Source organism: Tuber melanosporum, assembly GCF_000151645.1.
Source record: "Tuber melanosporum whole genome shotgun sequence assembly, scaffold_289, strain Mel28".
Classification (NCBI taxonomy): Eukaryota; Fungi; Ascomycota; class Pezizomycetes; order Pezizales; family Tuberaceae; genus Tuber; species Tuber melanosporum.
The window spans coordinates 1-69,469 of NW_003298962.1; the positions used below are offsets into that span (position 1 = coordinate 1).

The 69,469-nt window shown below is 44.7% G+C and overlaps 2 protein-coding genes; one reads left to right on the forward strand and one right to left on the reverse strand.

Annotated features, from left to right (window-relative positions):
* Window positions 1–21,183: 21,183 nt before the first annotated feature.
* GSTUM_00001413001 (uncharacterized protein) lies at window positions 21,184–25,923 on the forward strand (the record flags this gene model as incomplete). The annotated part of the gene is made up of 11 exons (XM_002838815.1): window positions 21,184–21,444; window positions 21,593–22,060; window positions 22,118–22,271; window positions 22,315–22,733; window positions 22,797–22,856; window positions 22,921–22,963; window positions 23,028–23,605; window positions 23,670–23,739; window positions 23,807–23,928; window positions 23,975–24,117; window positions 24,192–25,923. 11 exons carry the CDS (start codon window positions 21,184–21,186, stop codon window positions 25,921–25,923), a joined length of 4,050 nt encoding a protein of 1,349 aa, XP_002838861.1.
* A 10,742-nt stretch (window positions 25,924–36,665) lies between these two features.
* GSTUM_00001414001 (uncharacterized protein) lies at window positions 36,666–37,383 on the reverse strand. XM_002838816.2 has 2 exons: window positions 37,246–37,383; window positions 36,666–37,182 (listed from the first exon to the last, which is right to left on the reverse strand). The coding sequence occupies exons 1-2, from the start codon at window positions 37,312–37,314 to the stop codon at window positions 36,874–36,876; spliced, it is 378 nt and encodes a 125-aa protein (XP_002838862.1). The 5' UTR covers window positions 37,315–37,383; the 3' UTR covers window positions 36,666–36,873.
* Window positions 37,384–69,469: the final 32,086 nt, after the last annotated feature.

Here is a 69,469-nt window from a genome sequence, read left to right on the forward strand (position 1 = left end):
GTTAAGGCTGAATTGTAGAGTTCCTAGCAGGACCTCATAATCGTCAGGGAGGAAAGAGACAGGGATGGAGTGGACCGCCAGCTGCACCTCGTTGGGTGCAGGATGGAAACAGAGGTAGGGGTTTTCCCCCACAGTGTAGGCTTTGTTAAGATGGGAGGAGAGGACTTCGTAGTAGGGGGTGTATGCAGTGGCCGGGGTGTGGGAATCAAGGGCAAAGAGGGTCACTGTACCACAATCATTGACTTTGGCTGTAAAGGCTTTTGGGAGGGGGCAGTTGGCATCTTTAAGGACCATAGCCATGGTGTCGGAGAAGGAAGCCACTATTTCTCTGCTCAAGGTGTGAGGAGCAGCGAGAGATCGAGGGGCAAAAAACCTTCTCTTAGCAGCAGGCAGTGGCCATGGGGCGGGAGGACTAACCAGCCTGGGAACTGTCTTCGCGACTTGTGGTGCTGAGAGGGCGGAGCCACCTTGTTTCTTTTTAGTCCTTGAGGGCCCTGAGGACGCGGCCTCAGAGTAGGACGTTCTGGTTTTACCATATGGGGGGTCATCTGGGTTGGGAATGCCGGGGAGGAATTCAGCTAGGTCGGGGTATTTGCCGTCCCTCCACTGCTGTGCTTCCTATGTTCTGGGATATTTGGCCGCAAAGGCAGCAGGATTGTCCCGGTACTTGCCTATCACTGTATCTTAGTTGGGGAGGTCGGGGTCACAAAATGCCTAGTATCCTGAGGGCAACACCTCAGGAAGAGTGGGGACAGAGGTGTTGGTAGCTGGCTCTTTACCCTTTTGGGAAGGCTGAGGGAGCGGGGCAGTGGGGGCTAACACAGGTGGTTGGGGTGGAGGAGCGGGGTTTACCGCCAACCTAGTGGACAGATCCCTGATGGATGCTTAGAGGGAGGCCACTGAGCTCGCCGAAATGTTGGTGGTGTTGACCGGGGTATCCTGGGAAGGAAGCATGTTGGCAAACTTGGATAATAGGTTGTGAATTCTCCTATTAAGCTCATCAACGGTGCGGGAGAGGATGGACATGCCATGCACGAGAGAGGAGACGAGGGGAAGCAGGTAGCACTCTCCGTTAGAGAGTTCCAGCACCTCCTGACAGGAGATAGGGGGTAAGCTTTCTGGGGGCCAGTCTAGCAGGGATCTCACAGAGGGGATTAGCCTGACTAGGTTCTTGTGAATAGGGAGGATCGGGGCAGCTGACGATGGCGACAAGGGAGGGTGGGAGGCAGCGACCTGGTTAGAGACAGGTGTGCTGGAACGAGAGTGAGCAGAGGTGTCCATGGCCTAGCAAGGAGAGATAATCCCTGGACATAGGCTAGGAGGAGATGAAGTGTAAGGAGCTTGTTCACCAGATACAGATGGTGTTGAGAGCAGAAGTAAAACTTAGGGGGAGGGAAGAAGAGGGCGCGGAGCATGCTGTACTGAAGGTCTTTTTTTTGTTTGTTTTTTTTTATAATCTTATTTATTTATCCTTTTTAACAAAAGTAAAGCCGGGGGTCATATCAGCTTTCGCCATGCAGACCTGCACCTCCACCCCGCCTTGTTCTCAAGCAGCCAGAAGAAAAACCATGACTCCAGAAAGGCACACACCAGCAGCCAGGTGCCCACCCCCAAGAGCCCACGACTTGAACGCAGAGGGATCTCGCATAGAGCCACCAATACCCAACTAGTCCTTGGTTTAAAAACCTCTCCCGCAAGTCTCTCACACGGCTATCTACAAACGGTAAAGACCGAAAGCCCAAAAAACCCATCCTTTAAAGGAAGGAAAAACCCCCATCCCGACAGTACACCCCCCACCGAACAGAGAAAAGTCCAAACCAGAGTAACACCAAACCAAAGGCCGAAGCCTGTCCCTCGCCTACAACAACCTGATACCAACCCAGCCCATGCCCCGCAGTCGTGACAAACTAATGGCTAGGCCTCGCCTGTAAAGTCGAAAAAATGAATAGGTACGCCATATAGGTGACATAAATGTATGTCTTGGGCATATAGCCCACGGCCGCAAGCAGGGGAAACCAAAAGGAAAGAGCGCCCGCTGTAAGCAGTAGGTATTGGCAGAACAAGAGCCCCAAGCCGTCTGTCCGGGAGGGCCGAGGGGGCTTCTCTAAGCAGCAAAAGAGGGAGCGGTAGTAGGGTGCCAGCCGACAGTAGTAGGGTACCAGCCGACATGACCGAAGAGAAAAAGGGAGGAAAGGCCCAAGGCCCCAGTGCTGACCCAACCAAGACCAAACCTGCCGTATTACCACGTCTCTCATGTAGTCCCTTGTTCTCTGAAAGATAGCATCACTTAGTGGAAGGGATCCCACCGGCGGTAGGGAGGCGAAAGGGCAAGGTGAGGAAGGCAACCACACTTGAACTGAGCGACTAGGAGGGTATAGTCAAATCTCACCTCAAGACAGACCCTGAAGTTACTAGCCGAGGCGTTTCCCAACGGAGATCGTGCAAGTGGGGAGAAGGACGTTCACCACTGCCAGTGCCGTCCAGAAGCGAAGAGAGGAAGCCGACCGTGCTAAAGCTAAGCGAGCCCCTCTTAGCAAGACAGGACTACTGGGCAAGCCCAGATAACTCCCCCATCAAGCAGGCAAGAGACAAGCTAGGCCAGAGTGAGAGGAGATGGTAGAGTTAACTGTGCCCCTAGGCAGGAACCATCGAGGGGGCAGAGGGGAGTGGAGGGGGCCCACGATAGTTGATGTGGTGTTGCCAAACTGTGTGGGAGGAAAATAGGAGCGACGGAGCGTGCTGTACTGAAGGTCCCTGAACTTCGCTATTTATACAAATACCTCACCCAACCCTAATCCTGTATGACTCATACCTTCATATCACTATATCCCATGACTCACAATCATGAGTCATGTGAAATCCTCAGCTGACTCATATGAATCTACTACTCAATCTACCTACACCAATCATAAACCTTATAGTAAGTCATATGTGCTAAGTACATCACATGCGTGAGACTCATAACTCATAAATATGAGTCATATGTGAAAGTCATAACCTCATATGACTCACAACTGTGAGTTATCGTATAACAATAAATACCTATGACTTGCAAGCACAAGCCATATGAAAACCTTTGTTCAACCTCGTCAATCTACCTTGTCACAATCAGGTTTGTAACACATTGGAACACATAGGATATAAGAGAATAAAACAGTTCACAATCTCAAGAGTAGCATGTATGAAATGAGAAAAGCTTAGCAGTCTCTTCTAGACCAGAGAGCCTGAAATTATGACATGAGTACTTTTTATCCCATATGAGATTTCTTTTTGCTGATGGACATACAATCTCAAAGTAAGATCAAGAAGGTAAAGAGAGGAAGGGTAGAGGAAGACATCTCAAAACTACTAAGTTGAAGAATGATACTATAGTTTAGGAGGCTCTCAAGAACTGTAATGCTGCATATTCTGAGATTGCAGAAAAAGTTGCCCCTAATATTTTTGGCAGAACAATCCGGAGAAGACTTGTACAAAAACATCTTAAAAAATAATTAGCATAAGAGAAGATGCAGTTAAATAAGTATCTAGCTCAGAAGTGACTGGAACGGGTATTAGTTTATAGGTATTGGACAAAGGAGAAGTGGAAGAGAAAGGCAATGTGGAGAGATGAGGGAGCTGTTCAGAGAGGAGGAGAAAAGAGGAGAAACTAGGTATCTGGATATCTAAAGAAGAAGAGATATAAGCATTGTATTGTACCTACTGCTAGGATAGGAGAGAGGAAGATTGACTAGATAATGACTGGTTTTTTTATAGTTAAACTTATGGTCTATTTTTGCCTGTTTTTCCAGATCCTTCTTCAGCTAGAGGTGGCGTTACTGAAAAGTCAATTATTAATGTTTATAATCATATGACTTTTTAGGAATACGGGAGGATATCAGAGAAAGGGTTAGAGAGGAGAAGGTATTTTTTATTATAGATAATGCTAAGACTCACTTGCCTTTTAAAAGATGGTTTAGCAGGCAGGGAATTGCTATTATGGAAATTCCTACATATTTACCAGATCTCAATCCAATTGAACATGTTTGATCTCTAATGAAAGATAAGCTTCAGAAGTATCATCCTGAGCTAAATCTTATGAAGAGTTTTGACAATGAGGTCAAAAAGGCAATTGAGGAGGCTATTACTTATTGTTGGGAACTTCTTAATCCAAAAATCTTTAATTCTCTAGCAGGATCAAGGGTGGATAGGATAGAAGCAATAACTATTTAATTTTTATTATTATAGTAGTGGTGGGTTTGGTGGGAGGAGAACATTTGTCAGAATAAAAGTTTTTCATGTGAGTAAGTAAGTGTTTAATTTTGGCAATGAACCATATCAGCTACCTAATTAATTTCTTTTTTTAAAAAAAAAAAAAAAAAAAAAAACACCTTGACAAGAAAAACACACCGCCTTTACTTCTCTCTCCATTTCATTGAATTTGCAACAATCATAGTAAAAACAGCAATATGTACTGGAATTTCGGAATTTCTTTACTCAAGTACTGTTTTATGACAGTATTATTATATAACAATAAAACAGAGAAACAAAAACCACCCACTCCAGGATAATAAATTTGCCTGTACCACCTATAAGTAAAGTCATAACCTCACAACCATCTGACAAAGTACTGATACCCTGCAGTCAAGTTAAAGTGAAGTTCTGTTTTCAAACTGAAAAGATCTTAGCAAAGATATCACCACTACCAATCTAACACCAAAACTCAGTATTGAGCCGAGGCTTAATTAATAGCGCTTGACTACACATAATGATATATCGTAAAAGCCCAAATCAATAATTCTGTTAGGATCATATCGTAGCGCATAGGGTACCATGGGTACAGCTGTGTCTGAAAAGTCTACATAACCCTACTTGACAACACTGCAACTAACGATTACCTCAACATCACCCCCTACCATGGCACCACCATACTCCCAAACCCTCAAAGAAGACCAGAAAAGGGAAATCTATGCCTTCTATAAACATACTGATATGGGTTATGGTAAAATTTCAAAGCTTATAAACCTCTCCAAGTCAACTGTTTCAATAGTAGTCAAAAATGCGAAATCTAGAGATAGAAATACCCATTATGCCCCCAGATCTGGCAGACTAACCATGATTACTGATGCCAAAAGGCAAGTAATTCTTGATATTATTGATGCTGAGCCTTATTTAACCCTAAGAGACATTACTCAAAAAGTCAATATTGCATTTGGTAAAGATACTATTAGCAAAATATCCAAAGAAGCTGGATTTAAGCTGAGGATACCTAGGAAAAAGCCTTTTTGGAGAAAAGGACAAAAGGAGAAGAGAAAGGATTTTGCTTGAGTGAGGAGGAACTGGACAAGAGCTTGAAAATAGGTGGTTTTTATAAATAAAGCCACAATTAAATATAATCTAAATCCAGTGGCAAGAAAAGTCAGATTTAGACCAGGTGAAAAGTTGGAAGAAAAGAACTTAAAGCCTATTTTTAAGTCAGAGTGTACCAACATAGGTGTATACGCTGTAATAATGCATAAAGGGAGGACTGAGCTCATTCTTGTGAGGAAGAGGACTGAGGAGGAAAGGGCAAGCAAATGAGACAGACTTCGTCTCAATTCCTACCAATATGCAACTGAGATTCACCAACCCTACCTCATCCCCTTCATAGAAGCCATAGAAAGAGCTCCTCAAACCATCTATATGTCTGCTGATAATGCATTATAGCATAGTGGAGCAGAAAACAAAAAATTGTAAGAGAACTATAAATATTAAAGATTGGCTTGGCCTCCCAACTTACCAGATCTCAATCCTATTCAGAATGCCTGAGTAATTCTTAAAAGAGCTCTCAGAAAGCGATTTTCCAAGGTTGAGAGAAGGCCCTATAGTGCTGCAGAATTATTTCAGGCAGCAAAGGAAAAGTGGGACCTTATTCCCCAGGAGACATTTGATGGATGGATTCAGAGGATGCTTGAGAGACTTCAGGCTATATTAGATTCAGATGGAAGCCATACAAAATGGTAGCATTGGGAAACTGTGTTTTTCTATTTCTACTATTATCTATTTTAAAATTGTACTCATATCTTTTTTTTGTTGTGGTTAATATGATTATTTGTAGTGGTAGTACCATTGCTGTGAGGAGTACATAGACATTTCAGACATGACTGTACAGTAACTTATTAAGTCAACATGTAAGACAAAAGGAATGGTACATGCCTTTTCACACTTATCTCAATTTACGATTCAAACTTTGTAGCCATTCTTGGTTTCTTCTCAATGGGTCTCCTACTACTCGTCATATACAAGAATGGTACTGTATCATAGATCCACTGTAACCGGTACGGGTACTCGGTTATTGGTTTTGTTTTAAGTATTGCTTTGATACTTGGTTTGTTTTAAGTATCGTTTGATACTTGGTTTTGTTTTATGTTTTGTTTTAAGTATCGCTTTGATACTTGGTTTTGTTTTATTTTTTGTTTTAAGTATCGCTTTGATACTTAAGGAGTTTTACCAAAGAGTATCAATTGATACCCTTGATTAGTTTTGTTCATGCTAGACATGAACAGATTTGTGTATTTAAAGACCGCCTGTTTCTACAATAGAAAAGGCAGACTTCGACAGACAGTATTTCAATATACTTGGTTGAACGGTTACTTCTTTGTTCCTCAGTACACCCTCGAAGCCTCCTTTAGTTCTTAGCTCTCGCCTCCTCTCTGGAAGAGCAGGCAACCTACCAACTATCATATCCTTTATCGTTAACGTGATTAGCACCCTGCGAACACGTTACATTTTTTTAACCTCAGCAAGTAGTTAAGAACCTGTCCCCGGATTTAGGCCTGATCAACCTATCGATATCCACCTCAGAACGCTAGCGGAGAGAAGCGGCAGAATCACAGCATATTCAGCTTCATCCCAAACCCAAGATAGAGTCTTTGACGACCAGGAGTGGGAAGCAAATCCCACAGCAAGACCTTACAAGAAAGAAACAACCCCGGCGCTCTGCTAAAGAGCCGGGCGATCCTGCAAACACGGAAGATATACACTACCTCCAGGAGAATTCCCTTCTACTCCCGCAAAGAAGCCTTCCTTTGAACCTCCAAACGACTCCGAATCCAGTAGCGAATCAGATATGGCTAGCACAGGAGGAGGGCCTTCTGGAGGAGGGAAATCTCGGGTAAGGCCTGAAGAAGAGGAGGTACCTGCAGCATTTGAACCTCCTAAGTTTAAACTCCACCTCCCAGCGAAGTTCACAGGAGAAGGAAAAGACCTCAGACCTGAAGCCTTTGACCGATGGGCAACAGAACTCTCACACTTCCTACTTTTACAAGGAAAAGATGTGGAAGACCCTACAACCAGACTTATCATTGGATCATTCTGCGAAGGGAAGGCAACCGACGCATACCACCAATGCTAGAAGGATTTCGGCGGGAATGTAAGATTAAGAGGAACTACAGTTATCGATTACCTGAAAGGACGATTCCAATCCTCTATAACCAATGACCTCCTATACAACAAATTCAACCAGCTCCAGCAAGTTAACGGAACGCATGTCAAGCGAATCACCAATGTGGCTACGGACCTAATGATGTATAAGGACCGGATGGAGAGAGGAAGTATTTCCAAATACATCCTGAAGTGACGATTCTACGACACCATGCACCCTACCCTCCGGCGAGAAGTAGAACCACTCGAGGAAGACGGCGATGATATTGCAGTAATAATTGCAAGAGCAGAACGAAAGGACGCCATTCTCCATGAGACCAAAGCCTACAAAACACAGACATCGTCTAGTAGGAACAGCCAGCCACGACACAAAGCCTCCAGCAACACTGAAGACGATACCCCACGAGTTTTCAAGAAGAAAACAAAATCGTCCAAAGAATCGAGACGGCAAAAAGGAGAATGTTTTGAATGTGGAAAAACAGGACACATGGCAAAGAACTGTCCTACGAAGAAAGGAAAAGGAAAGGCAATTAAGCAAGAGGCATCGGCCAACAATGTTGAAAGCGATAACACCCAATCCAGTGAATATGAAGAGATCCATATCGGATATATCGATGTGAAATGCAACAGTGTTCGACCTCCGGCTACATTCAAAGCACACACCGCTCTAGAAGGTACTATCCTGATCAATGGCAAAAGGGCTCGAGTCCTATTCAACACTGGCGCAATCGGTAGAGATATGATCAGTAATGCCTTTGTCTCTGTCCATGGACTCCTCACTCGAGACCTTAACCAACCCATACCAGTTAATATGGCAGTAAAAGGATCACGATCCACAAGCCATAAAACCTGTAGTGCGACCATTCGACTTGGTTCTGCAGTCCTACCCCCCCAGGAAATGCTGGTTGGAAACTTAGCCAAATACGATGCCCTGATAGGCATGCCATTCCTGAATCGCCACAAAGCTATAATCAGGTGTGGGGAATCAACTATCGATTTTCCAGAGCAGAAGGTTAGAGTCTCATGCAAGCCAACAAGCGGAGAATACCAAGCCGCAGTCTGTGAAGCGACTGCCCTACGACTATTGAATGAGTACTCTGATGTTTTCCCTGATCAAATACCCAAAGAACTACCGCCTATGAGAGAGGTGAATCACCACATCTGCCTCCGGGACCCCTCTAATCTCAAAAACCAACCCACCTACTCTATTCCTGACGCATACAAAAGCCCACTTTGTGATTGGATCAACCAACAACAAAGAAGAGGAGTCATCTACCGGGCAGAAGCACCAGGTGCCGCTCCTATGTTTGTTCAACCCAAAGCAGATGGAAAAAGAATCTGCCCCTTGGTGGACCTCAAACTACGGAACGATAACACTGTTATGGACAGCTCCACTATCCCAAACCCCACCCAGATCCTAAATGCAGTTGGACGGGCTAGATTCCGAAGTAAGATTGACTTAAGCGATGCCTACTTCCAAACAAGGTTAGATCCAAAAAGCGAACGCTACAACAGTTTCAAAACACCCTTCGGCAGTTTTATTAGCCGAGTTATATTACAAGGTGACATGAATGCGCCCGCCACCTTTATGCGAATAATGGAAAACCTCCTGAGCGAATACCTCAACCATTTTGTTTGGGTTTACATTGATGATATTCTCATCTTCTCAAATACCGAAATAGAACATGCCTACCATATAGGATTGGTTTGTACCAAACTAAGGGAAGCTAAATTCTACGCTAGCAGAAACAAATCAATTCTGTTTGCCAATAAACTAGATATCCTAGGACATGTTATAGATAATGAAGGAATTCACACAGCCCCTGGAAAAATAGCCTGTTTAACGGAATGGTCAACACCCCGGAATCAAAAGGAACTCATGCGATTCCTAGGACTTGTCAACTATATTTCCCAGTTCCTCTCATACCACGCCACTGTGACAGCGCCACTCACAGACCTTACCGGCAATGCAGAATTTGTCTGGACCCACACTCATGACCAAGCCTTTACCACCATCAAGGAATTGATTAAAAATGCCAACGTTATTCAACCTATCAACTATAGTAAACCAGAACCGATATGGCTGATTACTGATGCATCGGATGTTGGAGTTAGAGCATGGGTTGGGCAAGGGGCCTCCCATAAATCAGCAAGGCCGGCGGCATTACACAGCAGGAAGCTCACTAACTCACAGATGAACTATGGAACAACAGACAAGGAAGCCCTTGCTGTGATTGATGCTCTCGCCGCTTTCAACCACATCCTGATGGGCAATACCTTCACTATTGTCACCGACCACCAACCCCTCACTAATCTTAAAACAGAAAGAATACCTGGAAGAAGAAGAACAAGATGGATAGGCAAGATCAGCAAATACGATGCAAAAATCATCTATACCCCTGGAAGAACGAACTATTTAGCTGATACTCTCTCCCGCCTATATGAGAATCAAGATATCGCAGACCCCCCTCTCCTTCACGACCACACAAGACAAAGCGAGGACAGTCCTGACGACACCTCCTATGAACAAGAACCATCGATGGCTACCGCCAGCTCTGCCGCTCCCTCCAATCCTTTCTCTTACACCATGTAGAGTGCTGCCGGAACAGAACGAGGAAAGGACATTAATGAAGAATGGAAAGACAATTGCACGCTCCGCAGTACACCTCCTCACGAACTTGAACAAAGCAGACTCCACCGGTCCCACTGTTACCACGACACCTGCCCTTTTCACCAGACTGAGATCAAGTTCGGCAACAGATACCAGCGACTGTACTATATGCCTGCTGACGATTCCAAAGATACCAGCTTCGACACCGTAGAAGGAGCAGAAGAGATGATCAATAAAGATGAATCGACCCAACCTTCACATACCCTTAACCCTGTTCCAACATGATACCAAGGTCTTGAAGAACTCGAACAAGCAGCAGCCTACATGGATGCAATATCCTATTTACAACCCCCACAGTCAGCCCCGCCATCCTCTCCTCCCATAATCGATTCACGACCACTATATGGTGGACCCTTACGAGTATACAACAATGAAACTATTGTCTCGGTCATACCCCCTACTATTCCCGAGCATCGGCGCCAACTCTACGAAACCTTTGAGGAAGAGGAAGCCCCTATCGAACCAACAAGAGGATCCCTAATCGAGGATGAACGAGATGTTAGATCAACCACAGAAGAATTAACCTCCTCTTTCTGAAGCCAAATGATAGCAGGATACCGCCATGACCCGATTTACTTCAAAGCCATGGATAGCTCCAGGCATGGAGACCTCGCCCTCTACAACATATCAAACGGAATGGTCTATACCAGCACCCGTTATGGTGAACATTGCCTATACATACCAAAGGGCCATATGTTTAATGGAATGACTATTAGAGAATATGTCATATCCGAGGTTCACAACAAAGGACACCACAGTGCGGACCGCAACCTTCAATATGCTTCAGAATATGTTTACTGGCCTGAGATGCGCAAGGATTTCCGCGATTTCGTCAAACAATGTGAACTCTGCCAGGCAAACAAAGAGCGAACACAACTACCTGAAGGAAAAGCACAGACCCTCCAACTACCATGTGAAATATTCGAATCATATACCATCGATTTTGCGGGACCATTCAACAAATCCGCTGGATATGACACCATCTTGGTAGCTGTGGACCGATTCTCTGGATACACATGGCTCATACCAATAAAACTGACGGATTCCTCCAAAGACACCTGGAATAACCTCCAACGATACCTGTTTACCCCCCATGGGTACCCCTTATCTATTGTTAGTGATGCTGATCCCCGCTTTACCACCAGATTCTGGAAGCAAACCTTGACCCCTCTCAGAATAAACCACATTATGGCTGCCCCTGGACATCATGAGACAAATGACCAAGCAGAAAGAAAGATTCGGGAAGTTAAGACCGGAATTAGGAATATGATCAATAAACGACAAACCAACTGGGAACCAGCCCTTATTGAGCTCGCTGCATATATCAACGCCGGATTTTCAGATACCTTAGGGATGTCACCATACAAAGCAGTCTTTGGCCGTCAATACCCCCTCCTACCTACAATACTATTTAAGAACTCCTCAGTCCCTGCCTCTGATGACCATCTAAACCGCCACCAAGGAATTCGAAATGATGCCTTCCAAGCTGTTAAGGCTGCCCGATTCCGAAGCACCACTACTGCTCAGAAACGACGACGCAAACATGTTCCCATCTCACCAGGAGACATGCTCATGGTACATGGTAACATGTTCATTACCAATGTCGGACGCAGCAAGAAACTACAACCCCGATGGCGAGGACCCTTCAAAGTCATATCCTTTGACGAGCATATAGAGAACTACACTGTCCAGATGGATGGACGCATGTACTGCCGCAATACTGCAGTCTTTCACGCCTCAGCTATCAAGCGATTTCATCCAAATGACGACTCCAAGTTTCCTGGAAGGACCCACTCTCGGCCTGCACCTATCATCATCAATACGAAGGATGAATGGGAAGTTGAAGAAATCAGAGACCACCGCTTTTGGCATGGAAATGATCAGTTCCTAGTCAAATGGAAAGGATATCCGACGAGCGAAAACAGTTGGGAACCACTGGAAGGACTTGAGCACGCTCTGGATATGGTGAACGGATGGTGGAAAGACAACATGCCAAACGAATCCCTCCCCCCAACAATCAATTATATCACCATGTGCTGAACACCTACAATGCCAGAAACTGAGCGATGGCACACAGAACTCGAAGCTAGAGATGGATTTTGGGCACCACACTTTGAGTCGGAGTTCGAAAGCAGCGATGAGGAGAATCAAGCTATGGAGCAGGGTCTCGACAACTTTATCTAGTCACCAATCACCATCCGAATACCATAACGATGTCAAACTATGTGGAGCTCAATGTGAGGCTGCGATAACAGATTGTTGGACTGTTGTTGAACCGCGATGCTATCCAACTTGAAGACTATTTCGAAATCCTCTGGATAGATTACTGTCCTGATTGCAATCACGCTTGGGTTGATGTACAACGCGAATCTGGTATTCGTGACTACTGTGATTGAGATTTCTTCGAGTCTAAGTGTTTCCTTAAAGTTTCCTCTTGTCCCTGGTATGACACTTACGATGAAGATTTTTTGGCGGAAACTGAAGCCCTTAGTTTCTCAGACTCCGCTTTTGAATGGTGCTTCTGGACCTGACGTACGATTATTAGGTTTTGTTTGTTTTAAACAGTTGTTTTGTTTTGGGGAATGTAACCGGTACGGGTACTCGGTTATTGGTTTTGTTTTAAGTATCGCTTTGATACTTGGTTTGTTTTAAGTATCGTTTGATACTTGGTTTTGTTTTATGTTTTGTTTTAAGTATCGCTTTGATACTTGGTTTGTTTTAAGTATCGTTTGATACTTGGTTTTGTTTTATGTTTTGTTTTAAGTATCGCTTTGATACTTGGTTTGTTTTAAGTATCGTTTGATACTTGGTTTTGTTTTATGTTTTGTTTTAAGTATCGCTTTGATACTTGGTTTGTTTTAAGTATCGTTTGATACTTGGCTTTGTTTTATGTTTCGTTTTAAGTATCGCTTTGATACTTGGTTTGTTTTAAGTATCGTTTGATACTTGGTTTTGTTTTATGTTTTGTTTTAAGTATCGCTTTGATACTTGGTTTGTTTTAAGTATCGTTTGATACTTGGTTTTTGTTTTATGTTTTGTTTTAAGTATCGCTTTGATACTTGGTTTGTTTTAAGTATCGTTTGATACTTGGTTTTGTTTTATGTTTTGTTTTAAGTATCGCTTTGATACTTGGTTTGTTTTAAGTATCGTTTGATACTTGGTTTTGTTTTATGTTTTGTTTTAAGTATCGCTTTGATACTTGGTTTGTTTTAAGTATCGTTTGATACTTGGTTTTGTTTTATGTTTTGTTTTAAGTATCGCTTTGATACTTGGTTTGTTTTAAGTATCGTTTGATACTTGGTTTTGTTTTATGTTTTGTTTTAAGTATCGCTTTGATACTTGGTTTGTTTTAAGTATCGTTTGATACTTGGTTTTGTTTTATGTTTTGTTTTAAGTATCGCTTTGATACTTGGTTTGTTTTAAGTATCGTTTGATACTTGGTTTTGTTTTATTTTTTGTTTTAAGTATCGCTTTGATACTTAAGGAGTTTTACCAAAGAGTATCAATTGATACCCTTGATTAGTTTTGTTCATGCTAGACATGAACAGATTTGTGTATTTAAAGACCGCCTATTTCTACAATAGAAAAGGCAGACTTCGACAGACAGTATTTCAATATACTTGGTTGAACGGTTACTTCTTTGTTCCTCAGTACACCCTCGAAGCCTCCTTTAGTTCTTAGCTCTCTCCTCCTCTCTGGAAGAGCAGGCCACCTACCAACTATCGTATCCTTTATCGTTAACGTGATTAGCGCCCTGCGAACACGTAACATCCACCAGCAAGCTTCTCTTCCGCTATTTTCCTGACCCCGCTTTTCACCTTCCTGTTTTAGAAGGTGGTAGCGGCTGTCAACACCATGCACTACCACCTCATGATCCCCTCTCCGGTGCTGAACTTTGGAAGCTTCATAAGCCTGGACACCAGACCTTATCATGGGGCTAAAACGAGATTTTCACTCCCTCTGTTGTTGGACTTTGGTCCCTCTGCCAGATTGTGGTTCCTGTCCTCCCCCTCCCTCCATGGTGGCCACCTCAGCTAAGCTGTGGAGGTTATGAATATCCCCACCCCTCTGGGTTCTTTTACTCGGTCAGGTTTACTTCTTTCCCAGTGTCTGGGTCACTCGGCAATGTGTGGTTGGTATTGCACTGCCTCCAGTCATGCCCCTATCCGACCAGCCATAAGCAATCACTCTACTGAAGGCCGGCACATCCAGGTCAGTTGCCTTCAACACACGAAATGAGCACATCATAGTTCTCTTCTATATTCCTAGCTGCTAGCCAAGGCTGGACCAGTTGAAAATTGGGAAATGTGGTTTATCAAGGTAGTTTCCTTTGTTGAGTTTCTTTTGTGTTTCCTTTCTTAAGAGAATACAGTGTGGGTTTTCTTGTTGGTTCCTACTGGTCCTGTTTTTGTGCTTTTTTTATTTTGTGCAGAAGGAGCTTTCATGGGGGTGGACATGAGGTTGGTCCCATACCAGAGGGACTTGGGCTGGCTTGTTTTCCCCTAGGCCTGTGGAGGAGGTTTTTGACCAGCATGTCTAAGGACTAAATTGGGAGTGTGGGGCGGTTATTGCAGAGGTGCCCTTGTATCTCAGATCCATGCTTTAGCAAGGCTGTGCTGTTATAGTGGAGGTTTGCACCTTTAAGCAAATAGATTCTAGGATTTAACAAAAAAAAAAATGATCATAGATCCACCAGATCAGTCTAGCTACCGGTATCACACTTGTATCACACACCAGCTCCCGGCACATCCAACCCGTATTTTAGAATCCCGGGTCTCCCCGACAATGACCCCCCAAAATCCTCACTTGTCCCACCATTGTTTCACAGCACAATGATTTCGGCTCCCGCCCTAACAAGTACCAGGGGTTTGGGGGAAAAGTATTGGGACAAACAGGGGTAAAGAAGGCCAGTGCAAAAATTCCTGCACGGATATATAAGTTGAGACTCCCGGATATCCAAAAAGGAAAGTAACGCCACCTGTGTAATAACTAAGCCAATAAGTCGGCACATTGCCTTCTTTGCACAGACATTTGGCCCCTTGTTTGTCCCAATACGGTACTTCACCCCTGACCCGAGTCCCGCGCTCGAGCAATCATACTCGAGTACAGTCGCACCTCGTTATAAAGAACGCCAAGAGTTGGGGGGGTTTTATTCGTTATAACGAGGTTTTGGAGTGAATTCCTTATAGTGAGTACTGTTTGTATGGGAGCAGGGGTCTTGATTCCCGTATGATTCATTCGTAATGGCGAGGTTTCTCATACAAAGAGGTCCATTATAGCGAGGTGCGACTGTACTCGTATGATACCGTATACATTCGGTGACTTTTCGTTTGTTTTCCGTTTTTTTCTCTCCCTCTTTCCTTTCTCCCTCTTTCTCTCTCCTTTTTCCCTTGTTCTTTCCCCAAATAAATCTCCTCATCTCGGCCTCTCCAGAGAAACACAAACACCCGTAATTGCAGCACAAAGAGCCAACACTAACCAATCCTTTAAAGGCCTGTAGACGAAAGGGATGTAGTTAACTCGCTCCTTAAACCACCAAACGAACCTTGTGGTAACGCGGCACAAAGCGCGTGTAGCATGTTTGTGAGTAATTCCAGTTGCCAGTGTTTCGCGCGCACACCTACCTATCCCAGCAACATACGAAAGTTCCTCTGGGGGTTGTAAGAAGGCTGCTCCTAAAAAGTATTATCATGTAAACCCGGCCTTTCCCTCTCCTCTGTTCTCCTGTGCGTAGGCTCTCGCTGTGCGGAACATCACCTTCTTACAATTCCAAGAATGACAGCACCCAAAACCAAGTTTCCATTGTCACGGCTTATCACTCGCCATCTCTTCGGCACCTGTTTCTGCCACCAACACGGTATAACTTCCCTGTAGCTCTCGGGACGCGACGGGATAACTGCCCAGAGAGTAACCGTGAGATCCATCAGGTGATCTTAGATATAATACCGGTATATATCTCGCACTTCGACTTCGGGGGCCCCCGACTCCCGGGCATTGCCGGTGGGTTTATCCATGTATGATGCTGCCGGCGGCTACCCGGACCATCTAATTTCTATCACGAATGTTTCTAAAGGTGCGCGCGCCCACACATAATTTGTGCGCAAGTTTTGCCTTGCCTCGTTTGACAGCCACTAAAAACGCAAGACGTCGTTGATAAGCCCCAATATCCCTCCCTGTTCTCCGTTTCTCAGCGCTCGAGTACAGCACACAATAGTCGACGGGTGTCCCCTGCTTCCCGCTCTGGGATTATACTCGAGTGCGTGTGGTAGGTAGTAGCTGGGCCCAATGCCTATCATGCACGTACATCCCATATGCCAGGCGTTTCTTCTGCTGCTAATGAAGGATAACTCATCGGAATTTCCATTTAGATCTTCAGATAAGGCCTAAAAGCTAGAGTTTGGAATCAGAACAAATCATGAGTTGCAAACTTAATTAGCGCTGAAGCTGCATCATTCAGCCAGGGAACTTCCACAACCCGGAGCGATTCTCGTTGAGGGCTCTCACGTTGTCTCACCTTCGCTCTCAATGTGTGAGACATGTAGGGTTGCAGGGGCCACTGACCTCAGAATTCAGTTTGAACCAGCCTCGTATTGATTCGAGGTTGAGGCCATTCAAAAATAAATATGTAAATGCTCTCTTCCTACCCGTGTGCGGCCCCACGGCCCTGACCCATAAACTACCCTAGGAACTGGAATTATTGGTGCTCCAGCTAAGACGTCCAAAATTCCTTCTCTTGGGTAGGGGGTTGAAAGCACTGCGAAAACTTACCCCCTCAGCCCCGAAAGAGACAAAACAGTGTCGGACATTACCAGTAGAGGCAACTCCAACCTCCTGCCGCGCGAGTGCCAATTCTTACTGTCCGTACGTGAGGTATTACTCGAGTACTTGTACAAGTATATCGCACAACTGCTGTGACAGAGCAAAAAAGCGAGAGGATCTGCAAGAATCGTAGGGTTAGCTCTGCCAATGCACGACGATCCCAAACAGTAACGTCGCGGCTGAACTTCTGCCCATTGCATTGAATTAGTTCCAACTCAGGGACCTTCGGAATGTGCACCTTCAGGGAATATGGGTAAATTATTGGAAAAACCACGTCAATCCATAAAGCGAAATTTATTATTTTTTGAGGAAAAGAATATTGGACCATCGGTGGTAAAAATTATTTTTCAGCGTAACAGTTCATGGAGAGAACGCTCTGAATTCGTGGTTGCGGGGGTTGGATTAGTCGCAAGAGCCATACGGATAAAAGTTATGCATTGGTTCCTGTGTCGTAGCTGAACCAACAACTCGGAACACCATCTAAAACATGCATGACTTGGCAGAGCTGCCACATGCCCCTACTGCTCGAATGCAACTTATACCACCAATAGGCTTTTTTGTCACTGGAGATGACTTGTCTGGCTAATGCTGGTATATTAGCATACTCGAGCAGTTCCATAGTACGCTGCATACTAAATTCCTCGGTACGGTATCGCTACTAGCTGCTATGTGCTCTGCGGGTGTCTCTATGTACGAGTATTTGGAGGGTTGATAGTATCCGTGCGGTACAAGTGCAATACTCGAGTGCATAGGGTGCGAAATTACCGGTTCTCCCCAATCATACGGGTTCAATAGCCACTTCACAGCTTCTCACTCGACCAACACCTATCCAACAGCATCGGGTAGTCTGACTCTACTGTGGGCGATTGTAATCATGATCCCTGTATGAAATCGAAGATTTTGCTATCCCCGTGCAGGGCCAGGATACGCTGGGATCAGCTGCACGCATAAAATATTTTGAGTCTTAAAACCCAAATATTTCCCTCCAAAGGACTCTATTGAGTGAGTAGGGTAATCCAATGTGTAGCTGTGTATAACCCGGTAGTGGTGTGGCACGGTTCCCTTGTAGCCGGTTTCTTAGAGCGTTGCTCATAAATTTCCCTCTAACAAGCAAAGGCGAGCCAATAGCTCTTGTCGTACTAGTATTAAACTCCGCCTTCGCAGCACGGTGCTCTAGCACCGTGCTTTGGCAGCGTGTGCTACTATCGCAGACCAGAGGGCCTTCCATGGTTAAATCCTTCAAGATCAGGCCCCTCAAGGGATTCTGTCCTCTCAAAAGAAACAAAAAAGGGGAGAGAAAAAAACAGTCACAGATTTTCTCCTAGTGCCCTTGTTGGATATTGTTTGAACCTCTGTATCCAGCGTCAGAAGTCTTGGGCCTTCAACCTATCCTTTTATCACGCCAACCGATTTATCACGTTGGCCCTATGATACCACATTATCTGTGTTATAGATGCCAAGAGAATCTCGCCAGCATTAGCGTGTTTTGGGTCCCTCTTTGTTTTATTGCGGTGAAACATCCCATATCATATAGGGCGAAATTGGATGCGAGGCGGGAGGGCTCCACTCGTCGTCCAAGTGAAAAAAACAGGCGGTAGACCCTTGCCTGGTGTTTCCTCCGAGTGCAAATATCTCCGCTAATCAGTAGCCTCTCACAATACCCACGAGCCTGGTATCAAGCTGCTTCCAACTCCGGGGTTGTCGAAGCTGAGCATAAGGTTACGGCGCCAATGCATATTTATCGGTGAAATATCACACACACCCTATGGATGAAGCTCAGCAAGTCAAAAAGCGGGATGATCGTTTGCTGGAGGAATTATTCTCTGCTCTACATTTCACCATTTTGATGAGAGTTTTGGCCAGAGATCACTTCCCTTAACCCTTAAGAAGAGCGTGGATATATGCTTTATATAGAGTAATCCGCCCATTATGAAAAGCGGGGAAAGGTAATGAGTGTTCGACTCTGTATTCACGGAGGAGTACTGTGCCCGGCTTACCTATGGTAAGGAATGCTATGAAATTTTAGCTTTGCCAATTGTGCCTAGATGCCTAGATAGCTAAGAAAGTGTCTACCCGGCACCAGCAATAAGACAGACAACGGAAATAGTGATCCCGGCGAAGGGATGGAGTGATGCGGCGATCTCGATGTAGAAAATAAAATTTGTATGCACCAAAGTATCCCTTGTGGATGATAGGTTATGAGCGTGCCATGTAACTGAGAGTTGCACCTAGATCATGATCTTTGATCTACTCTCTGTCTTTGCGCGTTGTCAGATTTTGGAACGTATGTGTGCCATTGGCGTACCCTAAATAATTCACGCTCCATGTCAAAGACGCAGTGCTGTTCACGCTGGCAGGATGAAGGAGATAGGATCAGGGACGGGGAGGGTAAAGTGGAGCTCATGTACCGATAGTAAAAGCGAGAGGGGAAGGGGGAAGGAGGGGAAGGCAAGATTAAGGGCCGGAGAAAGGAGAGAATATGAGGGTCTTAAGAATTGATTTAACGCACATTGAGAATGCTTGTATGTATGTTTGTGTGCATGTGTGCGTGTAAGGACAAATTTAAGTAGGGGGGGATGGGGAGGTGTTCAAAGGGTATACTGTAATTAAGGTGTGTACTAGTAGATGGACGCAGACGTAGTCATAGTGGAGGTAGACTTGAGTCTGTGATGGGGAGTTATTTTAGTGTTTCTATCTCTTTCCTCACTGTCCCTCCGAATGAGAGATATATTCGAGTACTCTTACTCGAGGGGTACCGCACAGTACTTTACGCCCATCCCAAGAGAAATGTGCACCCAAGGGAAAAAGGAAGGTAACAGGCGAAAAGCGAGTGTAAGGGTTGTCTGTGCGCTATACAAGGATCTGCTCTAGCGGAGTTACTGTAAACCTTGCATTCTACTCATCTGGTGGCCCGCGACATCCTAAAATTTTCGCTCAGACGGCGCCAGCATACCAGTACACTAGTTGGCCGCTTTCCCTCTCATCCTTAGACCTTTCCCACGACAACTACATGCTGTATTTCGAAAGATTTCCGTCCCTCTCAATTGAAAATGCTAGGGAAATGTTCCACAACCTCTCCCTCCGCTTCCCAAGTTTCCCACTTTGATATGGAGCTAACTGACGTGGGCTTATCACAGAAAGTATTCGAGTACAGTACATGGTCGCATTGAGTCTGCAAAGGTTTACCACCAGCCTACATTCTTTTGTCATCGCCGGTGCAAACATCTGAGGGGGAGAAAAGATACGGAAACGGGGAAAAAGAGGAGCATAAGGGGAGGGGGAAAAGCAAGATATCTCACAGTAGCCGGTGAACTCGGTTCTTTACATTGCCTCGATTCATTGCTGGCTGCTTCCCTCTTGTTCTATATCTTCGCAAGGTTGCCTATCGGCCGGTAGTCACACATCTAGAGGTAGAAGGAGAAGCAAAAGAGACAACAGCGTGAAAATTTGGACACTTCCAATCTATTATACCGCATAGAAATTTATCGGAGACGTAGCGTGGCAACAATTATTTGTGCATTGAAGGGGGCGGTCTTCGGGTGTCATGGTTTCGCTCTCAGACTGTTCTGATAAGAAGACTTGCTGAACTGTTTCTCAAGGCACAAGAATTAAGCAAGAGGTAAGTATTTAATATCCACAGTCGAGCGGCGAGGGTCTTTCCTTACATTAGGAGGTCAGTTTGGGATTACCTTATGCGTCAATTAGAATTTCAGCCTCAATAATCTTCCTGCCGGACCCTCATTGCGACGACCAGTGAAGCTATTTTATTTTTATTTTTTTTGTACTCGAGTACCTGGCTAGCGGCTATCGCTACAGTACTATCTACCTGCCGTGCTGTGTTACACTACACCGTCCTCAACCCTAATATCTCTTTCTCCCTCCATACTCGAGTACATACTGTACTTCGTCCCAATTATCCCGCTCTTTGCCTTCCCGCCTCGCGGCCGAACGCAAATCGATTTGATCGCCACCCTCGCTTGTTTTTTTTGCTGTGGTCTGTGCCACCCCTCCGGAAGAGCCTCAACTAATTCCCTTGACTCTTCTCTGCCCTTCTTTTATCTTTGCGGAGCAGTTACTATCTCTTCCTCCCCCTCCCCCTCCCCGTTTCCCTTCTTGTCCATCGCCACCTCCCAGAGCCCTTGCTCCCCTCTCCATTCCTCCCTTCAAATTTCTTGATCCCATTGCATTTAATTTTCGAGTACACTTCAACGTCATCTCCTGCTTGTGTTTCGGCATCCATCCCGTAAGGAACAGGATAATACTAAGGCACGGAGCTCAATTGGCACATCTCCAGGATGTCAGATACTCCGGAGGCGTTCCTAAAAGCCTATCGAGCTATCCATTATGTTTATCCTCCACTCCTTCTTATCTTCTTCGTTAGTCTGCAAACAATCACTTGTTGCACTCTGCAGAACCTGAAGCCTTCCAAGGGAGTAATTCGAAGAAATTTGATGTTGTTTCTCCAAACTGCTGCAATTGCAACCTATGTGGGTCAAACTTCGGTGTTCTTGAAAGCTTCCTCTGTGGATGGGTTTGTTGTGGCTAACGATCTGGTCGTTGTGTGCACAGATACTGGAAGCAATATTAATACTTGCCCAATCTCTTGTGCAGAAAGACTATTTCAGTCCTGAAGATAGTATTGTATGCTATAAATTTCACACCCCGTGGTGTGTGTTGGCGATTGCTGACTTGCCCATTTCGCAGCTCTATGTTCTTTCTTCAGTTGTGATTTGGGGTGTGATTGAGCTGTGCCTGGTTGACAACAATAGCCCTGTCTGGTACCCCTACTATGGGTCATGGATCCTATCTTTGATTGCCGAATTGTGCCTTCTAGCGCTCCCGAACGACGACCCAGGCCAGAAAAGTGGGTTCCGTAAGGCTAAGATCTCTGTCGAGATAATTAGGGTTTTCTTTCTGTTTGCATTGCCCGCTTCATACTGGGGCTTCCAACGGAGTGACAACCAGAAGAGCTTCTGCGAAGACGAGGAATCAGCTGGGCTATTGACTGCAAGTAATGCGGTGAATGAAACATCCAACGGTACCTCTTACGGGGCTACTGGTGGCGGTAATAATAATACCCCAGAAAACGCGGCAAACACAGAGGCGAACGCAAGAATGATGAAGAAGATCGAAGAGAGCGGTAATTGGTGGGTTTATGCCAAGTCTTTCTCTGTAAGTTGCTTGAACTACAACCTATAAACGTGCTAGGGCTGATCTGTATATAAAAAGATACTTTGGAAATATCTTTGGCCGAGTGAGGACAGAAGGCTCCAGGCATCTATGGTTATGGTTGCGTTCTGTCTTCTAGCTGAGCGTGGCCTAAACGCCCTAGTGCCCCATCAACTTGGTGTTGTAACGAATTCCTTGAGTATAGGAAATGGTAGTTATGGGTTCTGGTTGCGGATAGCCAAAGCTGACGGATTTAGGAGCCATACCGTGGTTGCAGGTTTCCATCTATGTTATTTTCCGTTGGTTGGATTCTGGTTCTGGAATTCCTGCTCTCCACAGATATCTTTGGATACCAGTGGACCAATACGCCAGCCGCTCAATCACCACTGCCGCGTATAATCATGTTATGTCGCTCTCTCACGATTTTCACACCAATAAGAAAAGTGTGGAGATATATAGTTCGGTCAGGCAAGGGCGCTCAGTTAACGGCTTTATTGAATCTGTATTATTTGCCGTCTTACCTATGCTTGCAGATCTCTGCATTGCGTTCGCATACTTTTATTATATGTTTAATGCCTACATGGCGTTGATTGTAGCTGTTGTGTCGATTGTTTATCTCTATGCTACCGCAAAATTGGGAGCTACGAAAAACCAGATTAGGAGAGATTACAACACGGTGGGTGCTTACAATGTATTCCTGTTCTCGGGCTGGTAGCTGACAATTATGAATTCCCTATAGGCGAGGATTGAAGAGGCAAACGTTATGTGCGAGACCATGTCGAGTTGGACAACAGTGAGCGTAAGGGCAACTGGAATCCGTGAACAAGCGCGTGTTAGTATTCGATGGGCTAACGGCAGATTAGTACTTCAACCGCATTGAGTATGAACAAGACCGATATTGGGGAGGTATACCGCTCTGTTCCCCCGCGCTCAGAGGTCCTGCAGGTATACTAACGGGTAATCGTTTCAGCTATTAAGAATTACCAAAAAGCCGAGCTTAACTATGTTCTGGGCATTACATTTCTGGGAGTTAGTCAAAGCCTTATATTTACGGTTGGTCTGCTAGGCGCCAGTTTTCTCGCGGTTTATGAGGTTTCGAGGGGAAACAAACCTGTGGGAAGTTTCGTTACCTTGCTCTCGTACTGGGCCCAGCTTGGCTCCCCATTAGCATTCTTCGCCAACTTTTATCGTAAGATCCAAACCCAAATGTTGGATGCAGAGCGCCTGCTCGAGCTTTTCCAGAGGAAGCCTTCTGTCGTCGATAAACCCGGTGCGCAAGAATTCCAGCTTAAATCTGGAGAGATTGAATTTAATGACGTCTGCTTCGCATACGACCCTAGGAAGCCTGCTATTAACAATATGAGTTTTAGAGTACCTGGTGGCTCGACAGTAGCGCTGGTAGGAGAGACTGGCGGAGGCAAAACTACATGTCTGAAGTTGTTATTCAGGTTTTTTGACGTTAATTCTGGGTCCATAACGATCGACGACCAGGATATCAGAGATGTCACTCTGTGGAGTTTGAGAGAAAATATGGGCGTTGTTCCTCAAGTATGATATGGTTCCAGAATTCGAAACTAATTCTAAGCATCTGCTCATCACTCGTTCAACATAGGACCCCCAACTCTTCAACGACACATTGATGATGAACCTCAAGTATGCAAATTTCGATGCCACTGATGAACGTATGTGTGGTGCCTTTATGTGGGAATGTTTTTCCCTCTTTAGCTTTTTTGCTCACCATTTCCACAGAGGTTTATGCTGCCTGTCGCGCAGCAGCTATCCACAATAAGATTCTGGGCTTTCCAGACGGCTATTTGACAAAGGTTGGAGAGCATGGTGTGAAGCTCTCGGGCGGTGAACTTCAGAGGGTAGTACCACCCCACACCTGTGACCCGGAGAAGACTAACTTTGTGAAAGATTGCTATCGCAAGAGCAATTCTAAAGAATCCGAAGATAGTTTTACTGGACGAAGCGACTAGTATGGTTGATATGGAAACAGAGCGCTCGATACAACGCGCGTTTCGCGAGCTCGCATCCAACCGTACGATGTTTGTTATTGCGTATGTTTCCGTCCTTGTTTGCTATTCGGTTCAATGAAGATTTTGTGGTTTTTGAACACTGCTGATCCTCATAGTCACCGACTCTCGACAATCATGAACGCGAATCTCATAATTGTGATCAAGGATGGCGAAATTGTTGAAAAGGGCAGTCATGAAGAGCTCATCAGCGCTGGGGGCAAGTACTTCCAGCTGTGGTCGAAGCAACTCAAAAATGAGCAACCGAAGTCTTCTCCGGGAAGGCCGACGGAGTTAAATTATGTCAATGATCTTAGTCCTATATCCCGAGAGCAGGAACTCAAGAAAGTATCGGGGGAGTTGGGCACAATGTCCCACCAAAACCCCAACCTTGACAACCACCCAAAACCCAAAACAGAAGGTGCCAACCTTGCGGCCAATGATTTTTATATTCCAATTCTGGTTCCGGAAAATGGAGAGGGTCTGTCGAATTCACAGAGTGGTCTTGACAAAGATAATATTTCGAAATCGCTCAGCAACCGCCAGAATTTTGTTGCCTTCGCTGCTGAGTTGCCAGGGTCTGATATTCAGGGTGAGGCTAGAGTCTCAAGTACCCATGGAATATTGAGAAATTTCGGATCAGTCAAAAATCCAGAAAAGCAGCACATGCAGTTGCCGCGCCAGGACACCCCCAGGACACCGTCATCTCTGAAACCTGATGCCCAAGAATTTATACCCAATGAACCCACTTCCAATGGATACGCCCACCAGAGCATCTCCTCGGACGGCGCCCCAGTTGGCAATAGCACTGGCTGTCCTTTAGTATCAAGAGAGTCAAAGAATGAGGTTATGATGAATGCACTGACTGACGTGATACCTTTTAGTGACCAATCTGGGAATGGAGAGGCAGGGAACGGGGGTGATGTGCATGATCAGAATGGTGTTGGGGAGGATAGGATCCAGGCTCTTCAGGAGAAGATAGGTGTGGTTTTAAAGTTTTCAGAAGCAAAAGTGAAAGAAATGGAGGAAAGGAGAGCATCTCAGATGTTACCGGTGAAAGAGAAGGGTCCGGGTACATCAGAAGCCCCAAAAAGCTGCATTGCTATGCCAAACGGTAATGATGGGGGTAATCAATGTGCTGTTGACACCGAGAATTCTCCCATGTCTCCAACGGGGTACCGCGGCGGACTCCTACCCGAACCCAAGAAGAAACGACGACGAAACCGGCGCAGAAGCAACAAATCGAAGTCCACAGAAGAGAGTGATAGTATAGCTAATGGTGGATCCCATGAAAAAGCTCAGGGGGCTCCCTTAAGTGAATCTCCAAGCTTGCCTTCAATGAAAAACACTTCCCTCCACCATTGTGTTGGAGAGGAGTTTCCTCCGGCTCTTGGTGGCAATAGCTCAATCGATAAGAAACAGAAACGTCGCTGCCTTGACGGGCCGAAAACATCGAATCCAAAGTCCGAAGTGGAAAGGGCGGTAACTTCTCTCTCCACTCTGGGGCGGATGATTTCCGGCGAGGGGCTTCCGGGGAAAGTTAGAGGAAAGAATGGAATAAGTTCTGCGGGCGAGAGCAATCTCCGAGGTGCCCTAAAGGAGGACCTCAGACCAAAATCGGGCGATGGGGAATACATTGTTTCCCCACCGAACCCTGTAGAACACCCGACGCCAATTAGTTCAGTTGCCAATAGAAACACATTGCGTGAGCAGAATCGGCGCAGGAGTTGGGGAAAGTCGACTGCCCTTAAAGGGAGCTGGAGGCGGTCGGACAGAGATGGCCGTGATGAGGGTGTTGATGCCACTCAGGGCGCAGGTTTGACGGATGGCGCCTCGGCCCATTCCCGGTGACAAGCTCAGTCGATCCAGTAGCGAGCCGTTACTGTATATCGATAGGATAAAAGCTTTTCTGTTGACAAAGGTTCCGCTTTTTGATGATGGAGGTCTCAGCCGTAATTTCCATTATTTCCTTCCATTCTTCGCGCCTCTAAATTATACCTGTCGTTTGCTGATTCTATTTTCTATCCAACTTCTCTCCCGGATTTTGGCCATCGTGTGCCTGAATTTCAAAAGGAGGATGTCATGGAACACAAATTTCGTTCCTTGACCTCAAAGGGGGTCGAAAGGATATTCGTTATATTGCGTATTGGATTATGGTACTAATGATGGTTTTCCTTTGGGTGTCATGGAAAGTGGGCGGCCCTTTTATTGTGTAATTTTGAATATTAAATTTTCTTGTTGCTGGTTTTCAGTATCGGAAGAGGGAGAAGGAGAGGGGGCCGGTTGGTCATTCCTCCTCTCAACTGATGCGGTGGCTTTCCTTCCTTCCTTCCTTTTCTTTTTTCTTTTTTTTTTTCAATGGCAAGGGTTCAGGATGGTTGAGGGATTAGGTGCAGGCTACCTGGCGATTTCATGACTTTTTTGTACTGATAGGCCATTGAATACTGGTACAAAACCGGTAGATAGACATAATGGAACGCTATTTAGTCCGTGTTAGAAAAGTATTTCCTAAATGATGACTGGCTCATGCAAGGAGAGATGGTATTCGCATCTCAATTCACGGGGAGAACGGAGTTTCAAGTTTACCCATAAACATTTGGGTACGACCAGTACTATAGGCAACATGGGGGGGGGGGTCGCCTGTGGACTACAAGTAAGTTGCCGTACTAGTTGTGAATTGGTTGGGGGGGGGCTTAATGCCGCTGGAGGGCGCATTATATGTTATTGTGTAAGGATTGTGAGTACGGTATTGTATCCACGTACGAGTAGGGTTTACGAAGATATAGAGATAGATTACCATAATATATGCTTGATGGTTGCGGTGAGTCTGGATTTATCTCACGCCGGTACCTGAAGAAAGAGGGATATGATACGAGGGGACCGGTGGTTGGTGGTGTGGGCATAGGAGGATCCCAGTAGGGTACGATACCGGTACTGTGCTCGAGGGTACTGTGCTCGAGTACAGTACTGGGACAAGGGTTGCGAGGCTACGGCCCGAGAGGTAAGTCACATACCGGTAGAGAGCGGACGAATGAGACCAAATATGAGCGATTGACCAACAGGAGGCCCTATGGGAAAAAGACGTAAGATGCAAACCATTCCTCTCGCTTGTTCCCTCGGACCCACCTACGATACTGTACTTGAGCACTGTACTGGTACTCGAATAAACTCTGAGTACCGGTAGATTGCAGTGCAATACTCGACCCGCCGCTATACTTTTCATGGTAGTGATGGTACCATACTCGAGTAGCGTACAGAGAATAGTGGCGGGTCGAGTTTACTAGAGTACTCGTACCCAAAGTTTACTCGAGTATCATACAGAGTTTACTGTAGCCTGGCCAAAGAATCATCGCACTTCAATGGGGTTGAAAACCTTGTTCCACAATTAGGCAGGACTGATAAATCCTTCCTCAGCGAGTATAACTGAGTACGGTTTTAAGCAGAAAATGGTAAACAACGCGTTACCTTCTTTTATCCCAGCATGTGTTCTAGATCCCTTGTACCACATACTACCGCTGGCCCTTTCCTCTACTAACTTACTGCCGCATCAGTACCAGCACCCCCATGCTGGACGAACAAGCGGGACCACCATGGCCACCTTACAACAGCTACAGACGACGTGTCTGAGCCTTCTCTTCTCAACGCAAGCCCACCCCGTAGGATTCGCCAAATTATCCGTAAAGCCTGAGACCTGCCTATCCGACGAGAAAGAGGAGCACCTCTTGGGCCTCTATGACAAGCTCGAGAAGGTATGTCTCGAGAGGCGGATACTCGAAGCAGAGATGTCCGGGGTTGGGATTGAAGGTGGTTTTTTCTTCCCCCCCCTTTTCTTTCCCCCCCTCTTTCTTCACTTCTTTCTTGCATTACCCCCTCCCTTCCTTCCTACTTTTTTTCCCACACACACACCCTAGCATTCGATGATTGGTTCTATGTCTAACAAGCGTTTGGGATCATGCAAGACGCAGATGACGACCTTTCGATCGAGGACCGGCTCCGCATCACGGAAGCGGAGCTGTTGGGGAGTAGGGCGAATTCAGTGATGAAAGGAAAAATTGTCGAGACGACATTGGCTACACAGCCAGTGCTTCGAGCGGTCCACTTGAGCTCTAGAAGCACGGCGAAGGAACGGTAATGCCCTCTCTTCCCCCTTCACTGCTGTAGCGAGATATGACTCCCACCCGCTTTGTGCTCTGGACTGAAATCTAGTTTAATCTACTAGCGCTTTATCACCGCTCATCCTCCGCCGAGACGTCCTCTCAGTTACGCACGCCAACCTCTCACACGTCCTCGGTGCCAGCCGAGAGACACTGTCGAAACTACAAGCATCTAACACGAATGCCCAAGTTCTCAACAGGCAATTGGCCGCGAGACTGCTCAAGCTCAGCGAGAAACAGAAGAAGACGAGAGAAGTAGTGGCACGAGATGACCAGGGATATAGAGATGCTCAGGTGGTGCTCTGGGAAACGAAGATCAAATGGGAGGTCATGAGAAATGCCGTGCAGGCGATTATAGTGGGGAGCGGGGTGGACTGGGCTGGCGATAAGAGGCTTAGGGATACGGTTCTGTCCTGCGGCGAGGAGCTGGAATTGGCTTGATTCTTCCTTTGTTTCTTTTTTCACTATCTTCCATCTGGTTCGTGACTTAGAGACTATTGTTCGGGCATGTAATGTGTCCGCGGTTATTGCTCCTACTGGAGTACTGCTCAGCTCAACCCGCGCTACTCTATCTTGATGACGCGCAGGAGGTTCTCTAGGGAAGCCCTTATTCAGGAACAAATGACACATGAGGGAAAAATGGCGTTTGGAAGGCCTGGAAGCTGTATTTCATAGACCTGTGCCTTGCATTTTTTTTCCCTTTTTTTCTCCTCTTCCTTTCAATAAGCACTTTCCGCACAATAGGATCACACTCCCCAACCCAATCAAGGAAGTGCCCCCCAACCCAGCATATCATATTACCGGTATCCGAGAAAAAAATAAAAATAAAAAAAAATAAGACGAAAAACAAAGAACAATTACCGCCCCCACTTAAATATACTCGAGTACTGTACTTCCTACTGCACACTTTCACCGCAGATAATACAATCATCCTGTAAACCTCCCACACAACCCCATCAAATCCATGCCACCGCGTCCTCTGGACAAGCCCGATTGCGGGGCACACTATGAGCAATCAGTATCATACTTGTAGTACAATACCCCCACCTCGAGAGGTGCAAAAGGGAAAGTTCCGAGAGTCCTGATACCCTGCAATGTTCGGGAATTGTGCTGTGCTGCGCTGTACTGTACAAAAGCACTCGAGCATCACATCATACTTCAATCGGTGCACAGTAATGAGTATCCCCTGGTTCACTGAGACGTGGGCGAAATCTCTCTCATGCATTAGCACCCAAGCTAGCAGCTTGGCATCCGGGTAATATCAATGAATATGTGCTCAAATCTACTATAGAGTTCTCATATCTACACAGTCGAGTTTAGTTGGTAAACGCATGGAATTAAGGTCTTATTTGTTTTAAAAAACGCTATTACTGAGGGACAGAGGGGGTGTAATTATGCCATCGGGTAAAGCACAGCTGGTCACTTGCACAGAGAGCGCTTGGTGGTGAGCAGGCCCGACACTCATACTGGGTAAGCTTGGGGCGGGCGCAGCCTTGCTTCTGACCATTCCGAAAGTCATACCGACAGATACAACACTTCCAACCCTTTTCCATCTTCTTAAGGTGATGGTCGGATGAAGGTTGGGATGTAGGCTTTTGCAAGTAGTAATGTTTTGTAAAATAGAGGCGTGGTGTTTTGGATTGATAGCGAGTACTTGGCCGATAGCGTATTCTTCTAGCCTTTCTACCCCTATCCTGCTTACTAGGAGTCTGGTCACAGAGTTTTTTAAACAATAGACGGCGAAATTCTACTGCTGGCATAGGGCAGGCAAGTGGGTGGGAGAGTATATCTTGATCAGCCAAATCTCCTACATCTAGCAGTCGGTGAAGCTCCGTATTCCATGCAAGATTGATCAAAATATAGGTGTTCGTAGTTGATACGTTTAAGAAAAAATAAAAGAAGGCTAGCCAATTCTGCCGTGCACACTGGTGTGTTGTAAAGGCTATATTCTAGTCATTAGTGGTGCTGAGACCAGAATTTAATTCTATTTTGCTTACCTGCACGGCACTGATCCGCTATGTCGACCCCGTCCATATGATGATTATAGTCATCAATTGTGGTAGGAATAAAGAAGGCAGCGTGGGCCTGATCTCCAAATACCTTTCGTACTAGGGTAGCATTTGTGCTAGTTGTACGAGGCCGTCGATGCATGCTGTGTATAACCGCATTCCATGGATGAACCGTAGTAAGTATTCTTACTATATTGTTGTCCATCCATCGGAAGCACAATACCCCATCCACAGAGTAACCATCAATTGAATTCCATTCAGTAAGAGCTTGTTACTCAAGACCGACTGGGTATTCAATTCTATTAACCCTGGTAGTGCCGCAGTCTCCAATTCTGTTTTCTCTTAATTTTCGAAACAGTGGGATCGTAGAAAACCCATTATCCATATAGACAATATGGTTGTATTGCTGGGTATTAAGAGAGCGACATAATTGGACAACAGCGGAACTTGTTGGTGAGAGGTCGGGCAGCTTTATTAGCTCCGAAAAGAACTCAGTTTGGGAGGTAAGCATCCAATCTATTGTATACCCTATACAACACAGAGCAATGACTTTGTACCCTATTGGAATTGGTTTGCTTGGTATGTGAATAGTATGAAAGCTTCTACCAGCAAATGATACCATCATTTCATCAATTGAGAGATGGGTACCAGGCTGAAGCAGCATCTGACCTTTATGTTGCAAATAGCTACTAAGCGGTTCCAGCTTTTTCCACCATTCCCCTCGTGATAAGCCAGTACTGTCTTCTGGCATCGAGATGTGGATAAAGCGCTTTACTTGACAGTAGTGGCGGTAGCTCATAGAGCTGCGAGCGGAAAGAATACAATCAGACCAGTATCTCCTCACCCGACCCAACCGAGAAATACCCATCAGTATCGTGATTCCTAGGAATATGCGCAACTCCTGAACTGAGATCACACACCGCCATTGCTGTTTTGTGGCATTTTTCTGTTGTGCATACGCATTGGTTGCGCAAACACGTTGCTGAATTATGCAATCATCCCAAAACAGACCAAAAATCGCTGCCGGTGTCAAGCTGGCTCCTCCAGGCACTCTTGACTCGGTAGTATGCTCTGCACCTTCGAGAGGCTTAAAGGCTGCAGGATCATGCAGAATCGGTTCGGTACCCCCAATCACATTTGTAGCCTTTCTTTGGGTTGCACGCTTTGTCTTTCTTGCCGGAGGTTGAATATTCAAAGGACATGTAGAAAGAGGTTTACGGGATCGTTTGGCTGACATTATTGCTCGTATTGAGGAATTAGGCTCAGGCTAATAGTATCTCTACTAGTACTCAAGCTGAAGTTCAGCGGGGAGGAGATGTAGTTTAATGTCATGTGATCGGCTACCTACATTTGGTTAAACTAAGTACACTAATGCATGAGAGAAATTTCGCCCACGTCTCAGTGAACCAGGGGATAGTGCCGTGGAAGACTCGGATGTGGAAAAAAAAGTAAGGAAAGAAGGAAAGAAAAGCCTGCAACGTACAGTAGTTGTTAGAGTGCCATACTGTTATGCGTGTGATCGACGAGATGGGACACGGCGTGATGTTGATGTACAAGTACGACGGCATGGGGCGCGATCGATGGCATATCGCATCCTGAGACGGTACGCGGTAATCGGGTCGGCAGAGTGTACGAGCATGAGTACAGTGCGGTACTCGAGTACCGTAGCAGAGCACTTGTACTGTAAATTATCATACACATTACCGCAAGTTCCTGGTTATGCTGGAGTCGGGGGTTTACTTTTTCCGATTTACGGTGGTGGTCATTGGGAAAGGTATATATATATCATATCGGTATCATACCCCACCGCATTCTCTCGGCTGGGTCGAAGTCGGGTCTGCTGAGGTGGAGCTTCCCATAGTCTAACAAGTTGGTGGTAGGCCTGAAGTTGTGGTATCATGCAAGTACTCGTACTGTACCGTTTGTTTTATGTCATAAGTGGCTACGGTGCAGTAGTGTGTGAATTATGATACTGCCACAGCGGTTTGGTTGGTTTTCTGTTGGGAGAGGAGGGGTAACCGTGCCAAGGTTGTGGCATAGCCACAACCCAAGCTTGCTCATTCGCAAACTTGGGCACCTCGCTCCGCTAGGTGCCCTACAGCTCAACGCCAGATTCGGCTCAACGCCAGATTTTACCAAGATATAGAACTTAAAATACAATATTTCCACCACGCTTGCTTCTTTCCTTCTCCTTTGCTCTTCTGTTCCTAGTAGACCTTTTAAGCTCCTGAAAGATTGGTTTCCAATTTTTTTTTTGGTCATGAATAGCTTTTTTTTTGCCTGTTCAAGCTGTCTCTCCGCTTGCTCTAACTTCTTCTGCACATCATCATCCTGCCTTTTACGTACTATCACTCGAGCTTGATGGGCATAAAGGACATCTCCTTTCTGACATGAGTGTCGTAAGCGGTTCTGGCAAGTGGCTTGTGCTAGTTGGGCTGCTTGGGTATTTCCTAGCTCTTCAGAAGCCTGTGCTCCAGTCTGTGCCTGGATAAGGCTGCCCTTGATGTAGTGCCATAAATTGGTCTTAAAGGTGGGAGATACCGGATCAGATGCCTCTTGGTATCATGCCTGCTGTGTCAAGGACTGAACTGTATAGGGTGTAGATGGTGCCAGAGAGAGGGTTGGCGGAGGAGTTGCGGGTTGGGTGTTGTAAGCGGTATTGGAAGCGGTATTGGTTCTATACTCCTGAAGGTGAGATAAAAGGATATCAGGATTGTAGGGTATGAGACCAGTTTTCCGAAAGGCGGAGATAATAGTGCTGTCCTTGAAGGCTTGTGCTCGAATGGAATTCAGAGCCGTAAGGAATTCTACCTTATTGAAGTTGGAACACCCGGTATGGGTCGCTCTATCAATTGCCTCTGCATAATAGTGCTTTAAGGACTGAAAGACAACTACATTAAGTGGTTGAAGCATATGTGTACTGTGCGGTGGGAGGCAAAAGGGAATAATCGCCTTCTCATCACAAAAGGTAATAAAATTTCTCGTACAGTGACAGCCACGCCCATCAAGTAGGAGAAGCCGATATGTCCCTACTTGACGCCGCGCAGAAAATTGCTCAAAGTGATACAGCCAGTCTAAACAAAGCTCATCGTTTGAATAGCCTGTTTCAGATACGGACATCAAAACATCGTCTTCGATATCGGCCTTCGTAGCCCAATTCTCTATATGCACTACACCTGGCAGTATCACTATCGGGAGAAGGACAAAACAGTTACAGCTAATTGCTTCACAAGAAGTGACAAGTTCACAGTTCGTAGAACTTGCCAAATAGGATTGCCGATTAGGGTCAAGGGTGATGATCTATTGATCTTTGCCGATACCGATACGGAAGCCTGTCTCATCGAAATTATAGATGTCTTCGGTCTGAATATCTTTGATATCCATCACATGCTTGAAGCAGAGAAGCCAATCCAATATGTCTGCAGGATTGTGCACATTCTTTCTCTCATCCTCTAATGTCTTCTGTTTTCTCACATGAAACTTGGGATGTCACTTAAGAAAGCGACTTGTCCAAGCTGAACTAACTGTAGGTGGTGGAGAGCTAGGATTGATACTTGGGTGATTTCGGCGCAGGATACTATTTGCACAATTGGTGATCATGGAAATGCAGGTGGAGGTTCCAATCTCATCAAGGCGCCGAAGATAGAGCCCAATAGCAAGTTCTTCCTCTGGCGTAAGCTTTCTGTTTGCAGGAAGTCATTCATTTCGTGCTTGACGGCCATTCCATCTCCCTCAAAGGCAAATCTCAGGAACCTCAAACTCACAGGCAGCAGCCGCAACATTTGGCTTTTCACTTTCCAAAAGCTTCTCACAGGCAAGCCCAATCCTGGCTTTAATCTCGGCATACTGCTCACTCATTTTGAAAGGGTTGCGTGGAGAGGGGGAGGGGTGTTTGTCGGGGGTGATCGAAAATCTGGCGTTGAGCCGAATCTGGCGTTGAGCTGTAGGGCACCTAGTGGAGCGAGGTGCCCAAGTTTGCGAACGAGCAACCTTGGCATGGTTAGCGGTACTGTACGAGGCTGTAGACAAAAATCACTGCTAGCAATCACACAACATACCCAAACACTCACACATGCCCAAACAACTTTGAATATCGCAACAACAATAGTAGAAAAAAAATTCAAAAAAATTCAAAAAACAAAATTTAGAAGGTGGTACATGAGGCAAATTGGAACATAGAAAATACATCAAAATTCAGTTTGCATCCTCCTTCGTTGCTTGACCTGTGCAAATCTTGTTGTAACCTACTCCCCAGTATCTTAAGAATCTCAAAGAGGTTTCTGGATACTATTATTAGGATAGGGGGAGAAGCACCTATAGAATTCCTCTATAATAGTAATAGAGTTGAGGAAAATAGAAAGCGACCATTTAACTTGTAGTATATTCAGAAGAAGAGCATTCCTGTAAAGCTTAAGAGACTAAATCCTTAAGGTATTGTAGTCTCTTTAAATACAAAAGATTGTAATTAGGAAATATAACAATATTGCAATATCCAAGGAGAACATTCAACAGTGCTAACATAGTAGCAAAAGTAAATCAATCAAAGTCCTAAAGAAGAGAACTTGATGTAACAGGATAAAACTAATAAAATAAGTAATGCAATCCAAACAAGGTTAAACAAGCAATTGCTACTAAGGTACTATTCTAGTAGTAACAATAGTGTAAGGAAATACCCAACTGGGTATTAACATAACAATGGATACAACTAAGTGAACAAAGAAGATGTACTCAATTGAGTACTAACTAGTCAGTACAGGAAATATACACTATTAGAAAGAATCCTATATAGATGAGTACTAATTTCAAGTTAGTTACATTGGTAGAGAATAATTGAATTCCATTACACTTGTAGGGATACTGTCAATGTAGTAGTTTCAATCGTGAGGCTGTAAATAGTCCCACTCCTCCTGAACTGCTTTTCTTATTTGGTGAATTATTTTTGGAAATGTACTTCTTCCTTTAATCCTTTACTACATGATCCTCCATGCATTTTTTATAGGATTCAAGTCAGGTGATGAGGCTGGCCAAGTGTGAAGAGGAATACCTAACATTTGTTTTAGTTTCATAAGAACTCCTTTAGTCCGGTGAATTGAGACCTAGTTCTCAATAAATTTGGCCTCAGGAGATGCATCATAAGAAACAAGATGCATATAAGCAGGTATGACAATGGGTTTAAGGACCTGCTGAAGGTAGTCTTTTACAATTACAAGAAACATAAGTGGTGACTTCCAATTATAACTAATAGCCTCCTATGCCATCACAGATATGTGGCTACTGTAAAATGAATACTGCATGCAATTATTGTGGTAGCACTTGCCAGAAAGTTGGGTAATCTACACACATCCTTGCTAAGATATATTAAAAATACACTCATCAGAAAGTACATGCTTTTGCTACTAGTTTATTGGCTTGAGTATATGTTTATCAGCATAAGCTTTATGCATCTGCTAGTTTTCCTTGTTGATAAATAGCTTCTTACAAGTCTTATATATTGAGTATCCTCCCTTCTCAAGTATTTGTTTAATAATTTTTGAAGAAACAGTCAATCCTATCTCTTAACTCAACTTTTGCTAATAAAGGCATTACTCTTCCCAGCTACTTTAGAGATGGAAGATCAATTGGTGAATACCATATTTGTTGAGGAGCTGTGGGCACATAGGACAATCTCATTGTCTTTGTGGCTATTGTTGCTTTTGCCAATCACTGATCGTTCATTATGGAATACCAGTCTGCCATGAAATTTCAAACTGGGACAGGCCAGTGGTGAGTAGGGTAAGAACTCTGGCTTGCATTAGAGTATGTCATTCACCATAGGATGGCTTGTATAGTGGAGTAGACAACATTTTCATCTAATCTTGGTATTGTGGTTGCGATGGACAATTGCTAGTGGTGATTTTTGTCCACAGCCTCATACTGTACTGTACATGCTACGGTATGTCCATGTTAAATTCTTGGTGACTACGGGCTAACCGCATCGTGAGGTACAATACCGTGCCGGTAGTTAGGCCGTATTCATCTATGCGGGCTTAACACTAACGCGACGCCCGGGCTAGAGGAAAACAAAAGCAATCATCTCACTTACGAGTATGATAAGATATGATACTCGAGTGACTATGGGGAAGCAAGGGGAGAGAGTAAAAAAGGAAACTTTGGTTCCAGAGGGGGTCGAACCCTCGACCTTGGCGTAAACATCTGGATGATATTAGCACCACGCGCTAACCAACTGAGCCATGGAACCATTGTGCATCTAAGAAAAAAAATATATAGGTATCCATAGGAGAGCTTCGAAGAATGAGAGTAGAATGGTTTTACCGTTAGACGGCTACTACTTGAGTATGGGCAGATTATTAAATGCTAGACCACCACGTTGCTCACCACCCCGCCGAACGGCGTAAACGAGTAATCATGTGTTAGTCACGGGGAGATGAGTAGGATAAAATGGACTTACTAGTCTCTAAACTATCATACCGATTCGCTCTTCTCTCTCCTTGCGCGAAGCCCCCCCCCAATCACCACCACCACTATAAAGAAGAAACAGAAACAAACCCCACAAAACTCCCCACGCCACGGCCCCGGACCATGCACAGATTTCTTGCTAGAAATGAAAGCTAGTAAAGTAGAAAAAAGGAAAGAAGTGATCACAACCCAACTCCTTTCAACCCCTGTATCGGTTCCACCAATCTCTCTACCGACGTTACCAGTGGCCGCTCTGCGCTCCCGGACAACGCCCTTCTCCGCTGGGCAGTAACCGTAGTAAGCGTCGACCGCGTTGTGGTCGCGGTAGTGGTGGTGATCTCCACTTCCTCCCTCCTAGCGGTCTCCGCCGCCTGCTCTGGGAATGGCGTGCCGGTTAGGGGTGCAAGGATTAGGTAGCGCCAGACATAGAGCGTTGCGTCGTAGAGGAGGATTAAGATCGCCGGGGTCATGGTTAGGATTCCCAGGAATACCTGGTTAGGTGTGTTCATTAGTGACGGAGTGGGCGAGGCGGGCGGGTGGATGGGGCAGCTTACGAAGGAACGGACGGCCCAAGTTTGAAGGATTCCTAAGATTTCGAGTGGGTCCAAGTTTGGCGGAGACATGTTCGGGTATCTTGAAGGGTTGGTGCCTTTGCAGATCGGGAGCGTGCGAGGGTGCGTTGTGGGTGGGGTGATGGTGGGATGTGAGAGGAAGGAGGGGGGATGTGAGTGAGAGAGTGTGGAAGATACTGTAGGCGAGGGGATTCGTGGCCGTTTGCGGGTTGAACGGGTGTCTGCTTGGAATGTCGTGAATGGAGGAGGCTCGTGGCTTGGTGAGCATGGTTGGGTTACTTGGGTGAATTGGTTACAGCTCTACAGCAGTGCGACACACGTTCGGATTCGCGAGCTCAATTCGCGCTACTCTATCGACGCCACTATTCTGGTGCTTGGGTTCTGGGGTACAATCAGGACTACTAACTTAAGTGGACTCGCGCTTTCACGAGCAAAACCACATGAACGCTGAATAGCTAGCCTCCCCTGATGGAACACCGCAAGCACCCCCCCCCGTGCCCATCTACCTGGCCTATGAACACGCAAATGAAGTTGCCGGTAATCCGGATCCCCAGGCGCAAGGGCAACACTTGCGCCTCATGGGATTAGCAAGGGTCTAGCTTTGGTAACATCTTTGTATTCACTCGAGAGACATGACTTGGGATGTGGTGTTGTTCGCCATTAGACTACATTCCCTTTGAGATATCACAAGAAGCTGAGGTAATCATACCAATATGAGTCAATCCAAAAGTCCCTGTCTTGTGTGTCTTGTGAGAGGTGACTTGTTTCTCGTGATAGCTACCCACTGCACTGTACATCCTTGGTACAATATACGCTCTTAACCCATCCCTTCGTATAGGATGATACTGGAGTAGGTACACTGGCGGAGCTAGGCTAGGGCTCAGTGTCTGGATATAGGATTTCAAAGTTTTAGGTGAAGGTGGTAAATCACTCTCGAAAATGCTGACTTCCAGAGTTGAAGATTCGAGTCCCAAGGACTTGTCGTTCTTCATGAATAAGCTCTTCAGGGTGATGCTTTTTGGTGACATAATTGGGATAAATTCCTCTGCGTCACAGATCTGCCATTTGGCGAGAGGAGAATACCTCCCTTGTATGCATCATCTTACTGGCTGAATGGGCTTCGACATGTCTGAAAAGCAATAAAGTCTATTATACGAAAATACTACTCTGAGTTTTGGTTGTTGAAGAAGATTGAGGCTAATAGGCTGATATTTGAGGCAGCACTGAAGGTAGCATGGTGGGCGGTCTTATAATCCTTAATTGATCAATTAATCAAGTCTATGCCTCGCTGTTTGCATACCATGTGTAAGGCACATGGTTACTATAAAAAGTATTGAAAGTCAATTAATTATTATTAATTTGAACTCACATTCATCTAATTTGGGCTTAATTTTGTGAAGCAATATGTGTTGTTACAAGCATACTCAGGTGTAGGGCATTCATTGATATGGGGCATAAAACAGTACTTTTGAGAGATACTTGTACAATACACTGTCATATACAAGTGCAATGGCCATGAACAAATAGTGGCAATATTGCTCCAATGGCTGAAAGTTTAGGCTTCCCTGACTCTAGTTCGGGTACCATAGAATCTGGTCTTATAGAGACCATTGCCAAGTGAATGATGTGTGGAACTATACTCATTTGGAACCTCAGTTATGTGGTGAAGGAACCAAAACTCAGCTCTTACAAAGTATGAATATACACAAGATTCTATCAATCCGTCATATTATCCTTCCAATTACCAGTATTCAATTTACCTCAATCTTGCCATATAACTAGCTCAAAGACTACTGCAGAACATTCAGGCCAATGATGAAACAGTTTGGAAGATACAATGCCCAGGTCTACAGGTGTGGCATTTAGAAAGTCGGAGATAAATGGTATAGATAATATTCCAAGACTCAGTTGGTGACACAACATATGCAAGCAGTTATTAATACAGAAGGTATAGGCTAAACCAGCAAAGCAGGTTGAATGAAGCTGTATACGGTTACAAAAGATAGAAGTGCTCATGTGGATTACACATTACCGCTAGAGAATAAAGCACCTAATACCGCTATTAGAACATGACCTTTAATGCTAGACAAAGCATCCACCTTTTTTGAAATCCTTAAAAGTACGATAGTGAAATGGAATTCACCTGAAGTAAGAGAAGGGATTCGGCAACTGAGTAGAAAGCTATCATGTGACACTTCAACAACCTTGGTCAGTACATAGCCAGAGATAGAGGAAAGACTTTAGGAGACCTTTAAAGAACTGAGAGAGTAGGGAAGGCTCAGAATGTATAGGTGGTTTTGGAGAAGGGCAAAAGAGCTCAGGAAGGTAGCCTATCGAGATTTGTAGTACAAGCTAGAATTATTTGTTTTCTTGTATGTATTACAAATGTAGCTTGGCGAGGAAAAGGTTTTCACGTGACATATGATTATGAGTCATAGGTATGTTATTGTTTTAGGCTTATGACTAATTTAAGTCGTATGATATATAGTGTTACGATTTGTTATGTATTGCACATGACTTGAGTTTGAGTCATGGGACAGGCACCTGATGAGTGTGTCTTGCAAGTATGCCTTGCGGGTATGCATTGCGTATATGGTTTAGGTTTGGCACATAACCTCATTATGAGGTAATGGATTTCACGCATGTGACTACTAGGGGTCAAATGATTTGTTTATTGTATTAGGATTGGTTTATAGGTTTTCGCAGATGACCTTGATACAAGGTCATGAGTTTTGAGCATATGATTACTTTGGTCATATAATTTGTTTGTTATGATTTGGTTTCACATATGTGACCACTTTGGGTCACATGACTTGGATCGAGAAGAACACTATATAAGGAGATGGTATGGCCAAGGAAGATAGGTTCTTCATGCTTTGTTCTAAGTACTTTTCCTTGTCCTGGCTGTCGCTTCACCCCGATTGTTACTTTCGCACTCATGATGGCCCTTGATGCCTTGAATTCTGGGGGAGATATCTGAGTTCGCTTAGTAGTTCCTGGGATTCTTGGTATTGAGGTCTGTTAATATTGCATGGCGGATTACTTGTTTGCCTCTCGTTTGGTTGTCTCCTAGTTATCACACGATGCTGGCACTGCGAGCTACTCATCATGGTCGCTTACGAGTCCCTTTCGGTAAAATTTCTTTGGCTTCCGGGCTATTGTCTACTCGTAGGTTTTGCATTGGATTGGGGCAATTGAACTTGGTATGTGAGGGGATCACCCATGTCATTCTCTGGGTCAGCACATATTTCTTGTTGGGTTTTAATAGAATCCTTAGTTCACACGATACAAAATGCCGACATGTTTGCTTGATGACCATCCAGTATCCTCAACTTGTTGTACCGGCAGCATCACTTCTCAGATGGCAAGGTGGTACCTGCCCAGCCGTTTTTCGTTATGTTATGTTTCTACGGTTGGAATCATATGATGTTGTTTATCACCGTTCCCTTGGAGTTTTGTCCTGATGGCATTTACGGTGGTTCAGTCCGGTATCTCCTCCTCACCTCAGTGGGAATGGCTTTGACACTGAAAAAACCTTACTATTTGGTGTGGTTTTTTTTTATTACTGCCTGGGGTAGTGTGAGACGATTATTCGCCAGACACTTGCATTGTCTGTATGTTTGGGTGGTTTGGTTATGGATTGTGGTTGGCAGCTTCACCTATTGCAAGTGGGGCCTACCTTCTGTATGTCTACTTCTGTTCGCTCACCTTCTATAATGATTCCTCCTTGGATGGTTAGGTCTTGGCGATGGGGAACAATACTTCTCATTTTCTTCTTCTTTTCTTCTGTGTCTTACGATAGCGCTAGGTCTTTGCCTGCGTTATCGATAGTACCAGACCTCTGTCTTCTATCGGAAATGCCTATCGTAAGATTTCTCTGACTCTTCTTTATAAAGAACTTTCTATGGCGTAATGATAACGTTGCAATAAAGATACAGATCGTAAAGGTGTTTTATATTCGTTAAAGTAATAAGTAGGAAAAGTACTTAGAAGTCAATCTAATTTTATTTAAACTTGTACCGCCAACACTGGCATACGATGAGCCCCCGCTGGCACAGGGATACCGCTAACCGGTATACCACTAATCCTAGGCTAACTAAGTCTACACTCCCATACCTGCCATCCCAGAGTCACGCCTGCATGGAAAATAATTACAAGACCATGAAACAACCCAGCGCCCACCCCGGTTCAAGTCCGTAGCCCCTCTGGTATGAAGCCAACCAGCACTAAGCGTAGCCGAAGCCGAGCAAAAGACCAACACAACCAGGTTCCTTGTCCAACAAACATAAAATCACTACCACCCGGCCCAAATACCGTTCCACAAAACCTCCTCCACAGTAGAAAACCAACAAAACTAAAACAAATATAAACAACAGGCGATATAAATGGCAGAGAGGAGGTGACCCACATGTCTACCTCTCGCATCCGCATGCCAGGCTGTTGACCCTATGAACCCACTTTGCCAAGTGCCTCTGAAGAGCGTAATGGTGAAGAGGACCTATACCCGCTGCGTGTCCCCTAAAACAAAATCATAAACAAAGGAAATACATAGAGGTGGTGATAGACCTAAAAGGCTAGTGGGGCCAATCTCCTACCCGTGGTGCCTTGCCCCCGCCAGCCATGCCCATTGCTAAACCAAAGAAACTAAACAAACCTCACAAAACCTAGCACACAAGACCCAATCAAGTCCAACCAGGTGGTTGCAACCCACCATCCGCACAGGTGGCCATCAACCATCCGGGTCATCGAGGAGCTTTACAGCACTCAGCAGCTTCACCCAACAGCCCCATCAGGCCAGAAACACTTAATTAGACATCGCCCAACCTGACCCATGTCCAACTGGTGCTTGCAGGTGCCTCTCCCCCCCCAATCAGCCCCCCCCAAGCCCTACACACCAGGCGCCACAGAGCCCATCCAGTCTCCTGAGCTCCTGAGACAGGTCAACCATCAGATAGCCACAGGACAGCTATACCCAACCCCATCAGGCAGCCACTGGTCTTGGCCACGCTAACAGAGCCCCAACCCCCGACTCCATACAGCCGAGGCGAGCCCACCAGCCAAAGCCGGGAGCCTCAAAAGAGGCAGCACCAATACCCGAAGGCACCAGCACCAGCCACACCATCCAACCCAGCCGAACTGAAGTGCAGTCAAGTCGGAAAAAAGGTAAGCAGAGCCAGCGAAAGCTAGCCCCACAGGTCCGGCAACAGGCACGGACCGAACAATGGGCAAGAGGCATCCCCAACTGACGTGACAAGAAGGGGGAGGGCGAACGAACAGAAGCAGACAAACGGAAGGTAGGCCCCACTTGCAATGGGTGAAGCCACCAACCACAGACCACAACTGAACCACCCAAATGCACAAACAACGCGAGTGTCTGGCAGCCAATCGTTCCACACCACCCTAGGCAGCAAGGGAAAACCACACCAGGGGGTAAGATTTTTCAGGGTCAAAGCCATCCCCACTGTAGTAAGGAGGTGACATCTGGCTGAACTACCGTATATGCCACAAGGACAAAACTTCCGAGGGAATGGTGATAAACAACATCGTAGAATTTTGACCATAGAAATATGTAGTAATGAGGAGGGGGGGGGCCGGCGAGGCCACCTCCCCAGTGGATTGATGCGGCCGGTACGACGTATTGAAACTTGGGAAGGTCATCAGTCTAACCCAAGGGCGTTTTGTATCGTGAGAACTAAGGACTCCATTAAATCCCAATAAAAGATATAAGCTGGCCCAAAGAACGACACGGGTGATCCCCCCAAATACAATATTCAATCCCCCTAATGGAACGCAAAATCTGGGAGTAGATGATAGACAGGAAGCCGTGGAACTTTACCGAAAGAGGCCCGTATGCGACCGCGATGAAGTGCTCGAAGTGCTAGTATCGTGAGATAACCAACCCAATGAAACGAGACACAAACAAGTAATCCGCCACGCAACACTTAACAGATCTCAATACCAAAGACCCCAGGAACTACTGAGCGAACTCAGATATCTCCCCCAGAGTCCAAGGCATCAAGGCCCATCATGATAGGGAAAGAAATACTCGGGGCGAAGTGACGGCAAGGATGAGGAAAAGTACTTAGAATAAAGTGTGAAGAACCTATCCTCCTCGGCGGCATCGGCCTCCTTATATAGTATTCTTTCCACTCATAGTCATGTGACCCAAGGTGGTTATATTTGCGAAATCAAATTATAACAAACAAGTCATGTGACCAAGATTGTCACATACTCAAAACCCATGACCTCATAACGAGGTCATGTGCAAAACTTATAAACCAATCATAATGCAATAAACAAGTCATATGACTCGATTGAGTCATATGCATGAAATCCATGACCTCATAATGAGGTCATGTGCAAAACATAAATCACATGCGCCAGGCCTACCTGCAAGGCTCACTCGCAAGGCATACATGCCAGGCATACTTCCATGACTCATATTTGAGCCATGTGTGAAAGCATCACAAATCCCACACATAATAAATCATATGACTCGAATGAGTCATATGTGTGAAATAATAACATACCTGTGGCTCATAACCATGTGTCACGTATAAACCCTTTCCTCAACAAGCCATATTCGTGACATTAGCTCCTCTCCCCCTAAGCCTGAGTCCTATCAGGCCTTTTCTCCCACTTTCAATAGTTCCCATCCTGCCGAGCGCATGGTCTTTCTCCGCTTGTGGAACTTTGCATCTGCTGTCCTCCATCTGACCTTGACAGATTCTAGCGTCAGATTCGCCATTTCGACCATGTGCTGCTGATTATCATTCAGCTGTCTTAGCTCTGCGATTGTATTGTCATTTGCCGAAATTGTGGCCTCGGCCTGGCCAAGTTGGTCTCGGAGTCCCTGGATTTGCCTGTGTAGGCTCCTGACGTCCAATTCCATGTCTGCCGAGGAATTTTGGGCCCCTCTCTCCCTGGACCACGTTCTTCTGGCCCATACCTTCCTGGCATCTTCTCCTTCTAACTCTTTTCTGCTTCCATCCTTCTGCGTGTAGTATCCCGTAGAGATTTTCTGTGTCCTATGCATCCTGCACCCATTTCTGAAGCATTGTTGCTAATACTTCAGGATGTGGTCCAGGTATGGACCATGCTTTTAACATTCCCTCAGGAATTATCATGTGCCTTCTTTGTCGCCAAAATGTGTTTGACAACTGTCATCATAGCATACCATCTATGATATGGCATTAAGCTGTGCTTGTTTTTTCCTCTCTCGGAGTTCTTCGTCAGTCGGCCCTATGAATGAGTATTTGGGGCTGGTCGCTGTAGTTTGGCGGGGGCTATCGCTCCAGCCCTCATGTTGTTGCAATGGTACGGGAGCCTTTCCTTCGCCTTTGTCTTGGTTGAATGTGATCGTTACCTGGGCCAGGCTTGCCTGGGTATCGCTGGTGGAAGGTTGAGATCACATCTTGTGCGTGTTCGAAGTTGTGTGTGAAGTACCAAGTTTTATTGTGTTCCGGGGAATATCCCGTCCACTTGGCTCACTATTGGAGGTAACCGTGGAAGAAGCGAGAATTGACCATTTCATTGATCTCGTATTCTGGTTCTCCGTCGTGTTCGATCAGAGGAGGAGGAATAATTGTTTGTGAGGGAAACTTGTTATCGTTATGTAATTGGAGAAGTGAGATGTGGAATGTCTTGTGTATTCACATTGCGGATGGAAGGTTGTGTTTATAAGCTCTGCTGTCCACTCTTTCCCGTATCCTGAATGGTCGGATTTTCTTATAGTCCAATTTCTTTGATCGTCGCATTGTATGGATATTGTGTGGTATTAGCCATACCATATCTGGGGGTTGTATGTTCGGATCTGGTCTTCGGTGCTTATCGTGCTATTCTTTTTGTCGTTATTGTCCTTGACTCATTTCGTATTGTAATATTTTGTCTAGTTTTCCCTTATCTGTTTTGTCCGGTATTATACCATTAAGTGTATGATATGTGGTCTGACTTTGTGGATGTTGTCCGTAATTCGCGAAGAAGGATGTCGTGCCAATCATTTCTTGCTTTTCATTGTTGTATGTGAATTTGGCCATTGATAACTGTTTGTACCAAATATCTTGTTGATAATTGACGTAGGCCCTTAAATATTGTTCGCGTATCGCATTTACCCGTTCCGTTTGTCTATCTGTTTGCAGGTGGAAAGCTGTACTCATCCTGTTTTGTATCCCTATTTCTCCGGTTACTTTCTTCCATAGTCCTAATGGGAATCGTGTTTCTTGATCGGTAATGATATTCTTAGGGAGGCTGCGAAGTTGGAAGACTTCTCGGAAGCATATTTGTATAAAATCCCTCCTGTTGATATCTTTTCTAACTAGAATGAAATGACTCATTTTGATCAGACGATCCACCACAACCAGGATGCTATTACAATTTTCCAATGCCAGTGGGTCGGTGAGGAAATTCGTAATAATTGTTTCCCATTGTTGTTCGAGAACTTCGTTCGATTTCAGTAATCCACATGGTGCGTGTTTAACCGTTTTCGTCCTTTGGCATATGTCCCTGTTTTTGACATATTGTTTGACATCTTCCTGCAGTCCGGGCCCATAGAATGAACTTGTGATGAATTCTGTGGTTTTAGCCATTCCTCTGTGTCCTGCCATTCGGATATTACGGTATTGTCATATGATGTCTGTCCTTATCTCTTCTTTTTCCGGAATCTATTGTTTTCCGTTGTACCATATATTTCCATCCTTCCGTTGGCATAAACCCAGAGCAATTCCTTTCATCTCCTTTTTTCCTTCCTTCAATGCTTCTCTTATTGCCTGAATTGTTTTGTCTCTTTTGTTTGCCTTCTCAATTTCTTTTTCCTCAGTTGATGTGAATTGAATAACCTCCATTGCCTCGAAGTAAGTTTTTGGTAATAGTGTTTGTATTTTTTGTTTGATTCTTTCATCTTCTTTCATTTGTGGTTTGTCACTTGCAATCCTTGTAAGAGCATCGGGCTTTCTACTCTCTTTGCCTGGTCGGTATTTGATTTTGAAGTTGTATTTGCTAAGGTGTTCCATCCACCATATCTGGCGGTCGTTCAGTTCTTTCGTAGTCATAAATGGGACTAGATTCTTATGGTCGGTTAGAACTCGGACTGGATGGTCATTGTTCAAAACGTATCTGCTCCATTCCTTTAATGCTGGAACTATTGCTAATAGTTCTTTGTTCGTAACGTCATAGTTGCATTTTGCGGGGGTCATTATCCTGGATTGGTAAGACACAGGGCTCTATTTTCCGTCTTTTCCTTGTTGCCATTGTATACCTGAGCATACATATTTTGAGGCCTCTATTTTGATCATTGTCCTGTAGTTTGGGTCGAAATGAACCTGTATGGGTGCCGATGTTAGATCTGATCGTATTGTATCATATGCTTTCTGTTCTGTTCCTCCCTATTCCCATTTCTTGTCTGGCTTTGTTAGATTATAAAGTGGTTTTGAAAGCCTGCTAAATTCCTCTATGGACCTTCGATAAAAGTTGCAGAATCTCACAAAGCATTGTATATCTGTTTTGTTGTTTGGTTTGGCCCAATCCCATATTGCTCCCATTTTGACTGGGTCAACCTTAATCCCGCTTTGATTGATACTAAATCCAAGGTATTCCGTTTCCTCGTTATGGAATTCGCATTTTGTTGGTTTGATCTTCATTCCTGATCCTTGTATTGTGGCCATGATATTGCTGATATCCTTCCGGTGTTGTTGCATATTTTCCGTGTAGATGACTACGTCATCTAAGTATACGATACAACATATGTCGAGGTACTTATTAAGTACCTTGTTGATCCATCTTCGGAATAAAGCCGGTACATTGGTTAGCCTGAATGGCATAACCAAGTATTCGAACATTCCGTATCTTGAGGGGAATGTAGTCTTCCATTTGTCTCCTGCCTTGATGCATATATTATGGTATGCATCCTTGATGTGGAGTTTGGTGAAGTCTTTTGCTGATCGTAGTCTATCCAGTTCCTCTCCAATCAAGGTTAGTGGATATCGATCTTTCTTGATAACCGAATTGAGGGCTCTGTAGTCTACACAGAGTCTCATTTTTCCATCATGCATTTTGACGAATAGTATTGGGCATCCTCCTGATATAAAGGAGTCTCTGATCCATCCTCGCTTTAGGTTTTCCTCGATATACTTCCGAAGTTCTTTGAGCAATGCTTTTCCTAGTGGATAAAACTTCTTGTAGGGAATCTCTTTTGTTTTTCCTGTTTTCTCATCTTTGTCCAGCTGAATTTCGTGATCGATTCCTGGTCTTCGAGGTGGTAGCTCAGTAGCTTCCTCTTCTTGGAAGAGGTTTTTAAATTGATGATATTCGATTGCAAATCAATTCTTTCCATTCCTTTTTGCTTTGATATTTCTTGTCTTAGATTGCTAGTTCCGTGCTGTTGTTGATTTTCGCTAGGACCGCTTTTTTGTCTTCGTATATCCATTTGAGAATTCCGTTGTATCTCCTCTTTGATAGTACCATCCAAAGGCTTGTACTGTGATCTCTTTGATCTTGATTGTCTTTATTGTATCGGGCTGTTTTTGGTCTGTGCTTCCAAATCCCTTGTCTCCTCTTGTGGTTTCTTCCAGTTGATCTACTTCATGCAGATCCTGTTTGTTGATTTTTTCGATGATCAACTGCGCAATTCGATCCCCTTTTTGGACTTCATAGTCCTCTTGAGCCAAGTTTGCCAGGACCACTTTGATTTCACCTGTATAGTCGATGTTGATCACCCCTGCCATGGTCATAAGTTGATGTTCGACTGCTAGACCACTGCAGGGTGCTATTCGTCCATAGGTACCTTCTGATAGTCAGATGGCTATTCCTATTACTATCATTGCATGCCCGTTGACAGGTATCTTCATTCCTTCGTTGACATACAGGTCGTGTCCTGCTGCCCCTTTGGAACCCTTGGTAGGCACCTTTGCCTCTTGGTCCAGTTTTAGTATCTAGACTCTCTTATCTTGCCACATCTCGGCAAACTTTGCATGCAAAGTTTATCCTTCCCCTTCTCATATCGGTGTTGAGTAGACCACAGGGGAACTGTTGAGACATCGTGTCGCACATAGTTCGCTTGTAAAGAGCATTTTGTTCTTGTTCCAATTGATTGTCGGATTATATTTTCGCAACTATGCCATCTTGAGGACTATCTCATGGTTCTTGAGATCTGCTACCTGAAAGGTTGCCGTTTCCCTATGACTGTCAATGTCTATAAGTACTGTCACCGTATGGGCTATAGGACCCATTGTGCTTGGCTTTCCATCTGCTAGGTAGACTTGTCTCCCTTTCTTTACTTCTTTGGTGTGGAGGCGGTATTTGTCTCAGATTTCCTTGTCGATGAAATCTTCGGTAGCCCCGGAGTCGAGCATTGTATATATTTTTGTCTCTTCATCTTCTTCATTGTATATCTTCATCTTGATCATCACATGATCTCCATCTCCTTCTCCTCTTTGTGTATGTAGTGCTGGGTAGTTGTTTGCTAACTTGACGGATTTTCCAGGTCCACATCTTGGGTCTCCCTGACCACCATTTACTGGGGACCCTCATTGCTTTCCCGGTGTGAATCTTCTGCGATCATTTCAAGAATGATGCTCCCCTTTTGATTTTGGAAGCGATTATTTCCAGTAGCTTTGGTGTCTTGGTATCCGCTATCGAGTCGGCTTCTGCATTGTCGTATCCGATGTCCTGGTTTTCCGCATCTTAAGCAGAGTTTTCCGTTCATTCTTCTGACGCATTCTTCCTTAGACAGCTTCCGAGCAGGTCCTGCTCTTGATTTGTCCAAACCCAGTGCCTCGTCTGGTGGTCATACTCGACTTTCACCTCGAGCTGCTTGCAGTTTGAAGGTTCTGTCCACTTTCCTGGATAATTGGACCACTCTGTGTGCTATAGTGCTTTCCGAGGTGCTTCGCACCATGTTTAGTTTGCTTTCCTTATCGATCGTTCATATTGCAAATCATTCTGCTGTTGTGTAGCATAGGTTGGAGATTCCCCATGCCTCTCCCAGTCTCTCGCTGCAGTTTCTTAGGAACATGATGTAGAGAGTAGCATCATCAAACTTGGCCTCGTATTCCAACACTCGGCATTCATTCCAGTATGCCAAAAAGGTTTGCTTTCCTTGTTGGAGTTTTTCTAGCTTTCGTCTTGCTGTCTTTTTGGCGTTGGGATTGCCGAATTGCTCCAAGAGTGTTGCCCTGAAATCTTCGTACGTGACCTATTACCTCTGTTTCCTTTCATTTTGGAAGGGCATGATCTATTGCCCTGTAAGTCCTCTTAGTAGACATTCTACATATGGAATCTTGATCTCATCATGGTGTTCTCCATATCCCTTAATGGCAAAAAACACTTGGCATTGTGTCAAGAATATTCATAGCTTGTCTTCAGCTCCTTCATATATGTCGTGTTCTTTTACTTTCAGTCGTTGGATGTTTCCTTGTCCAGTGTTTCATGTTGCTGCTAGAAATGCCTGAAACTGATTCTCAGTTATTCCAAGTATGCTAGTACCTAGTGTGGGAACAGCGGGGACCGGTGGCCTAGGTACTGCTGATCCCGACATTCTCTCAGGTTGTGAAGATCCTGCAGGAGAGCTATCAACTGGTGATCCTTTCTCTGGGGTTACTGGGCTTGCTGCCCTCGTGAGCTCTGCTGAAACGTGATCTAGGGCGTCTCTGAATCGCCCTAGGTTAAGGTTTTGATCGTCGATGTCGATATCTCCTTGCCTATCTGCGTTGAAGGATGCCGTCTTGTATCATTTTGTATCGCACTAGGTTATGCTTTGTAATGTAACAATCCCTCCTTGAATAGTTAGGTCTTGGCAATGGGGAATGATACTTCTCGTTTTTTTCTTCACTTCTTTGTCTTACGATAGCGCGAGGCCTTTGCCTACGTTACCGATAGTACCAGACCTCATTCTTCTATCGGGAACACCTATCACAAGCTTTCTCTAAGTCTTCTTCGTAAAGAACCTTTCTTGGCGTAACGATAATGTTGAGATAATGATAAAGATCGTAAAGGTGTTTTATATTTGTTAAAATAATAAGTAGGAAAAGTACTTAGAATTCAATCTAATTGTATTTAAACTTGTACCGTCAACCCTGGCATATGACGAGTCCCAGGACCAGGCCCCCAGGTTGTCACATTCCAGATACCACTAACTACGGACTAACTAAACCTCCAACCCCGTACCTCAAACATGCTCGCACCATGCCCCAACACGAATACAAAATACAAAGCTATCAGCGGTAAGGAAACATCCTCCTCATCCCAGCCTACCCGCCAGCCATGTTACCCATACAAAATACAAAAATCCACTACCGCTACCTAAATGTGATCCCGTGATAACCTCCTCCATAGTAGAAACCCGCCCAAGTGCCCCCACTTAATGATCTCGAGCCACCCTGCCGACCGCCCCTGCACTCATCCTCATTCCCAAAAAACAAAAGAAACACTCAATACCCAAGCGCGTAGACCCAAGAGAAAGCCAACCTACAGGGTGAGGGCTCCCTAGCGAAGGGAGTATGAACCATCCTAGAGAATTAGGAGGGCACCACATTGGCAGCGCAGCCTAAAGACTTCAACGGAAGCAGCGAGGACGATAAAGTCCCCAAGCTATTGGCACTTGACTGAACATACCCAGGTATTCAACTCGTCCTCTAACTACTGAGCTCACTCCGCGGGTGGTGAACCCGCCCCTGACTCTATAGTAGCCGGTTTGCGGTAGAGAACCGGCAAAGGTGATGACCCTTCCGAGTTGGAGACAAGCGGCACAGGTGAGGTCTGGTCTTGTTGACACGGCACTTCTTGTTTCTCTTCCTCTTCTCACCCCCGGGTGCAGGTCTAGTAACAGGAGTGGACGGGCCACACTCATCACCACCCACCGCCACAGAGGGGATGCTACTAAAGGCCTTACTCCGACCAGCCATGGGCTCAGCCACAGAGGACTCAGGTACCTTCTACCCCGAAAGGGGTGATACTACCACAGCTGGTGTCACCACACCAGGATCCACTCCACCCACACGAAGAGCAAGCGCCTCAACAGGACCTGATCAATTAGAAGCCGGTCCACCCACACCACCATCTAGAACTGAAGCTGCAGGAGGGGCCGAGTTAACCGGCAGCGCAAGATTCCCCTGAGAGAATTCCTCCGCTTGACCCTGAGAATTCTCAGGGTCTAGCCCACCCCCCTCAACCAAGACCACCATAGTAACCGAAGCGACAAAGGGGACAAGCGAAGAGGGGATAACTGTAGGAGCTTCAGCTGCCAGAGTTGTAATCAAACCGCGAACTGTATCACATTCAGAGGCCAGGGCAGCCGTCAAGGGAGATTTCTCTATCTCAGTCTGATGAAATCGCCGAGAAAGGACAGAGATGTGATGCCGAAGGTGAGAGATTTCGGCCTCTAGGGTGAAGTTCTTCTCGACGGCACGAGACAGAACCACCGACGAATGTAGAGTGAATGTGGTGGAGGGGGCAGAAGCTCGATTAGCCATTGCGATCGTGAGGAGGCGACCGTAGTGAACAACCGAAAGGATAAGTAGAAGGAAGAAAAGACTTCCAGCAAACGTAGGAAAAGGTCTAATAACAAAGTCTTTGAAGGGTATTGGAAGTTAAAGACTTGAAGTCTATTGTGAGATAGAAATCAAGGGCTCTGATTGGATCGACACTGAACCTTCACTACTGACACGGGGTGAAAGAAGGAGGAAAAGTACTTAGAACAAAGCATGAAGAACCTATCCTCCTCTGCCGCATTGGTCTCCTTATATAGTGTTCTTCTCGCTTGTAGTCATGTGACCCAAAGTGATCACATGGGCGAAATCAAATCAGAATAAACTAGTTATGTGACCAAGATTGTCACATTCTCAAAAACCATGATCTCATAACGAGGTCATGTGCAAAACTCATGAACTAATCATAATGCAATAAACAAGTCATACGACTTGATTGAGTCATAAGCATGAAATCCATGACCTCATAATGAGGTCATCTGTGAAACATCAATCATATGTGTCAGGCCTACCCGCAGGGCACACTTGCAAGGCATACATGCCAGGTGCACTTCTATGACTCATATTTGAGCCATGTGTGAAAGCATCACAAATCCCACACATAACAAATCATATGACTCGAATGAGTCATATTTGTGAAACGATAACATACCTGTAACTCATAACTATGTGTCATGTGAAAACCTTTTCCTCGCCAAGCCATATTCATGACACCTTCCCCCTTCATATCATGTCAGTTGGTGGTGCCTCTTGCCTATTGCTCGCTCTGTACCAGTTGCCGGACCTGTGGGGCTGTCTTTGGCTGACTGTCCCTACTATTTCTTCACTTGATTGAACGTTGGCTTGAGTGGGTTGGGTAGTGTGGCTGGTGCTAGTACCTTCGGGTGTTGGTACTGCCTCTTTTGTAGCTTCCCTCAACTGCAAGGTGCTGGGGGCTGGGGCTCTGTTGGTGTGGCCAAGACCAGTGGCTGCCTGATCGGGCTAGGTATTGGCTATCCTTTGGCTGTTGGATGGTTGATCTGTCTGAGAGACAGGGGGGGCCGGATGGGCTCTGTGGCATCTAGTATGTAGGGCTTGTGGGGGGCTGATTGGGGGGGAGAGGCACCTGCCAGCACTGGTCAGGCGAGCGTGAGGTTGGGTGAGGTCTAATTAAGCGTTTCTAGTCCTGACTGGGCTGTTAGGTATGGCTACTGAGTACCGCAAAGCTTCCTGACAGACTGGCTGGCTGATGGCCACCTGTGCGGATAGCGGGTTGTGACCACCTAGTTGGACTTGTTTGGGCCTTGTGTGCTGGGCTTGGTGGGGCTTGTTTGGTTTCTTTGGTTGGGCTACGGGTTTTGCTGGAGGAGGCATGGCGCCAAGGGTGGGAGATAGGCCCCACTGGCCTTCTTGGTCTGCTACTACCACTATGTATTTCCTATGTTTGTGTTGTTTTGTTTGCGGGATAGGTTGTAGGTACAGGTCCTCCTCACTGGTACGCTCTTCGGAGGCAACCGGCAAAGTGGGTTTATAGGGTCAACTGCCTGATATGCAGGTGTGAAGGGTTGATATGTTCCTAGCCTCCTCCCTGCCATTATGTCACCTGTAGGTTTAGTTTATATCTATTGGTGTTCTACTGTGGTGGAGGTTTCACAGGCCGGTTTTCAGGCCAGGTGGTAGTGAATTTATATTTGTTGGATGAGGAACCTGGTTGGATTGGTCTTTTACTCAGCTTCAGCTATATTTAGTGCTGGTTGGCTCTATACCAGAGGGGCTACAGACTTGGACCAGAGCAGGCCCTAGGTTATTTGATGGTCTTGTAATTAGTTCTTGTGTGGGCATGACTCGGGGATAGTTGATATGGAGCCATAGACCTAGTTAGCTTAAGATTAGTAGTCTACTGCTTAGCGGTATCCCTGTGCCAGTAGGGGCTTGTTGTATACCAGTGGTGGCAGAACGAGTTTAAATAAAATTAGATTGAATTCTAAGTACTTTTCCTCTTCCTTGCTGTGGCTTTGCCTCGTAGCATTTCTTTCACACCCTTAATGGGCTGTGATACTGGGGATTCTGGGGAGATATCTGAGTTCGCTCAGTAGTTCCTGGGGCTCTTGGTATTGAGGTCTGTTTGCATTACATGGCGGATTACTTGTTTGTACTGTTTTGTTACTTCCTGGTTATCTCAAGATGCAGGCACTTCGAAGACTTCAACGTGGTCCCTTATGAGCTCCTCGCGGTAAAATATCTTTGGCATTCTTCTAGTTGTCTACTTGCAGGTTTTTGCATTCAATTGGAGGGATTAAACAATACGTTTGAGGGGATCACCCGCATCATTTTCTGGGTCAGCTCATGTTTGTTTGGCTTCAATGGAGTCATTAGATCTTGCGATATAATATGCCCTTGGGTTAGACTGATAACCTTCCCAAGATTCAACCCATTGTACTGGCCACAGCATTTCTCCAGTAACAGTACAATACGCTGCCTAGCTCCTCCTTGTTGCTTTTCGTTTCTACCGTCGGAATCCTAGAATGTTATTTATCTCTGTTCCCTTGTAGACTTTCTCCTTGTGGCAATTATGATGGTTTAGTTAGATGTCACCTTCTCGCTTCAATGGGGATGGCATTGACCCTGAAGAATCCTTTGCTCTGTGTAGCTATTGTTGTTGCCTGTAGTGGTGTGGGATGATTGGCTATTAGACACTCACGTTGTCTGTGTCTTTAGGTGGTTCGGTTGTGGATTATGGATGGTGGCATCTCCTATTGCAAGTGGGGCCTACCATCTGTTCTTTTGCTTCTGTTTGCTCACTGTCTCACTTTTTGTTGTATTGGTTTGGGGTACCTCTTCCCTGTCGTTTGGTTTGTGCCTATTGCTAGACCTGTGGGGCCGGCTTTGGCTAGCTCTGCTTACCCTTTCCTATCTTGATTGGATTTCGGTTCAGCTGGGTTGGATGATATGGCTGGTACCAGTACCTTCCGGTATTGGTGCTGCCTCCTTCAAGGCTCCAGGCTGTGGCTAGTGGGCACCCCGTGGCTACATGATGTTGGAAATGGGCACTCTATTGATGTAGCCAAAACCAGTGGCTGCCTGATGGTGCTAGGTATAGGCTGTCCTATGGCTGTCGGAAAGTTGATCTGTCCGAGTAGCTGAGGGGGCAGGATGGGCTTTGTGTTGTCTGGTATATGGGGCTAGAAGGGAGCTGATTAGTAGGGGAGAGGTACCTGTGAGTACTGGTCAGGCCTGCATTAGGTTGGGCGAGGTATAATTAAATGTTTCTAGTCCAGCTTGGGCTATTAGGTATGGCTACTAAGTGCCGCAAAGCTCCCTGACGGACCGGCTGGCTGATGGCCACCTGTGCGGATAGTGGGTTGAGACCACCTGGTTGGACTTGTTTGAGTCTTGTGTGCTCGGTTTTGTGAGGTTTGTTTGGTTTCTTTAGTTTAGCTCTGGGTACGGCAGGAGGAGGCAAGGTACCATGGGTGGGAGATATGCTCCACTGACCTTCATGGTCTGTTACTACCTCTATGTATTTCCTTTGCTTGTGTAATTTTGTGTTGGGGAACAGGCAGCAGGTACAGGTCCTCTTCACTGGTATGCTCTTCAGAGGCATCTGGCAAAGTAGGTTCATAGGATCGATGGCCTGGCATGAGAGTACGAGATGTGGACATGTTGGTTACCTCCTCCCTGCCATTGTGTCGCCTGTAGATGTAGTGAGTTTTTTGTTGGTTTGCTATTGCGATGGAAATTTTCGTGGGATGGTATTTAGGCTGGGAGGTAGTGTTTTTATGTTTGTTGGACAAGGAACCTCGTTGGGTCAACCTTTTGCTTGGCTTCGGCTACGCTTAGTGCTGGTTGGCTTTATACCAGAGTGGCTATGGACTTGGACAGGGGCAGGTGCTGGGTTGTTTGATGGTCTTGTAATTAGTTCTCATATGGGCATGATTCAGAGATGGTAGATGTAGGACTGTAGACCTTGTTAGCTTGGGATTAGTGGTATACCAGCTTGTGGTATCTCTGTACCAGCTGGAGCTTGTCGTATGCCACTCTTGGACATATGTATTTAAATAAAATTGGATTAAATTCTAAGTACTTTTCCTACTTATCACTATAACAATATAAAACACCTTTACGCTCTTTATCATTATCAAGACCTTTATTATTATCATGCCAAGAAAAATCTTCATGAAGCAGTGTTAGAGAAAGCTTTTGATAGGCTTGTTCGATAAAAGACAAACATCTCGTACTATTGGTAATTTAGCCATCAGCTTAGAGATATCCTAAGACAAAGAAGAAGTAGAAGAGAACTATCATTCTCTGTCACCAAGAACTAACCCTCCGAAGGGGGATTGTTACATTACAAAGTGTCATCTAGAGTGACATCAAACAATATAAGACTACTTCCTCCTACCTAGACAGGGAAGGAGATAACGACATCGACAATCAAAAGCTTAATCTGTGGGGATTTAGCGATGCCTTGAATTATGTTTCAGCAGAGCCCATGAGGGTAGCAAGTCTAGTAACTCCAGAGAATGGTTTATCAGTTGCTAGCTCTCCTGCTAGAATCCTGCAGCCTGAGAGAATGTTGAGAGCAGCGGCATCTGGTACCATTGTACTTGGAATGACTGAACATCAGTTTCAGATATTTCTAGCAGTAACATGAAATACAGGACAAAGAAATATCCAACAGCCAAAGGCAAAAGAACTGGACACTTTTGAAGTAGCCGAAGATAAACTACAAATATTCTTAGTACAATGAGAACAACATTTTGCTGTCGAGGGATATTGAGCATACCATGATGAGATGAAGATTTCCTTTGTGGAATCTCTATTATAAGGACTTGCTGGACAATGGATTATGCCTTTTCCAGATGGAAGGAAATAAAGGGAATGGGTCACATAATGTGGAATTCAAGGCAACCTTCTTTGAACAGTTTGGCGATCCCAATACCAAGGAGCCAGCGAGACAGAAGTTGGAAAAACTCCAATAACGAATACAGACATTTTTGGCGTACTGGAATGAATGTCGACTATTGGAATATGAGGCGGAATTTGATGATGCCATACTCTATATCATCCTGTTGGAAACCGTAGTCAAAAACTATGAGCAGCATGGTGAATTTCTGACCTGCATTACCCAACTTCAGAATGATTTGCAAGATAGGCAATCGATAAGGAAAGCAAACTAAACATTGTTTGAAACAATTCGAAAAATATTACAGAACGCAGGGTGGCTGAATCATCCAGGTATGTGGATGGAACCTTTATACCACAAGCTGTTTGAAGTGAAAGCAGAACATTACCACTAGGCGAAGTAATTGAATTAGAGAAATTATGTGCAAGACCGACTCTGAATTTACCCAAGGAAGAATATACTAGAAGGATGAGTGGAAAACTCTCCTTGTAGTGTGGAAAAGTAAGACATTGGATACAGGAATGTTGAAGCTGACCCAACAATAGATGCCAAGAGATAAAAAGAGCTGGAAATAATTGCTTCCAGTTTCAGAACAAGAGTAACATCTCTGAGATGATTGCCAAGAACCTATTGGTGGAAATTAATGAGGGTCACCAGTAAACGGTAGTCTGTAAAACCCAAGATACGGACCTAGAAAACCCATTAAGTTTGCGAACAACTGCATAGCACTACACTCACAATGAGGAAAAAAGGACAGTGATCATGTAATGATCAAAAGGAAGCTATACAATCAATAAGAGGAAGAAACAACAATATATCCAATGCTTGATACGGTAGCTACCAAAGATTTCATCAACAAGGAAATATGCGAGAAATACAACCTCACTACGAAGAAAGTGAAGGAAGTGAGCTGAGTGTACTTAGTGGACAGGAGTCCAAGTACAATGGGTCCTATAACTCACAAGACGCAAGTATCTATAGATATCAACAGCTATAGGGAAAAGGCAACCTTTCAGGTAGCAGATCTTAAGAACCATGAGATAGTCCTCAGAATGTCATAGTTATGAAGACACAACCTAATGATCAATTAGAACAAGAATAAATTGACCTTTATCAGTAAACTATGTGCAACACAATATCTCAACAGTTCACCCATGGTCTACTTGACACTAATACAAGAAGTGGAAAAAAGAAACTTTGCATGCAAAGTTCGCCGAGATGTGGCAAGACAAGAGAGTCTGGATAGAAAAACTGGACTAAAGGACAAAAGTACCTAGTAAGGATTTGAAGAGAGCAGCAGGACATGACCTGTACGCCAACGAGAGGATTAAGATACCTTCCAATGGGTAGGTAATCATAGTAACAGGAATAATCATTAGACTACCAGATGGTACCTATGGACAGATAGTACTCAGCCGTAGTCTAGCAGTCAAACATCGACTCATGACCAGTACTTGAGTAATTAATGTCGACTATACATGTGAAATTAAGGGGGTCTTGGCCAACCTGACTCAAGAGGAATAGGCAGTGCAAAAAGGTGATAGAATCGCACAGTTCATCATTGAAAAGATAGACAACGAAGATCTATACGAAGTAGATTAACTGGAAGAATCTATAAGTGGAAACACGGAGTTTGGAAGCACAGACCAAACGTAACCCAATATAACAGAAAGAACTGAGATAAAAAGAATCACAGCACAGGCCTTCAGAAGGTACGATTGAAGGGGAGACATTACAGGAATTCACAAATGGATATACGAATACACAAAAGCGGTCCTAGCAAAAATCAATATCATTATTAAGCTAGCGATCTAAGATAGGAAATATTAGAGTAAAAAGAGATGGATAGAATTGATTCTGAATAAATATGATCAATTTACAAATATATTCCAGGAAGAGGAGGCCACTGGGCTACAACCTGGAAGACCAGGAATTGACAATGAGATTCAGCTAGACAGGGACGAAAAATGAGAAACTCAAAGAAAATTCCCTACAAGAAGCTATATCCACTAGGAGAGGCAGAACACGAAGAACTCAGAAAGTAAATTGAACAAAACATGGTAAGAGGCTGGATCAGTGACACCTTTGCATTAGGAGGATCTCCTATACTATTCATCAAGAAGAAGGACGGAAAAATGAGACTCTGTGTCAACTACAGTGTCCTCAATTCAGTTTCTAAAAATGATCGGTATCCACTACCCTTGATGGGAGAAGCACTGGACAGATTATCATCAGCAAAATACTTCACTAAATTGGTCATCAAGACTGCATACCACAACATACAGATCAAAGCAGGAGACGAATGGAAGACAAATTTTGCCTCAAGATATGGCATGTTCGAATACCTGGTTATGCCCTTTGGGCTAACCAATGTACCAGCTTCATTCCTACAATAGATCAAGAAGGTACTAAATAAGTACCTCAACATATGCTGTATTGTATACCTGGACGATGTACTCATCTATTCTGTAGATATACAATAACATCAGAAGGACATCAGTAACATCATGGCTGTGATACAAGAATCAGGAATGAAGATCAAACTAACAAAGTGTGAATTCCATAAGGAACAAACTGAGTACCTCAGGTTTATTATCAACAGAAGCGGAGTCAAGGTCGATCCAGTCAAAATAGTAGCAATATGGGATTGGGCAAAACATAACAACAAAACCAATGTTCAATCCTTCATAGGATTCTGCAACTTTTATCGAAGGTTGATAGAAGGATTTAGTAGGCTTGTAAAACAGCTCTATAAACTAACCAACCAAGAAAAGAAATGAGAATAGTGAGAAACGTAATAAAAAGCATAAGATGCTATCAGGACACATCTGATATTGGCACCAATAATAGTCTATTTTGATCCAAACTGAAGAACAATAATCGAAACAGATCCCTTGAATTATATATGCTCAGGCATACTGTTGCAACAATGTAAAGATAAAAAATAGAGGCCAGTATCTTATTAGTCTAAGACAATGATCCCTGCAGAATGCAACTACAATGTTGCAAACAAAGAACAATTGGTGATAGTTCAGGTATTAAAGGAATGCAGGAGATATGTCCTGAACAATTGCCCTCAAGTCTGAGTTCTCACTGGTTACAAGAATCTGGTCCCGTTCATGACCAAGAAGGAATTGAACTATTGTCAGATAAGATAAATGGAACAGCCTAGCAAATACAACTTCAAGATTGAATACCAACCAGGAAAAGAAAGTGGAAAGCCAGATGCTCTTACAAGGATTGCAAGCGACAAACTACAAATAAAAAAAGATGAAAGCATCAAACAGAAAACACAAAGGCTATTACCAAAAGCTTACTTCAAAGCACGAGAAGTTATCAAATGCAACTCAGATGAGGAAAAAAGAATCAAGAAAGCAAACAAAGAAGACAAAACTATTCGGGCAATAAGAGAAGCATGGGAGGAAGGACAAGAGAAGATCAAACTGATTACTGTGGGTTTATGCCAATAGAAGGCTAGAAACATGTAGTACAATGGAAAACAATGCATCCCAGAAGAAGTAAAGCTAAGGACGAACATCATATGATATTAGCACGATATCCTAAGGGTGGGATAAGCAAGGACGGCTAAAACCGCGGAATTCATCAAGAAGTCTTTCTATTGGCCTGGACAGAGCAAAGATGTTAAAAGCTATGTCAAAAATTATGACATATGCCAAAGGACAAAAATGGCTAAATATGCACCTTACGGATAACTGAAATTGAAACAAGTCCCCAAACGACCTGGGCAAACAATTATTGTGGATTTTATCATAGAACTACCTCTATTAGAAGAATGTGATAGCATCATAGTCGTGGTGGATTGTCCGACCAAAATGACTCATTTTATTCCAGTAAGAAAGAATATGGATATGAGGGATCTTATATGAACATTCTTCCAAGAGGTTTTCTAACTGGATGGCCTCCTAAAGAATATCATTATGGATTGAAAGATATGATTTACATCAGGATTATGGAAAAAAGTAACTGGAGAAATTAGGATACAAAATAGACTGAGTACTGCATTTAACCCACAAACCGATAGATAAATGGAACAGATAAACGTACTACTCCAACAATATTTACGGGCCTATATCAATTATTAACAGGATAATTGAGATAAGCTATTATCAATAGTCCAGTTCGCATACAACAATGGAAAACAAGAAACAATAAGCATGACATCCTTTTTTGCAAATTATGGACTACATCCACAATGTCAGGCCATATATTATATGATTAACAGTATAATACAAGATAAAAGAGACATGGGAAAACTACACGAGATATTACCATACGAAATGAGTCAGGCACAATAATGGCAAAAATAAGGATATGATAAGCAGTAAAGACCAGATCTGAACATCAAACTGGAAGATATAGTATGGCTACGACTACCAATATCCATACGATACGGCCATTAAAGAAATTGGACTACAAGAAAATCGGACCATTCTGAACACTGGAACAAGTAGGCAACTGAGCTTATAAGCTGGACCTTCTCCCCTCGATGCGAATATACAATACTGTCTACATCTCACTTCTTGAATTACCAACAACAACAAGTTTCCCTTACGAATAATTATTCCTCCTCCTCCGATTGAACTTATTGGAGAATCAGAATAGAAACTCAACAAGATACTAGATCTCCGCTTCTTCCACGGCCACCTTCGATATTGAGCCAAGTGGATTGGTTATTTACCCGAATATGATAAAGCTTGGTATTATGCACAAAACTTTAAAAATGTACAAGATGCCCTCTCAACCTTCTACCAATGATACCCAGGTAAGCGCGGTTCATGTAATGAGTAGGTTCAACTAAGACAAAGGCCAGGGAAAACTCCCTCCCCATTGTAAGCACATGAGGGCTGGAGAGATAGCCTCTGCCATATCATACCAACAAGTCCCAAATACTTGTTCATAGAGTCAACGGATGAAGAGCTTAAGGAAAGGGAAAAACAAGCTTAGTATAACACCATGTCAGGGACGGTATGCTACGATGATTCATGATGAACACACTTTGAGGACAAGGATGGCTTGGGATAGTTCTTGAGAGAATACTTAAAGTGTAGTCCATGCCTGGACCATACCCTAAAGTACAGGAAACAGTGCTTAAAAAACTGTGTGCAGGACGCATTGGGCGAGGAAAATCTTTGCGGGACACTACCTGCAGAAGGATGGAAGCAAGAAAGAGTTGGAAGGAGAAGATGCGAGAAGGCTACGGCTATGGAAATATGGCCCAAGAAGGGAGGGGCCCAAATCTCCTCTGTGGACATGGAACCGGATGTTAGGTACCTTCATAAGCAGATCCGAAGACTCCTGGAACAACTTGGCTGAGTTAATGCCACAATTTCAGCAAACGAAAAAACGATTGTGGAGCTAAGACTGCTGAATGACAACTAGCGGCACAATATCAAAATGGCAAATCTCACCTTGGAATTGGTGAGGATAAGTTAGCGGACAGCAGACAATAAGTTCGCCAGGCTTTGGAGGTCCATAGGAGCAGCTGGATGGGAACTAGTGAAACTTGGAGAAAAAGCGTTATGGGACTCAGGCTTGGGGAAAGAGGAGCTAATGTCACAAATGTGACTTAGTGAGGAAAAGATTTTCACGTGACATATAATTATGAGTCATAGGTATGTTATTGTTTTGCGCATTTGACTCATTCGAGTCATATGACTTGTTATATTGTCAGTTGTTATATTTCGCTGATGACTTGAGTATAAGTCATGGGATATGCGCCTGGTAAGTGTGCCTTGCAAGTATGCCTTGCGGGTATGCCTTGCGCATATAGTTCAGGTTTGGCACATGTAACTACTAGGGATCCAATGAGTTGCTTATTGAGGTATGATTGGTTTTTGAGTTTTTGCACATGACCCTGATGCCACATCGTGGGTTTTGAGCATATGAACACTTTAATCATATGATTTGTTTGTTATGATTTGGTTTCACATGTGTGACCACTTTGGGTCACATGACTTAGAGCAGGAAGAACACTATATAAGGAGGCCTATATGGCCAAGGAGGATAGGTTCTTCACACTTTGTTCTAAGTACTTTTCCTCATCCTTGCAGTTACTTAGCCTCGGAGCGTTTCTATCATACCCATAGTAGGCTTTGATGCTGGTGATTCTGGGGGAGATATCTGAGTTCGCTCGGTAGTTCCTGGGGCTCTTGGTGGTGAGATCTGTTAGTATTGTATGGCGGATTACTTGTTTGTACTGTTTCGTTGTCTGCTGGTTATCTCACGATGCTGGTACTTCGAGCTCTTCACCATAGTCCTGCAAGAGAGCCTTTCAGTAAAATGTCTATGGCTTCCTATCTATTGTCTACTCGCAGGCTTCATGTTCGATTGGGGAGAGTGAACATTGTGTTTGGACGGATCACCTGTGTCATTCTTTAGGCTAGCTCTTGTTTCTCGTTGGGTTTAAATTGAGTTCTTAGTTCTCACGATATAAAATACCGGTTGGCTCACTTGATAACCCTCCCATATCCTCAACTCGTCATAATGGCTGCATTAATTCTCAGGTAACTGGACAATCCCTGCCCAGCACCTCCTCATTATCTTATATTTCTATGGTAGGAATCCTATGATGTTGTTTATCGCCATTCACTCACAGTTTTTGTCCTCATGGTATTTACTTTGATTCAGTCAGGTATCTCCTCCTTATCTTGGTGGGGATGGCTTTGACCCTGAGAAGTCCTATGCTCTGTGTGGCTGTTGTTGTTGCCTGGGGTGGTATGGCACGATTGGCCGCCAGACACTCGCATTGTCTATATGCTTAAGTGGTTCGGTTGTGGATTATGGTTGACAGCTTTACCCATTGCAAGTGGGGCTTAACTTCTGTTTTTCTGCTCCTGTTTGCTCGCCCTCCCTCTTCCTGTTGTGTTGGTTGGGAGTACCTCTTGCCCATTATTTGGTCCATGCCTGTTGTCAGACCTGTGGGGCTGTCCCTGGCTAGCCCTGCTTACTTTTTCCTGCCTTGGTTGTACTTGGGTTCGACTGGGTTGGATGGTATAGCTAGTACTGCTGCCTTTGATTGTTGGTGCTGCCTCCTTTGTGGCTCCCAGGTGTGGCTGGTAGGCCCCGCTCTGCTACGTAATATCCGGGGATGCGGCTCTGTTGGTGTGGCCAAGACTAGTGGCTACCTGATGGGGCTAGTTATAGTCTGTCTGGTAGCTGTCGGAAAGTTAATCTGTCTGAGAAGCAGAGGGGGTTGGATGGGCTCCGTGACATCTGATGTGTATGGCTTGGAGGGGCTGATTGGGGGGGAGAGGTGCCTGTGAGTACCGGTCAGGCCTGTGTCAGGTTGGATGAGGTCTAATTAAGTGTTCCTAGTCTAGCTTGTGCTGTTGGACGAAGCGGCTAGGTGTCGTAAAGCTCCCCAGTAGACCAGCTGGCTGATAGCTACCTGTGCCGATAGTGGGTTGCGACCACGTAGTTGGACTTATTTGGGCCTTGCAGGCTAGGTTTTGTGTGGTTTGTTTGGTTTCTTTACATTGGTTTTGAGTACAGTAGGAGGAGGCAAGGCACTACAGGTGGGAGATAGAATCCACTTACCTTCTCGGCCAGTTACCACCTCTATGTAATTCCTTTGTTTTTGTTGTTATTGTTTGGGAGACAGGCAGCGGGTACCGGTGCTCCTCACTGGTGTGCTTTTTGGAGGCAACTGGCAAAGTTGGTTCATAGGGTGGATGGCCTGGCATGTAGGCGTAAGAGGTGGACATGTTAGTTGCCTCCTGCCTACCATTGTGCTGCCTGTAGGCTTAGTTTGTATGGTTGGTTTTCTACTGCGGTAGAGGTTTTTGCAGGACAGTATTTAGGCTGGGAGGAAGTGGTTTTTATTTTTAGACAAGGAACCTGGTTGGGTTGGTCTTTTGCTCAGCTTCTGCTACACTTAGTGCTGGGTGGCTTCACATCAGAGAGGCTATGGAGTTGGACCAGGGTGGGCGCTGGGTTCTTTGATGGTCTTGTAATTAGTTCTCATACGGGCATGACTCCGAGATGGTGGGTGTGGGGCAGTAGACCTAGTTAGCTTAGGATTAGTGGTATACTGGTTAGCGGTATTCTTGTTCTAGCAGGAGCTCGTCCTATACCAGTGTTTGCGGTACGAGTTTAAACAAAATTAGATTGACTTCTAAGTACTTTGCCTTCTTCTTTCACGCCATGTTGGAATGTGAAGGTTCGCTGTCGATCCAATCATAGCCCTTGATTTCTATCTCATGATAGATTTCAAGTCTTTAACTTCAATCACCTTTTCGGGGCATCTTTGTTATACCTTCTCGTATCTTTACTGCAAGTTCTTTTTTCCTTCTACTTATCCTTTCACTTGTTCGTCTACGTCACCAACTCACAGTTGCAATAGCTATGAGAGCCTCTACTCCCTCTGCTATGTCTGCTTTGCATTTATCGGTGGTTCAGTCTTATGCCATGGAGAAGAATGTCGCTCTTGAGACTGACGTTTTTCACCTTCAGTATCACATCTTTGTCCTCTTGCGGCGACTTAATTGCACTAAGAAGGAAACATCTACCTTGTTGGCTACCCTAGCCTTGTAATGCATTTCTGTACCTGGTTTTGTTACGACTTTGACAGCTGAAGCTCCTATGGTTATTCCCTCTTCAACTGTCCCCTTGCTCGCTTCCGTTACTCTGGTGGTCTCAGTTGGGGGGGGGGGGTAGGCTAGAGTCTGAGAACTTTCTGGATCCAGCAGAGGAGCTCCCTCGGGGGAATAATACACTACTGATTATCCTTGTCCCTCCTGCAACTTTGGTTGGCGGTAGTAGTGTGGGAGGACCGGTCTCTGATTGATCGGGCCCAGTTGAGGTGCTTGCTCTTGGTATGGGTGGAGTGGATCCTGGTGTGGTGATACCAGCTACGGTGGTATTACCCCCTTCATGGGGGCAGATGTCTGAGTCCTCTATGGCTGAGCCTGTTGCTGGTCAGGGTAACATCTCTGGTGGCATCTCCCCTGTGGCGGTGGGTCGTAATGAGGGTGGCCCGTCCACTCCTGTTGCTAGACCTGTGCTTGGGGGAGGGAGGAGAAAGAAGTACAATAAGCGCTGAGTCAAACATGACCTGACCTCAAGTGTGCCAATTATCCCCAACTCGGAAGGGCCATCGCCTTTGCCGATTCGTTATTGCTAACCAGCTGCTACATAGCTTGCTGTGGGTTCACCATCTGTGGAGGGACTAGAGGGGTTTGAGGAGGACTTAAATTCTTGGATGTGTTCGGCCATATGTCAAGGGCTCAGGGACTACGTTATGCTGGCTGCTTCTACTCAGGTTTTCTGATTGTACTGCTACTGTAGAGCCGCCGAGATTCTCTACGACGGTTGGTACTCCTTGGCTAAGGAGCCCTCACCCTGTAAGTTAGCTTTTCCTCGGGTCTACATGCTTGGGCCTTTTAAGTATTTCTTTTGTTTAGAGATGGGGGTGGATGCTGTAGCACTCAGTGGAATGTCCCAGGATCATTGAGTAGGAGTACTCAGTTGGGTTTCTATTGTAGTAGAGGTTCTTGCAGGACAGTATTCAGACCAGATAGTAGTGGTTTTATGTTTTTCAGACAAGAAACCTGGTCATGTTGGTCTTTTGTTCAGCTTCGGCTACAGTTAGTACTGGTTGGCTCGATACCTCAGCGACTAAGAACTTGAACTTGGGAGGGTGCTAGATTGTTTGATGGTCTTCTAATTAGTTCTCATGCGGGCATGACTCGGAAATGGCAGATGCAAGACTGTAGACTTAGTTACCCTGTAGTTAGTGGTATTCCGGTTAGCAGTATCGTAGTACCCATGGGGGCTCATCGTTTGCCAGTATTTGTGGTACGAGTTTAAATACAATTAGATTGAATTTAAAGTACTTTTCCTACATATTACTATAACAATCTAAAATACCTTTACACTCTTTATCAGTATCACGACAATTATTATTATCACGCCAAGAAAGCTCTTGACAAAGGAGAGTTAGAGAAAGCTTACGATAGGCGTTTTCAATCAGAGACAGAGGTCTTGCACTATTGATAATCTTTGCATTGGCTTAGAGTTATCGCAAGACTAAGAAGAAGAAGAAGAAAAGCATCATTTCCCATCATTAAGAACTAAATATCAGAAGGGGGATTGTTACTGTATGGGTGGTTTCATATGTTCTTTTCTTGGCATTCAATAGTGCTACAATTTGTGACCAATATGGTTAAGTTACTACATGAGAACCATAAGCAGCAAATCTTCTAGTAGCTAAATTTTAATCAGCAGAATCAAGAACTTATCCAGATAGTACCAGTTCCTCCATAGCCTTCACCCCTCTCCCTCTATTATATCTGTCATGATCATTAAAGTGGTATTCTAGTAGACAGAATTTGCAATATTGATGAGATACTGTTACTCAGAGAGTATTGATTGGTCAAACCTATGACATTATGGAAGTAAAAACAATATAATGACAAAAAGTGCTTAATCTGTAAGTGAAAAGCATCAATGAATACTGTTTTTACGTATTTTTGCTGATGGTGTCCCCTGTGTTCCTTCTATTCTCATTTTTACAGCTGCTACTGGTACCAAAATATGAGAAAAAAAAGGTCACTTATGGGATAAACGTGTCCATGTTAAATTTTCACCTAGAGGGTGGATGAATGAGACTGTCATGAATGTGGCTTGGCACGGAAGAGGTTTTCACATGACTCATAATTATGAGTCATAGGTATGTTATTGTGTCACGCATATGACTCATTTAGATCATATGACATATTATGTTATGTTTGGCATATGGCTCGATTATAAGTCATGGGACGTGTGCCTGGTGAGAATGCCTTGCGAGTATGTCTTGCAGGTATGTCTTGCGCATATGATTTATGTTTTGCACATGGCCTCATTATGAGGTCATGAGTTTTGCACATATGACTCATTCGAGTCATGTGACTTGTATATTGTATTATAATTGGTTTATGAGTTTTTGCACATGACTTTACGATGAGGTCATGGGTTTTGAACGTGTGACTACTTTGGTCACATGATTAGTTTGTTATGATTTGGTTGCACACATGTGATCACTTTGGGTCACATGACTATGGGCTAGAAGAACGCTATATAAGGAGGCCGATGTGGCCGAGGAGGATAGGCTCTTCATACTTTATTCTAACTACTTTTCCTACTTATTACGTTAACGAATATAAAACACCTTTATTATTATTATCTTTATCGCAATATTTATCGTTATGGAGAGAAAAAGCTCTGCAAGGAGAAGAGTTAGAGAAAGCTTATGATAGGCGTTCTCGATACAAGACAAAGGTCTTGTACTATTAGTAATATAGGCAGAGGCCTAGTGCTATCATCAGATAAAAAAGGAAGAAGAAGGAGAAGAGAAGTATCGTTCCCCGTCACCAAGAACTAACCATCTGAGGAGGGATCGTTACATTATAAAGTGTCACCAAGTGCAACGCCAAACGATACAAGACTGCATCCTTCAACCCAGATAGGCAAGGAGATATCGACATTGACGATCAAAACCTTAATCTAAGGGGATTTAGCGACGCCCTAGATCACGTATCAGCAGAGCCCTCAAGGGCAACAAGCCCAGTAACCCCAGAGAAAGGATTACCAGTCGATAGCTCTCCTGCTAGAACACTACGACCTGAGAGAATGTGGGAATCTGCAGTACCCATGCCACTGGCTCCGACCACTCCGGCACCAGTCATGAGCATACTTGGAATGACTGAAAATCACTTTCGGGCATTTCTAGCAGCAACACGAAATACAGGACAAGGAAATATCCTGCGACCGAAAGTAAAAGAACCTGACATGTATGAAGGAGCTGAAGATAAGCTACGAATATTCCTGCCATAATGCGCAGGGGATTTTGCTGTTAAGGGATATGGAGAATACCAGGATGAGATCAAGATTCTCTATGTGGAATCTCTACTAAGAGGACTTGCGAGACAATGGATTATGCTTTTCCAAGATGGCAGGAAGCAGAGAGAATGGGCCACATATGAGGAATTTAAGGTGACACTGTTCGAACAATTTGGAGATCCCAACACTAAGGAGACAGCAAGACAAAAGCTGGAAAAACTCCAACAAGGAAAATAGACTGTTTCAGCATATTGAAACGAATGCCGACCATTGGAATATGAGGCAGAGTTTGTTGATGTTACTCTCTACATCATCCTCCTAAAAAACTGTAGTGAGAGACTGCGAGAAGCATGGAGTATCTCTGACTGGCGCTATACAACAGCAGAACGATTTTCAAGATTAGCTATCAATAAGGAAAGCAAACTGAACATGGTTCAAATCAACTCGGAAAGCACTATAGCATACTGGGTGGCCCAATCATCCAGAAATGTGAATAGAACATTCAAACCACAGGCAGCTCGAGGTGAAAGCAGAGTATTACAACCAGGAGAACCAATAGAGTTGGACAAATCAAGTGCAGGACCTGCTCTGAACCTATTGAAGGAAGAATATGCTAGAAGAATGAATAGGAAACTCTGCTTGAGATGCGGTAAAGCAGGATATTGGATACGAGAATGTAGAAGCCGACTAGACAGTGGATATCAAAGGATCAGGGCCGTGGGAAACAATTGCTTCCAAGCTCAAAAGAGGAGCAACATGCGCGAAATAATCGCAGAAGATTTACCGGCAGAAAACAGCAAGGGTCCCCAGTAAGCGGTAGTCTGGGAGACACAAGATGTGGACCTGGAAAACCTATCAAATTAGCGAACTACTATACGGCACTACACATGCAAAGGGGAGAAGAAGACGGAGATTATATAATGATCAAGACGAAGATACACAATGAAAGACACAAAGAAACAACCATATATGCAATGCTCAATGCCGACTGCCACTTATTAAAAGA

What these genes read in the sequence shown, in the direction of transcription:
- GSTUM_00001414001 (XM_002838816.2), bottom strand. Translation starts at nt 37,314, where the DNA reads ATGTCTCCGCCAAACTTGGACCCACTCGAAATCTTAGGAATCCTTCAA. An exon ending in CTTGGGCCGTCCGTTCCTTC is followed by an intron (nt 37,183 to 37,245) that starts GTAAGCTGCCCC and finishes ACACCTAACCAG; the next exon opens with GTATTCCTGGGAATCCTAAC.